The following is a 72,089-nucleotide window of genomic DNA, read 5'->3' as shown; positions in this document are numbered from 1 at the left end:
GATAAGTTTCTCCTCAAACGGCGGGCTTGTCGTGAAGGCGAAACAAAGGCAAAATTAGCAAACTAGCAAAAAACGTAAAAGTGTGGATGCCGAAGAAATTTTAACTACGTTAAGTTAAAAATGAAAGTTTGCTTTTAGGTTTGTCTTTTAAGACTTTAATACAATCCAAATTTATCAAAGTCAACTGTTGTAATGAAGGATAACTTATCTCTCCCTCCCTGGCAAATGCTAGCGTTAGCTGCTATTGTATGTATTTAATTTTACACTTTAATTAATCACATTTCCTTGCATTATTTTTTATATGTTGCTTTTTGAAAGCATGTGGTGAGTTAGGACAATAACCAACATGTTCTTTATGTTACAATATCTTGTTTTGAGTGCTTTATTTGTATTTTTAGAGTATGGAAACTAATCAATATATATTTAATTGTTCTGTATATAAATAAACTGCACCAACATGCGAGTAAATTGACATACGAGCTCAGTCTTGGTACGCATTAAGCTCGTAAGTCGAAATATGACTGTAGATGATAAACAATTTCTGCACATACTAAAAACACAAACTACTTTGAAAAAATGCTGGGTAACCATGCCCTTGCCATTCAAATCAAAATCATATGCAGTAAATACAAAATCAGCTGCTATACATAGGTTTAGGCTGCTAGAAAAGAAATTCCAGGACTCGTGTTATAAGGAACAGTACCATTAGTTTATGAGTGATATAATAAGCAAGGGAGAGGCTATTCCAACCACTGAGGAAACTAGTGACCACTCATGGTACATTCCACACTTTGGGGCGTACCACCCTCGAAAACCGGATCGAATTAGTGTAGTTTTTGACTGTGCTGTGAAGGTGGAAGGAGTAAGCCTGAATGACTTTTTTCCTCAAGGACTAGAACATATGAACGATCTACAAGGAATCCTGCTAAGGTTCAGACTGAAACCAATAGCAATCATGGGAGACATCGAGAGGATGTTTCACCAGTTCAAAGTATCGGAAAATCACCAAGATTATTTACGATTCATTTGGTACAACACACAGAAGGTCAGCTTCAGTCATATAAAATGACAGTACATTTATTTAGAGCCAAGTCCTCTCCTGCATGTGAACGAACAATGTGGAAGAAATGGAACAGTGCAATCAAGGCAATAGCCTCAATACGAAAAGTGATCTATAAGGAAGCAGAGCCCAACTACGAAACAGCAAAACATGCCATCCTTAGCATAGTACAACATGATTACTTCTCTGAGGAAATCGCTGATCTAAACGAATACAAAACAGTTAGAAAATCGAGCAGCCATATGAAACTCGCACCATTCGTAGACGAAAATGGACTCCTTAGAATTTGTGGGAGACTCTAAGAGAGTTCAACACTTAGATTTCATGAAAAGCATCCTATCATTATTCCAAAGGCTAGTCACAAAGCCAAATTTATCATTTGCCACTATCATCAGTTAGCTGCTCACCAAGGGTGTGGACCTACTCTAGCAAGCATCCAAACTCATGGGTTTTTGATAGTAAATGCTAGATCCCAGGTGTACAAACATGTGAAAAGTTGTGTCATTTGCAAAAAGATATGAAGTACGCCAAAAATCCTTCAGATGGCCACTCTTTCTTCAGAAAGGTTAGCCGAAACTGCTCCATTTACTCATTGTGGCCTTGATTTCTTTGGCCCATTTAAAGTCAAGGAAAGACGCAAGAAAAGGAAAACATATGGGCTAATCATCACACGCTTGTCTTCTAGAGCTATTCTAATAGAACTGTTAGAGGACATGACCTCAGACAGCTTTATAAATGCTCTGAGAAATCTCATAGCCATTCATGGAGCTATATCCACTATTCGGTGTGACCAAGGGACAGATTTTGTGGGAGCTTTCAATGACCTAGCTAAAAATATGCGTATTACGCATCACTATCCGGATATCAAGTTTACGTTTAATCCTCCCCATTCCAGTAATATGGGTGGTGTTTGGGAGAGACTCATCAGAACAGCAAGAAACATTCTAAAAGGAATGGGTGAAAAACATGGTGGGAGACTGAGCACCCCTCAACTGCGGACCCTTCTATATGAAGTGATGTCAGTAATGAATAGTCGACCTCTTGGTGTCGTCACAGAAGAACAGACACCACTCACACCAAACATGCTTCTTACGATGAAATCGCAACTTACCTTGCCATCTCCCTGTGTGTTTGAGAAAGCAGACATTTATTCTAAAAAGCGTTGAAGAGTTGTCCAGCAGCTAGCTAATGAGTTCTGGCGAAGGTGGCGCAATGAATATCTTCATACCTTGCAAACCAGGCAGAAATGGACCCACAAGCAAGACGAAGTGTCGGTTGGTGCCGTGGTGCACGTACTCAAAGATGAGGGACTCCGAGGTGACTGGTCACTCGCGCGGGTCATTGATATAGAACGATTTCATGATGGTGAGGTAAGAGCTGTAAAACTATTGATTGGGTCGAAAAGCTATCCTAATAATATACCACAGCATCTGGTAAGACCTGTTAGCAACAAAACTGTTAGCAAAATTGTTGTATTAGTTAAAGCCACCAATAAAATTTAATCCTAAAATTATAGCTGGGAGTGTTAGATTCAGCAATTTATTTGGCTATACACTTATTAATTTGTACATCTTTACTCACTGTCCTAGTCTATCAGCTGTCCGCAAGAGACAGCAAACAAGGCAATTTTAACCACAGGGTTGTGATTTCACCAAGCCTTGTCCTCATTTTATGTGTTTTTCGATACTATTTCAACATTTGTGTATTTGGTTCAAAATCGGAAGTATGATTCATTAGCAATTGGCAGCAAAACTTTTCTATATTTTGGACAACCTGAGGCATTTATCTTGTGCACCTCAAGCTGGTAACTTGTGTTTTACACTTACCATATTTGCCAGTATTCCTAAAGCAAACTAAAGAAAGCATGATCAAGAATAATTATCACGTTATATCACAGCCAGAACAATTCTTATTGCATTTCCTGAGAGGATGTAACAAGGTAATACTTTTTACTTTAATATCATTATTATACAGAATGCCTTTTTCATTTGTTATTCATATAGTTAATGCTTTGTTTTCAGCTGTTTTTTCAAGTATATGCGCATTTCTGCTTTATATCTTTTATATACTCATTCATATCATAATTTGTTAGTAATGTTTTATCTGCTACATATTATTGCGAGTTTTTATACATCTTCTATGCTACTTTCACTTGCTATCAAATTTTCTGTTGCCTCTTCTATTATTATTTACTCTTCACTTAATTTCATTTTCTATTCACGATATATCAGTATATGCATATACATCAAATAAACATACTATTCACATACAACTAACAACCGATAATCTGTTGGATCTCAGATCTATTGGGAAGTGCAATACATATGTGCAAATTTATTGATAACATGTACAGACTATAGGCACAATATGAGCACACTATCAGGCTTCATAGATATACGAAGTCAAAATTGAAAGTTTACCTCCACAATCTGGTTACAACCACCACACACAACAAGCGATAATATTAACAGCGGAAAAGAAAGGCAGGGTTAGGGATGTTGATTTGTGATTTATTTTCATCATCAAAACTAGTTAAGCAAAAGAGAAAAGCTGGAAGAGTGATGAAGCCCATAATACGCAATAGCATAGCTAGTCGTGGCGTTGAGCTTGTCATTATCGGTTTTATTCAAATGTTAAAAGATACAACTTAAGTTCTCTCCTGAAACTGGCCAACTTTTCTATGTTTTTAATAGACTTAGGAGTTGGTTCCAAAAAATGGCTTGTTGGAAATCCACCCTGCGATGGCCTGCACGGGAAGAAAATTGTGGGAGATTTAGACAGGCATTTGAGAATCGGGTTTGATATATTGTGCGAGGGATGTAATTACAATGAAATTCTTTATGGGCTAAAATTATAATGCGAAATGAATATAGTGAACTGATAGGTAGTATGGATGATGATTTGAAAAAAGGTTTGGTGAGTGTGAGGCAGGGTTTATTGTGAATGGTCCTTATCATGCGTTTTTGAAGTGTTATTAAATTTGTTAACGCCAGTACTTCATAATAAAATAGTCCTTATAATAAATAGGCCTAGTAAAAGGAACACCCAGAAGAAACTAGCCCATCACAGAAGGATGTAATGGATTTACTAAGCTAAGCTGCTTTAATGATCCATAAGTGTTTAGCTATTCTCAGATTAGCCTATAATTCAAAAGCCAGCTTGCGTAGAAAGCCCATGGATTAACACTTCTGCTCAACACTGGATGGATACACTGCTGGATACTTCTGCTTAACACAATAGCTCACTTCTGTGCAGATTTGTATATACTTATATATCTTGACATTCTTACATTTACAAGTGTAACTGTTTGTGTATTTATTATTTGTCATCTTATTTCAGCCTTACGCTTGATTGTATTGAATCTAATTGTTTTATCTTTTCATGCTTATAAAGCTTGCGCAATAAAGAGCTGTACTCACCGGTCACCTCGCTTGCAACAAATACAGTTGTGCATGAGTGCTATTACTCATTCGGTGTAAGGCAACGTGTACGCAGAACCCACTTGCAAGTGGATAGTCAGCGCCGACTTCCACAACAAGGAGAACACAAAGTTCAATAACAATTGTTGCTGAACTTGGTATTCTCTTTTTGCAATGAACTAGTTTTCATGCAAATCATGCAAAAGCTTACATGCATATACAGGCTAATGATGCACTGGTTGTCGTTGAATCAATTTACAACAATGCTCCACTCAACAATTACTCATCTCAGGCTGGTGGCGAAATTATTATATGCTATACCATTCAACGATCTACCACTTTAAGCCAACAATACATCACTCGAAGTTAACAATATACCACTCTTAGTCGGCAATAAAAACCATGCGTTATGTATTCGTTATGATTGTTATGTATTATTGTTATTTATTATTTTCTCAATCTAGCATTTGTAAATAAGAAAGGAATGCGAATGTTGTAGTGAGTCCCAGTGTCGTATAGTTTTACAGTCCCGTGACCAAAAGCCGGAAACAAAAACGCTTGATTCCAAACAAACCCGATCGACATACTGATCTCCAATGGAATATTCATTGAACTAAAAACCCTTTAAGGGGTTAAGGGGTTTTAAGTTCGAAGAGTTTTAAAAACTCTTTAAGGGGTTTTAAGTTCAGTGGGAATATTCTTACCTCGTTCTCGACATCTCACTCTTTTGCATTTACTTTACTTTATTACAAAAATCATTTGTAGTTTCTTGTAGGGAATTTTGTCGTTCTTTTCAAATGGTGTATAATACAACAATCAACTTCAGAACGACTGCCAATGGGAGTAATTTTTGTTGGTTAGTGTTGTGGCCTCTCCATTATAACTTATATAAAACTATATTGGGCGCGGCTTGTTTGTTTGGAGCCGTGCGAGCTCTGATATGCGCATCAACAACAGCAAAACTCTGAAGTCTTACAGCTCTGTACCGGCCGAGTCATATAGCTTTAAAGTCTCGCGATCAAAACCGGAAACAAAAACGTCCGATTCGAAACAAACCGGATCGACGTACTGATATCTAATGGAATATTCATACCTTGCTCTCAATATCGCTCTTTTTTGCATTTACCTAACGTTTTTACAAAAACGTTATTAGCAGCTTTTTGTAAGAAATTTTGTTTCCTTTCAAATGGTTTATCATACAACAATCAATTTTAAAGCGACTGTTAATTGGAGTAGTCTTTGTTGATTAATGTTGCGGCCTCTCCATTATAACTTACATGCATTGAACTTAAAACCCCTTAACCCTTTGACCGGGTATAAGCCCCCCCCCCAAAAAAAAACAACCGAGACTCGTGTAATTTATTTTCGAAAATTCAAAAAAATCGATATTTTATGAACATGCATAGCTCAAATCTTAAATTTAGTTCAATGAACAAAATTTGTTGTACATATACATTCATTCACATATCTACTACTCAAAAAAATTACAACCATGTGCAAATGTCCCTGTATGAAATGCTTGGAAGCATCTTTTTCGGTAGAGTCAATCGCTATAACGTAGCCATGCGTGTAAGGTAATACCGCACAGGAATTACGATCTGCATTTACGACATCACGGGCGGAGGAGATCAAGGAAGGAAGGGGATGTTTCCGGTGAAAGGAGATCGGCTGGAGAAAAGGGAGGACCGAAGGCTACGACGAGAGCGGGACTATTCTGGGCGCGGTTCACGGAGGAGGAGCAACTGACGTACGCATAATCAAGTAAGATCATATAGCTTCATATGGTGTCAGAATATATCGAACCTACAAGCGTAATCGTGTAAAACGTTGCTGTTTGTGTGACGGTATTTTACAACGGCGAGCTCGACAAGGCACAGATTCTCTGGAAGCTGTTGCGTTGAGGCAAAGTATCGGAGATTTGCTGAGATATCGCAGGAGAAGGCATACTTTGTGTGGAGCAAAATTTTGCTACCCTAACTCTTAAAGACAATATAGTGAATTATACTGTCACTCTCATATATTTTGGTGTTATCTAACTTGTTTCCTGTTAATCACGATCCATAGTATCTTCTTGATTGTGGTGAGCGGCCAATAAAACAGTATAGAGTATGTCTGCTAGTGGAGAAACCAAGCCTGAAAAGTTCGTAAAGCCCTTGGATTTTTCCTCAGGCAACCTGGCTACCGCCTGGAAAGTTTTTAAAGAGCAGTTTAATATATATGTGATTGTGAAGAAACTACGAGAACTCACTGTAGACGAACAGATCGGCCACATGCTTATGGCCATGGGTAGTGACTCGGTACCAGTTTACAATCAGTTCACCTTCGTGCCATCTGACGAAAACAAAAAGAAAACACTGGCCAACTGCATCAAATTTTTTGATGCGTATTTTGAGCCTGTTAAAAATGTTATTTTTGAGCGCTCAGTGTTTAATAAGATGACTCAGCAACCTGGCCAATCTCTTCACCAGTTTATAGTTAAACTCCAAGTTCAGAGTGAGAATTGTGACTACGGGGATATGCGAGATGACTTGGTAAGGGATAGAATAGTGGTGGGGGTGCGTGACATCGAGCTTCGCAAGTACCTGATTGATGTGCCTGATCTCACACTCAGGTTATGCATTCAAAAGGCGAAGCAATATGTATCAAATCAGGAGCATGTAGCTGCGATGGCGTCTACGTCTGGGGCTCAGTGTCCCGGTAAAGAAGAGTATGCTGGGAATGTAGACTCGGTACAGCGATATAAACCTAAATCATCTAAACAAATGACTGACACTGAAGAAAACAGGAGCAGTAACGCAAAGGACCAGCCATGCTCAAAATGTGGAAAGTGGAAGCATTTTGGTGGTCGTTGCCCGGCAGAAAGGTCAAGCTGCAACAAATGCAAGAGAAAAGGTCACTGGGCAAAAATGTGCAAAGGAGCCCAGCACGTATCTGCACTGGAGGAAAATGACGATGGAGTAGATAGCTTGTTTTTAGGAAATTACCAATGACTAAGCCGCTTAAACTACATTGATACCATTGACACCATTTCGGAAACAGAAAATGCCTGGTACGTAGAGTTACAGATGAACTCAAAAAATGTGAGATTTAAAGTAGACTCGGGTGCTGCAGTTTCGGCTATTCCAGTTGGTGTCTGCGATGCTCTTGGGTTGAAACTGACACCTGCTACTTGAGAATTGTTTGGCGCGGGAAACACTAAGCTTACAGTACCTGGAGCGGCTATCGTTGAACTATCTCATGAAGGAAGACGCCACAAAGAGAGGGTTTACGTTGTTGAAGGGCTTGCTAGTCCTCTGTTAGGCAAACCGGCGATCAAACAGCTGGGCATTCTCAAAGTATCTGAAATTGCAGAAGGTTCGTCAGCAGGTTGGAAAGAGATGTTTCCGTCATTGTTCTCAGGCTTGGGTACCATGAAATCCAGAGTTCATATTCAGCTGAAAGATGAAAGAACTCCTTTTGCTCAGTCTACTCCTAGAAGAATAGCTGCAGCTCGGCGCCGGCCGTTACAAGAAGAGCTCCACCGAATGGAGAGGATCGGAGTTATCCAGAGGATAGAGGAGCCCACAGACTGGTGCGCTCCTTGTATAGTTGTGCCCAAGAAAGATGGGAAGATCAGAGTATGCATAGATTTTACCCGCCTGAATAAAGCAGTAAAAAGGGCTTACCACCCGCTTCCAGCCACTGATGAGACAATAGCCAGTCTGGGTAAGTCACGAGTGTTCTCGAAATTAGATGCAAACAGCGGGTATTGGCAGCTTCGGTTGGATGAAAGTTCGCAGAAACTGACTACTTTTATCACACCGTTTGGTAGGTTTTTCTGCAAGCGTTTGCCTTTTGGCATTTCATCGGCTCCCGAAATATTCCAGAGGGAGATGCAGAAGGCTCTGGAGGGCATTGAAGGTGTGTTATGTCAAATGGATGACATCTTAATCCATACGGAAACTGAAGATGAACACGTCGGTAAAGTGAAAGAAGTGTTATCACGTCTGGCTTCTGCAGGCATTACTTTAAATGAAGAAAAGTGTGAGTTCTCTCGGACTCGTATCACCTTTTTGGGTCATGTAATAGACGAGTCAGGTATTCATGCAGATCCAGGAAAAGTATCAGCCATACAAGATTTCCCTATTCCTAAAAACAGGAAAGGCTTAAAGAGATTCCTTGGTATGGTCAATTATCTTGGTAAGTTTATGTCTACCCTAGCAGATGACACCATAAAGATGAGATCTCTCCTCAAGCTGAAGGATAACGATTGGTATTGGACAGCTGAAATGACCGAAGAGTTTGAGGTGCTGAAGCAAAAGATCTCCTCTTTCCCGGTGCTAGTCCCATTTGATATGGAAGCCGAGACTTGGCTTTCCACCGACGCTTCCTCCTATGGTTTAGGAGCGGCGATTTTCCAGAAAACTGTTGATGGCTTCAAGCCTATAGCATTGGCGTCGCGGGCCCTTACGGACACAGAAAAGCGGTATGCCCAAATAGAAAAGGAGGCTCTGGCCATGTGTTGGGCAGCAGAAAAGTTCTACTACTATCTAGCTGGCCGCGACTTCAAAATCGAAACAGACCACAAACCTCTGGTATCAATTATGGCGGAGAAAGAACTGTTCAAACTCCCCATTCGTGTTCAGAGATTTCGTTTGCGCATGATGCGGTTTTCGTATGATGTCACATACATCCCTGGAGAAAAGTTGATAGTTGCTGATGCTTTGAGCAGAGCTCCAGCAGGAACAGAAAAAGTGTCAGAACCGGAGCCGTTACTCATTCAGGAAATGATGGAAGAGCTTCCGATATCTCGAACCAGAAGAGAGCTACTCGAAGTTGCCCTTTCAACAGACCCCACAGCCAATCAATTAATGAGGTATATTCAAGAGGGTTGGCCAAACTACCGTGATCTGCCTCAATATCTGAAAAAGTACAATTCGTTCAAAGAGGAGTTGACTGTTGTGGGAGGATTGCTGTTTTATTACAATAGATTGTATATTCCCTTGAGTGAACGAGAGAGGGTCCTGCAGGACATTCACAGGGGGCATCTGGGGGAGAACCGCTGCCTCAGAAAAGCCCAGAGTACGATTTGGTGGCCAGGGATGTCTCAGGACATCAGAGAAATGGTTAAGCGCTGCAACACATGCATTCGGTTTAGGAAAGTACCCACTGAGCCGTTGATCCCTACTCCTCTCCCAGAGAGACCCTGGTGGCAGCTTGCAATGGACTTCTGCGTCGTTGATGAAAGAGGTGATGAGTATTTGGTTATTAGTGACTACTATAGCCGGTTCATGATTGCTGAAAAGTTTCCCCGAGCCACTGCTGCAGAGATGTGCAGAACTGTCAACAAGGTCATATGTACATTAGGGGTACCTCACATTATTGTAACAGACAACGGTCCACAGTTCATTTCTGAAAACTTCGCTCAGCTAATGAAGAAATGGGACATTATTCATCGAACCAGTTCCCCTAAAAACCCCCAAGCAAATGGTCATGCAGAGAGAGTGGTGCAAACATTCAAGAAGCTTGTGGCCAAAAATGTTGAGATTGAATCTGCTGTTATGTGCTATAATGACAGTCCTTTGCAGAATGGCTATACCCCTGCCCAGCTGCTCATGGGAAGAGGGTTGAATTCAATGGGATATCTTGTCAACAGTCCAGTAGATGTAAAGAAGTTTCGCGCTTATGAAGCTAACTACAGAGGTAGGCAGGCTCATACTTTCAATCAACGGCACAGGGCGGTTGAACGGGACCAAATGCCTGTCGGAACTCGGGTGGTTCTCAACGACCCCTCAGCCAAACCATTGAGAGCTGTTGTGATGGCGTCCTCTGGCAGAGAAGTTGCGCTGAAGACTGACAATGGAGCCATGCTGCGCAGGAACAGAAAACTGGTGCAAGCTGATAAACCTATTGAGTCGTCCCCATCTGATGAGAAATGTATATCAAGAGAAGATAGCGCTCATCCTACACTGAACACTAGAAGTGAAGCGAGCACCAGTCAGGTAACCATGTTACCTAGGGGAGAGAACTCGACAGATACCGGACCTCGGCAGGCGCATGTGCCAAATGCACCTGCTTCCGAACCTCTGCGGTTGCAGACTAATCAAGTGAATAGGACCATTGAGCGGTCACCTCCCTCGAAAAGCGGTTGTTCTCCGCAGGCACCGACTGCGGCTCCCACTAGGAAGCACAAAGAGAGTAAGGGATCAACCAATCTCAGTCTTCAGTCTCAGCCAGCACTCATCCCCTCTAATACTCATCGTCAGGGTGTACAGACCCATCAGACACGGGCCGGGAGAGTTGTAAAACCTCCAGATAAACTCAACCTGTAATGGGTTATTCTTTGTTTTGTAAATATTGTCTGTCTTTATACTCACTGACGTTCATGTGGCTAACATTGTTATTCTACTAATTTCGAGTTTTGTTCCCCCATGATGCGGCGACGTCTTTAAAGATTTGCATAAATCTTGAGGGGAAGGTGTAAGGTAATACCGCACAGGAATTACGATCTGCATTTACGACATCACGGGCGGAGGAGATCAAGGAAGGAAGGGGATGTTTCCGGTGAAAGGAGATCGGCTGGAGAAAAGGGAGGACCGAAGGCTACGACGAGAGCGGGACTATTCTGGGCGCGGTTCACGGAGGAGGAGCAACTGACGTACGCATAATCGTCTGATGAGCATTATTTGTCAAGAAATGTGTGGCACTCCCTGTTCTTCATATTAAAAGAACACAGATCAAGCAGTATCAAGTTTATGAGCTGACGTATATCTGGACTGACTGTCTTGAGGCTGTGAGCCCTTAAAACCAAGCGAGTTATCTCTTTAAACGTGAACAGCTCAGGAGGTAGATCGGGACAACCGTAATGAGAAAGGTCGACCAACATAACTTAACGGTGTGTTGTCTTCACCTCTTGATTATGCGTACGTCAGTTGCTCCTCCTCCGTGAACCGCGCCCAGAATAGTCCCGCTCTCGTCGTAGCCTTCGGTCCTCCCTTTTCTCCAGCCGATCTCCTTTCACCGGAAACATCCCCTTCCTTCCTTGATCTCCTCCGCCCGTGATGTCGTAAATGCAGATCGTAATTCCTGTGCGGTATTACCTTACAATGCGAGCCACCATAACGATCGTTTTCTCTGAATATTCTAAGTATAATAAAAGTCCAAAAAAGTTTACATCACTTCTATCATTTGAATTAATTATATTCTGATCAGACAAAAAATCACTAACGATCGCAGGATAAAATAATCTTTTATTTTACCGTTTTGAAAGTCGAGCCGATGTTGACTGGTTTTTCCAACTTTTAATCTTTTCCAAGGGATCGCGATTTGTTTAGCTTTTAGCACAAAGCAACGCCTCTCAGATAATCGTTTCATATTGTAAATCATCGACCGATATCTTGTTGATGATATTTAAAACCTACTAGTGTTCATATCCTTTGTTTAACGTTACTAGACGACAGCTTTATAAACGTCTACCGAAATAGACATGAATATCGTTTCCCTACGCAACCGGTAAACGACATTCTGGTCGTTTCCCCTGTCAAAGGGTTAAAGAGGGTTTTTAGTTCAATGCTTACATGTACGGTATATAAAAATAGTAGGCGTGGCCTGGTAGTTTGGAGTCGAGCGAGCTCCCGTATACGCTTCCGTTGGTCGCGGACCACGTGAAACTATACGGCTCTGGTGAGTCCTAGCGTAAAGAAAAGTTTTCTGTTACATATACAGATATGTTTCCGCACCGAAATTGGCTTACAGACTTTTTAACAGACTTTTGTATGATCTCTATTTATATTAGTATATTTTGTTATTTTTAAATATTTAATGGCTAAATAAGTCAATTGCGAACAGCTGAGATAAGTATTTATTGAAAAATAATGACGTTTTTGGTTGTTTTCTGATCACTATCTCACTCATGCGAAACTGCGGATCTCATTCAGAGACCATATAGCATTCACGAAAAGGATTTCCCAGAGTTTTCCATGGTGTTACGGTGGTTTTGACTGAGTGAGATAGTGATCATAAAACAACCAAAAACGTCATTATTTTTCAATAAATACTTATCTCAGCTATGCACAATTGACTTATCTAATCATTAAATATTTAAAAAGAGCAAAATATACTAATATAAATAGAGATCATACAAAAGTCTGTTAAAAAGTCTGTTAGCCATATTTGGTGCGTAAAAATACCTCACATATACCGTGGCGACCCAAATTTTTTCGGAGAGTAATTATATTTTACCTTCTTTTGGCTTTTTTATAAAAATAACTTGTTTGATACAAGGCTTAAAATCAACATCGTCTTCAACAATTAATGTCAAAAGTAACTACCGGTAAGTGAAAAGTGAACGCATGGTCTATGACCTATCGGTCTTCCATAGTTTCGGAAGCTATCAATTTTTTCCTCTTGAACAAACAGCCATCTATCGCTACTATAATAACAACACATACTTCTGATTGGTCAAAAATGTAGGCGGAACTATAGAGGTACGGATAATAGTTTTATCTCTGTGGTTATAACCAATCAATAGCGTCGTTTGGAGCAGTCATTTTGTCAAGCAGACGGCCATCAGGACTTTTTCAAGAGCCAAAACATATTTTGTAGATTCTACTAGCAACTTTAGATTTTAGAGTGTTGCATGTTTACTAGGATTTGAGTTACTTCACCGACAGCGTTGTTTAAACGTGTAAAGAGTTATTATACGACAATCTAATGTGAGATTGTGATCAGACCTGCCAACCCAAGAGCCCAGGGCTGATACTCCCCCTAAAAGGCCCATTAGGTTCGGCCCAAAATCACGTTTTAGGGGGGGGTTTTCAGACCATGGGGCACTGTCAGTGAATTTGCTACTTTAGGGGGTGTTTCCACAAGCAAGCCAGTAAAAGGGCCCATGCTCATTAAGGTTTTATTCGGCCAAAGTAATACCAAGAAATTGCACTGAAATTCCAGTCTTCATTGATTCCAGTCTTCAGCAGATTGCTGCTGCTTGTTTGCTAACAGGAAGGGAAAAGAGACAGTCGACACTGCATCATCTTAGCAACCCTTTAGCAATATATTCAGAATGAATGATATGATATTTATTTCATTGATATTCATTGTTTTTCTTTGTAAATGAAAATGATGATCTGATGGTTGTTTAGAATCAGTTTTATCAACCCTTTTGCAGGCATAGCGACATTTTGTCGTATTGCGATACTGACGTTTGTGGGCAGAGCAACTATTATGTCGCCACACGAATGGTTTATATAAATTGATTTATGGTTAGCTAATTGCCTTTTTTTGTTTAATTTTTTTACCAATAGTAAACTACAATATATTTGTTTCTGTTAGCAACAAAAAAATAAGCCGTTTGCAGAAGAAAAAAAACCATCGTTTTTGCAATACTAAACAAACGAAAAATCCGAAATACAAACGTATTTAAAATTGAAAATTTTGTTTGTAGCTTTTTTTTCTTTATTAATGCATGAATCATATTGGATGTTTAGCGGGGCGTGGAACCTGGGCGTCCTCTAGGGAACTCCCAGTGTTTAGGGGGTGTATTGCAAATTGATCAACCAGGTGATTGGGGGTACAATATCCAAATTCAAATTGACTAACCAGGTGATTGGGGGTACAATATCCAAGTCTGGGCCTATCCAGGTGGGTGTTTTTTTTCAGAGTGTCAGCCCTGGGCCCAAGAGTGAGGTAATGCGTGAGATTTGGTTTTGGGGCAATTGATGTATCAATGATAGTATATATAAAATTGTGGAAATTGGGGCAAAAATCTCACGCATTTCTCACGCATTCTCATTTTTTCTTTGGGGTGATCGTGTGAGTCTCACGCCCAATGCGTTAGAGTTGGCAGGTATGATTGTGACGTTGGCATTTGAGATAGGTGAAACAGTCATAATCAGTGTCTGAAGTGGAGCGAGATTTTTGGAGGTACTCTCTATCATGCCAGGAGGGTAGTTTCCAGGGCCAACAGCCCTGCTCTCCGCTCACAGGGTGAGTCTGAGAGGGGCACTGCGCCCTCTTAGTAGAGGGGGGTACGGGAGGGGGGGTACTTCCCCGGAAAAATTTTGTAGTTTCCAGCATGAATGCCCCTAAATTATGCTGTTTTCCATAACTTAAAACCCTGTGTTGTGTTCAGTAAAAAATTAAAAGTGGGCTTAGCTGCACAACCTGTGTGCTCTATGACTATGGAGACTCCAGGTTGTGATGTGAGTGGGTCAAAAAACTATGGACAGTCCACACAGACCCCAGACACAAGACAGTCTCATCTCCAAGCCACCGTGAATATTATTATATGATAAGCTCAGTCACTTACTATTTTTTTAAATACAGACTCAAAATTCATGACAGTCACTAATTTTTACTCACCTTTAAAGAAGTTATATATTGGCCCATGCTGTTTCATTATGAATTGAAAGAAACAAAAAAACTAGTGTAATAAGCAAGAATTTATTCAAAACTACCATCCAGAACACAAGAAAAGAATCCAAGCAATGATTAATCTTAAGCTATTTGAGGATTCCACAAGGCAGCGGACTTAGTGTCCCGTCTATTGTGTCGGTTGATAGAAAACTGATCAGTTCTCAGGTTTTTAACAAAACAATCTAGTTGATCCGCTACAATAGCAAAAAACTGACTGAAGAAATTAAAGATCAGTAGCGTAATTCTTTCGTCCCTAAAAAAAACGCATACTGTTTTCGGTGTGATGAACTCGAGCTAATATAAGTTCAGGAAGAAAAGGAAAAAACGTTGTGTGAATATTTCATTCCGGTTTTACCGCATTTAATAAGATATGAGCAACCTTATATGAGGGGGTACGCGTCCTAAGGAGTACCCCCACTAATTCTTCTTAGGGGTGCGCCATACCCCTGCGTACCCCCCATTTCGAACACTGGTCATAATGTCATAAGCCAAAACGCAAACAACATAACCAACTTCGATTGTGTGCTAATTTGTGTTCGCCATTTTAGCTTGGCGAACACAAATTAGCCTCGTGTTGAGACAAGTTAGCTCTAACCATTGTACGGATAGTAAACTTTTTCATTCCCAGTTTGTTCGCAACTGAGTCAACGATTATGAGAGTTTAAACAATGACATCATAACTAGTTAGCCGTGGCGGCGGAAATACCACGCCTCCAATTGATAACATTATTGAGACACTAACTTTAATACTGGGGGTCCTACCACACAAAGTTGTCGTCAGAATAGTCACTTTTAAAATCACTGTCGTCACTTTTAAATTCACTGTCGTCACTTTTAAAATCACTGTCACCTTTTTCAAGTTGGTAACCAAAACAACCCCTTTCTTCACATTCATTATTTTAATACAAATATCCATTCTGGTGGCACTGGGTTGCGTTAAAAACCTGAAACTTGCTCAGTTTGAACCTCTGCTAACCAAAAGCATGGCTCAACCAGCGACCTTCACAAGCTTATTAGTGATGTTTGGGAGCGTTGCTGATTACTCCGCGAAAAGTGACAGCCGTCTTAGGTTTTTAGGCTAGATTTCTTGCACTGCAAATAGACCGAGATTGTCTTTAATAATCACTGTCAGTCACAGACTTGGAAACGGATTTGCTGTCATTGTCATGGCATTTCATTTCTGTTTACTTTAATTATTTGGCGGTCTATAAATGGTGGGCCAGATTCTTCAAACCAAAACTAGTGAAGTTTCGGTTGAACGTGTTGATTTATGGACAAATAATAAGTTAGTAAAAGTACGGCTACACGTAACAAAGTTTTCGTTGATTTTAACCAAAATCACGAAATGATTGAAACACACAGAATTATTCTGCGCTGCTAGAATCGTGCTAGCGAGCACGATTCCAGCAGCTTTTGCAATTAGTATATTCCAAGAGACGTATAATAACACACAATAAAAGTATAAGTTCAATTTGACATAGTACACACGATGCAACTGCTTAGATTACATTATTGTATGTATTTATTGTTTGGGCGCAAATTGTTTATTTTTTAATTATATTTTCTTTTTAGCAGCAAGTTTTGTGGTAGAAAATGTTGCCATCTTTAGCGCAATCAAGTCGGTTGCATCGTATTTACTATGGTGAATTTTCGTAATATTTTTCTTGCGTGTCGCATTATGTTCTCGGAATACATATATCTTAAAATTTGCTAGAGTCGTGCTCGCTCACCAACATTAGCGCAACTTAAACAGTTACACCGTGTGTTCTATGTTGAATTGCTTTCGTAATTTTATTGTGTGTCGCGATACATGTCTTAGACTATACTAATTACTAAAGCTGCTAGAATCGAGCTCGCTAATAATTTGTTTGATCTGTTAAAAGCATTTGTCGACGAACTCGGTGAGCATGCACAGCTCAAATAATTCTGTGAACTTCAACCAATTAATCCTGCGTTTTCGTGATTCTGGCCAGAACTCAGAACCAACGAAAAATTCGTTACGTGTAGCCGTACCTTTAGTAATCCTACTTACACAATCATCGTCACCTCGTCACCTACATTGATAAATGGTCGTCTGGTCTTTCACTTTTTAAATATCCCTGTCGTCGGGTCGTCAGAATCATCACAAAACATGGGCGGACCCCCAATACTCTAAAAACCCACTTCAAAAAGTAGCCACTTCAAAGTAGTTCTTAACCACAACAATTCCATTTCTCATTTCTTTACTTTGTTAGTGACTCCCATATATTGGGAGTTTTCCTTCCCAAGATTATTAAAAAGATAACTCCAAAATTGTATATCAAATAATCGAGTAAAATGAGTTCTTGAGTAAACAAATTGCAAACATTTTGGCTATTACTTTGACCTTGTAAAAAGTAGATGTCTACAGTTTCTTGCTTTGGCTACACTGACAGATTTGCAGCAGAAATAGCAAGCAAGACATTATTTTAATAATTGATAAATTAAAATGTTAATTTCACAATTTTAATAGTATGATAGAAAAAACTGAGACATCTACTACTTATTTGAATATGAGACTTTTAGTGCTGTCTGTACATATATCAAATTTATGATATAGTATACAAATATTACACGTTACAAAAATATGCATTGTACAATATCCAATTTACTAATATTTTGCATATTTAGTAGTAAAACCAAAAACTCAGTTTTCAGATACAGACGCACCAGATAAAATACAAACAAAATATGCATTAAGTTACAAAACATAAAAATTGTAACATTCTAATTACTAAGACAAATATAGCGAATCTACAATATTTAAACATAAACAAGGCCAAAGGGCACTTTTCTCTTTGGCTGTGATTTTGCAGGTGCAAAATTAAACACTGTAGGAAATGCATCTTTCTTCAAAATCTTTACGCCTCTCACTTCTGAATAGCAGTTATCAGTAAAGTGCGCCTGGAATAAAAATCAAATAAGAAATATATATATTAAGTAACATTAACAGAAGTTAATGTTTATTAACTTACATCTTTTCATTATAATCGACCTACATGTAGAAAAGTTTGCCCTATGGGCTGCTTTTTTGCTTTTCGCATTCTCTGGCTAGGCTTTTTTTGCCTAGCTTCAACCTTCGCTTTTATTTCCCCTTTTTTATCCACTATACCATACCAAGATACGGCGAGATGCTGTTCTCGTAAGCAGCCTTTCGCATACACGCCCACCTAGCGACCGCAATGAAAACCTTTTCGTATGATCGCATTTCAAATATGTCTCATATTTCAATGCAAAAATTTACTTGGAATTTTCCTTGTATCTCAAAGTTCTCATATGTTAGAACACTTGTACGTCAACGTATAACTGTATATAAAACTGGTACTACAAAACTGATATGATATTGCCCATAATAGACTCAAAATTCTTAGCAATGTTTGCACGAAAAATTTGGTGCGATAACAAAGCACCCCTAATTATTTTTTTAAAGTTCGTTTTCATGCTAGGTATAAGTTTTAAGTTACATGTATAAGGTTTTATAAAGCTCTAACAATTGGTTGGGCAAACGAAAATGATGCAGTACTAATGCATTACCCAGAGCAATATGTTTTTTAATTCATCTCGTACTGCTTGTTTGCACATTTTCGAAACGATTATTAATTGTTTTGTAATAAAATTATTTTCTTAACAAAATGAAATTTGCCCCTTAATCTTTTTGTACTAGTGTCTCACCAAATATAATAGTCATCATCAATAATAGTACATGCCTCTGACATCTTGCTTTTTAACAATATGTACATACTTTGCAACCTTTTTATTGTGATGCAAACTTATTTCATTCTCCGCTAACTGGTTAATTTACAGCATTTAAAAATTTTTATGGACCATAACAATATAATCAGGCTCTATATATACTTTTTCAGCATTGGATTTGACATTTATAAATCGATAGACCATTCTTGGCTACAAAAGACACTTTTAGTAAATGATGGATGTATTATTTACGGAAGAGCTTTCATATAAATTTTGACCAACTGATGCGCAGATGACATTTAGCTTATAGTGGCTACTGTTTAAGGTCTTCTGTCCTTATGTGCTGTGCTAGCTGCTTCTTTTTATTATTCAACATGTCAGGAAATTACAAGAAAAGATGTTTAGAGAGACGTTTACTTTGAAGTTTCTGGGAAGCGAATGCAATGTTTTAACCAAGTAAATTTTATTGTCACTCATTTAAGCAGCATAGTTGTAATTAGCTTAGTGCCAGTAAACAAAGTATTTTGAGCTGAATAACAGTTTATTTATACGAGAAGACACATCAATGGTATTAGTTGGAAACTAACACCATTGATGTGTCTGTAAGAAATATAAAAGAAATGAGTATTAATTGATAGTAGTGGCAAAGAATTCACAAAAACCGATAGTAGCAAATTTGTAAAAACAAAACCTGTTAACACAAACATAAAAATATTTTAGGTTCAGCCTATTTTTCATGGGAAAACAAAAAAGCGGTGAATCGAAGAAATGTTAACTTCGTACAAATTTTTTTTAGGGTTGACACCAGAGAACAAACAACTAAGGCTCCCAAATATCTCAGCATATTTGAAAATCAAGCGGATAGCTCTAAATAACAAAATTTTTCGTGAAATTAGTGAAGATTCAAACTGGCTGAAATGATGTTTTATCTAATTAAGATTAAATTTTAAAAAACTTAAGGAATTTAAAACCAAAACTTATCACAACCTAAATTGCATTACATTTTTTTGAATGCGCATTAGTGTTGTGACAGCTTTGGTTCCTTTTTTATCTAGTCAGCAGTGTGTAAATCTTTCGTATTTGATTCTATTTGTGCAGTCGCAAATTTTGAATCATTTCGTGTGAATGATGAAGATGGTACATTGTGCTCACCAATCCTTTTTTGCGGATATCTGTAATGAATTAATCATAATCTGCATTAAGGCAGATGTATGAAATGTATCGATTATCACTTTTGAGCGTGTGAATACTTTCAAAACATTTTTGACTTCTTAATGCTCACTCCCTTTTTAGGTTACAACACGATTGGCCATGCCAAGAATAGCGAGTTTTAGTTATGTTAAAAAATATTCACTTTGTTTTTTAGGTTTGTACATGTCAGCTTGTCGGTTTCATTTTCCGTGATAACTAAAATGCGGGCAAGGACTTTGGTTTTCAGTATATATTGGACAATTTGTGATACAAAAACAAGCCAAAGCATATTGGTGGTAAAATGTCCAGCATATAATGAACTGGAAACTTTTTGTATTTTAATTAAAAGATAGTTTGGGCAAATTTCAGTGCTTGACCATAATTCATTCGGATTTGGTGGTCGAGTACCCATTTGTTTGAAAACTTAAACCCATTCTTCTATAATAAATAATGAAAAGTTTTTTAATCTGTTTTCAGCGCTGGAAAAAACTAAAATAATAAACATTCATCTTTTTTGAACCTATTATTAAGGGCTAAAGCAACACGAAAAGATAGAAAACTGACCAAAAATATTCAAACGAACTTTATATGTCTAACTCCGCTAACAGTTGGAGTTGAGTAGGCGCTTACCAGATGGTCGAGATGGGCTGATGAGTGCGTTTCGCTTAACTCTGCTCTTTTCATTCTTACTCAATGTTCTCTGCCTTGACTTCGCTAATTCGAGCACTAAAAATCTGTTTGAATTCAGACGTAGTTTTTACTCAGATCGTTTTGTTGAGCAACTTATTGTTCGAGTAAGTAGAAAATCGAGCACTGAGAATTCACTGTATTTTAATTTAAGTTAAAACTTGAGATTAAAACTTAAAAATTTGAGATTTGCCTTCCCTGATCTTCCGGCAGCATTTAAAAGTAACATTGCCCTTCAGGCAATGTTTCTTTTAAATGCTGCCGGAAGATACGCAGCACATAAAAGTAGTAAGTGTGTATGAAGGTTTGTAAAGTGAAGGTTAGCATGTAAGCTTGCCTTGTGTAGCAACAATAGTGCAATCGAAACAGTTGCATCGTGTGTACTATGTCGAATTGCACTTGTACTTTTTTTGTGTGTCGTCATACGTGTCTTGGACTATACTTATTGCAAAAGCTGCTAAAATTGTGCTTGCTAAAAAAATTCTTTAGCCAATTAGAATCGTTTCGTTGACGAATTCGGTGTGCATGCACAGCTCTGACAATTCTGTTCATTTCGTGAATTCGGTCAGATTGAACGAATAACACGTTACGTGTGGCCACACCTAGTTTCACCACACCGTTTCCCAGTAAATATAGTATGTCTTTGCAGAACACGGGTAGGCTATTAATAACTATCCATGCATCTTGAGACAGTTTGATCTACACTATATATCTCAATGTGTGTTCGTCTGTACTTCCGTCTGTTCAGCTACACCGATAAAGTTTTAAGAATAAGAAATCCTCTACGTATTGGATTTGAACTCAACCTCCAGTTCTGTGGACATCCATTTATCCAACGCACTGCAGTGCAACTTGCCATACCATGGAATAAATTTGGCACTTGCTTGGAATACATGCCAATCTTTCATGGCTTCAAGTTAAACACTGCAGCTAGCTCTATGTGTAAAGCCATACCAGAAGAAAAATCTGCGAACCCTTACCAGAAGAAAAATGAGTGAAGCCTTACCAGAAGAGAAATGTTTAAACTCATATAACCAACAAGGCTATTGCAATCGAAATAGATCTGTAGTAAGCACTGCAGCTGATACGGTATGGATTACACAGAAATAAACACAGTAAACAAATAGCGCAGTAAACAGAAATAAACGAACTCCTTGCTTTAAAAGTTAGAATGGTTGATGTTAAATACGTTGACTAAAAGTAAATTTGCTGTACAAAAACTTTTTGTTATTACTTGTGCAACACTGGGCATCCAGCTAATATAAGATATAAAGTGTTTTAGTTCATAGGTTCTGAAAATGCGAGCTTTGTTATTTTGTCATCATCCCCTGCAAAGTCATTATCAAACAGCCAAACATAAAATTAAATGTAGTCTGTCTACCTAAACCAGAAATTTTTTAAAAGTAAACTTTTTGAGTAACTGAGATGAACAGAGCCTATAGGATGAACGAGTCTACTAATCAAATGCTGGCCATAGTATAAACAGAGGTTTACTTTATGTTAGCGTTGTGCTCCTGTTCCACTAATGAAAAAGACAATTTTCAAAGAAACGTATCGCTTAGTGGCTGTATTGATAAGTCGCATCCTATAAAGACAGCACTCAATTGTTGCACAAACTACCTATAGTGTAGTTTTCGATTTTTGTTATGTTTAGATGTCATTTTTACAAATTTATTTGCATGCGCCTGGTACAAATCCAAACTCCATACCAAGTGAGAATATAACTTCATAGAATTATTGTTATTTTTTCAGCTATTGCTGACAGCCTTGTTTATTAATTTAAATCCTTATTTAAAATAATATCAAAAGCTTGTTATGTAAACTATGTTATTTCTGCAAATATATAAAAGCGCTGCTATGGTTTATGTTTTTTATTTGTAATAATATAGAATTGTTTTTAATCAGGTAATTGGGGAGAAACATAATCTTTAACAATCTTTTCTGACTTTAAATTTGCGAATTGCCAACTGATCAAAATGTCATCGCAAGTTTATAATTGCATTATTACTCAGAATAAGCATTCGGAGACTAGATGTTGTTAACATGTCAATTTCCTAAAGATCAAATAAACTAGTTCAAATTCAACTTCATCATATTCTATTTGGTGGACTTCACAAATCTAAAAGTGCAGTGATATGATGAATGATTATTACTATGGCACAACGATAGCTTTCCATATCTACCGGGAATTTGTTTTTCTTAGATTCAGAGCCAAATTAGATATTTCTAGTATAACTAGTATGTTAAAACAAGACTTATGCCATTTAGTTTTTAAATATTTGTAATTGCAAAAATCTCATCTCCAAAACCAGCCCGCAGTTCAAGCAAACTGTGTAAAAGTTACAGTTCTTGACATAATATAGGCTTATGATCTTCATAATATTTCTTGGCACACATGTGTCAACACATGAGTGTTTATTATACATGTATATGCTGTTCAAGTCATCCAAATGAAATAAGTCTCATAAAAACAATCATTTTTATCAAGCATCTTAAAACAAAGTTGTTTTCAAATAGTGATCTGTGCCAGGAAATTGTCATCACAATTCCATCATTCATGTTATTCTCACATTATTAAGAAAATAGTAGATACCGTACTTTTCGGACTATAAACCGCACCCCTATATAAGCCGCATCTGTTTTATTTTCCAAAAACCGATAATAAAACAATACATAAGCCACACCTTTGTATAGGCCGCAGAACTCAGGGCAGTGCTTTTTAACGTGGCTGCAACTTTGCTGTTTAGAATGGAACCGTGTTGTTTCGTATTAACCGATGCTTTTTAACCTAGTGTCTAACGGAACAGTACCGTTAGACATTGTTTCGTATTTTCTTTCACCGCTAGAGGCGCACTAACTGGAGATTTTGATTAATGCGCCCTAGTGGTGAAAGCAAACGCCACAGAATAGCCGCACCCTTATATAAGCCGCATGGCTCAAATCATCAGAAAAAAGTAGTGGCTAATAGTTCAAAAAGTAGGTAAGTCATTTAGCTGTGAATATCGAGGCTGGAAAAATCACTCGGTAGCCGCCCAACAATAAACATTGCAGAAGCTTTCTTTTCGATACTTCCGTGGTAAATAGTGCATGTGCTCTTGAATAGTGGCCACAGAGGTTACATGCTGAATAGCTCCACTCTCAATAGCTTTTTCTAATCTGTTAGTCAAACAAACATCATTGCATTGACAAGCCCATTGCTTCTGTTATTATTAAACTGCCAAAACATGAAACAAACCATGAACACGTTTGACCAAATGCCAGCATAATAGAAGGTCATTGCCAAATGTTTAGGAGCTTGCAGCAGTGGCCTTTGCCAAAAAGAAACATCACCCGTGTGTAGCCGGGCTTTCATGCTGTCACTTGCTGCAACATGCCATCAAAATAATCTCCGTAGTAGACATAGAATTTTATCCTATTGTACCCTCTTAACTTTTTAGTCACATTTGCCTATCCTTCTGTGTTAGGCGTTGTAAGTTTTGGTAAAGCCATCCCTTCATATTAATCAATCCATCTTTACATGTCCTTGAGGCAAGCTCATTGTTTTCTTTCTCATCAGCCTTCAACTTAGATGCCTGCGCAGCTTTACTTGTTTTTTTATATTCAGCCTAAAATATTTGTTTTTAGGTTTAGTTTGTTTTATTAGTATCTTCTGCTTACAATCACATTTATTCTTCAATGATATAAATAAAAGGCTTCAAAAAGAATTTTGAGATTAACACCGTATATATGCCAAAAAGTTGTTATTTATATATATATTTCTCAATGTTGGTTGTATGTCGTCTGTAGGTGCGCCCAGCCATAGCACACGCTGATTATTTTACCGATGCGGTCATACATTACGATGCCCCTGTTAGAAAATATTTTTCGTTAGATTCGATTACTATATCTGGAGTCAAAGCCAATTCTTCTCGCGCGGACAGTTATGTTGTCTCTGTATCATCGTATTCAAAGTTTTGATGAATAGCTTCTGGTGGAACAGTAAAACAATATACACACACACAACGTTTTATACACACACTCTATGCAAGAATTGTTATTATTAATTCTACATACTCAGGATTTTGATTTTTTTCTCAATTAGTATTAATTGTATCATTACCAAATCATCTTTTATTGTAATCGTAGTGAAACCGACTTAATTTAGCTATTACTTGCTAATTATTTCACATTTATATCTAAACCTTTTTATACTAGTTTTATTTTTTTTAATGTATTTGACTTGTACGAAACATTTCCCACATGATCTGAAGTTTAAAAGTTAGAATGGTAAATGTTGTATGTTAAAAACAAATCAATTTTCTGACCAAAGACCTTTTTATTACCGGGGCAACGCTGGGTAGCGTAGCTTGTCTCCTAATATATTCCCTTCAAATATATATCGGGATGGTTTTAGAAGTCTCTGTTAGAGTTGAAAAGTTCGCTGTTATGTTTACACTCTTACATCCTAGACTAGCTGGTTCTATCACGGAACATATATTTTTACAGCTTTACCTTAACACCATTTCTTAATGACTTGCTTGTGCTGCTGTCCAATATAACTTATTCAATAATGTCAAATGCAGTCAGTGTAGCAAGCTGAAAAATAAGCCGATCATCAATAGACTTCCTGCTAACACCTAATGTCACGAGTTGCGAAGCGCAGTTACGCGTAATTGTTCTCATAGAATAGCTGAACATTTAGTCTGCCTACTTGCAAATAATCATGCCGTACATGTTTTCAAGCGGCTTTAAAAGAATTTACTTTAATATTGCACCATTGAAGTCATTCAAATGAAATTAAGACCAATTTAGGGCTAAAACATCAGCTGCAATTTGATGTGGTTTTTGTCTTTGTAGACCAATCTTGTCCAGAGATATAAGCATTTGAATGACATCATTTTTTAAAGCACTCAGATTCAAACGGGTGCTTTTATCGTGACATATATAGTGAACACATATGAAAAGAGTCTGTGAGCGATAAATAAATGATCTCTTCTTTAGCCAATCATCAGCACGAAGTTTTTATATACGTCATAATAAATGTTATCGTAAAATAGTAAAATGCGTTATCTGTGATCTCGAAGATTCTCGTCGTTAGGAATTTACTGATTTACTAGATCGCCCACACTGAATCGACCCGTTTTATTGAAGAACAACAGAGTTTTAACAGTGCTTCAAGTTCTAGCGAAGGTGACTCTGAGTTTTCTGAGCATCAGGTGAATAATGATTGGGGCAGACAGCCTATGGTTATAGCTGACAGGCGTCAGCAGCATTATGCCGCAAAGGAAGATGGAAGTAAATTTATCTTTAACTTTGAATCTCCTATAGATATACTAAACTAAAGGTAATAATTTTACTACTCATGAATACATATACTAAGTATAAGTTATAACTTTTTGTTATCACCAATCATCATTTCATAGCTTGTTTATCGTTTCACCTAGCTATAATAGGCCTACTTGCTTCAAATTTTCTTTGGCAGTTTTAGCTAGTAAATTAGATTTATGATTAGAATTTATGTTCACTGCTCACTTAGTGAAAGTGGGGAAAATGAATTGATCAATGTTCATCTTTAGCTCCCAGAAACAAAGCTTCGAATTGTTGGCTTGGCATACTTATGCTTTTGGTGAGCATTTATTAATTTTGTAATTTTACATTCTCAATCTATCTAGTTCCTTTATCGAAAGCTTTCAGTAGATACACATTATAACCACATATCTATGAATGACATATATTTTTTACATTTATTTTATTGATTACAGGATGTTTATGTGGTGCCAGCAGTGATGTCAGTGTGGAAACTGCCATACAGTTTCCACACTGACACGCTGGAAAGAGAAACATGAATGTGTGCTGCATAAACCATAATATGTGGCATTCTGTTCCTCAAACTGGTCTCAAGTGTGTTGCAGAAGTGCAGGAGATTACAGAGATTACAGACCTTATAAAATCTGTTCCGTTGAGATTGGCCTTTCATAATTACCGACACTACCATTGTAAGTTTTGTAGCTAATTTTATTTTTATTGCTGATAATTTAACTAGATGTCATATCACTTCTAAGCGAGACATTCATTAAATTATTTAAGGATAGTAAAAGTTAAATATTTTGTTATTACCCAAGCATCTTGATGCGTAGTGTCTGAAACTATCTGAAAGAATGCAGGAACAAGTGATGTACAACATGGTTTGTAAAGACAGAGAAAGTCATGCAACTACGGACCTTTGGTATTTTGGATACACCCAGAAGGACTCGCAAGAGCAGAGTGGTGATCACTACCAACCTGCGTATGCAACATAATGAGAGCTATGTATTCTATGACCAAAGATGAGGAGAAATATTCAGATACGATACATAGAGTTTGAGTTTACTGCATTAGACTAATTTTTCTTATTATAGAGCTGAAACTATGTAAGTGGCCACGACTTAGATGGATGTTTTTAATGAAACTTTTTGCTGAAATGAAAATTTTTTGATTTTTAGAGATTATAATAAAATAATAATGTTAAAAATAATTCAAAACATTATTTGCCGAATATATTGTACACATCATAGCCCCATTGCCACCTGTGCCAAAATCTTGTCTGATAGATGGGTTTATGAAGTGAAATTAGAGCTGTACAGACAGGTACAGGTATCGACAGGTACTTTTGCATAGCTCGACTCAACTCCAACAGACCAAATATTAAGAGGTACTTAAAAAATGTTATGCTCCGCACTACCAAGTGAGAATAGGTGAGTCCATGCCACAAACCACCAACCAGGTGCAAGACCAGCTTTATTAACCCTTTTCCAGAATCAGTGGGTTAATTAATTTAAAAAAAATTGACTTGTCTTGTGTTCACTATTTTGGTCAACTCAAAAACCATTTTTTTGTACTTGAATCAACTAATCAAATGTGACCAGTACTAATTAACACAAATAATGACTTGATAACATTGACTATACATGAATTTTCTAGGGATGCAGTTGGTTTCACCATATATTTGAACATAGTATTTTCGAAGATGCGGTTCGCTTATTTTTCTCTGGTAGCTAGTTTCCGATATGAGTAGCGACTGAGAACTTGGCTGATACAAAGGTCGCGATGAAATAAGCTAACTAACCGACCTAACTATCGTGGACTAGCAGAATCATAGTCGGTACTCATGTTTACACAGCATTTAGAAGAAACTAATATCACAAATTGTTAACAACCCTTGTTTGAGACACCTATAGCAATATATATGTAGCTAGATTTAAAATTTTGTTCAGGCAATTATGAGCAAATGCAAATTAAAATATATGCCAATAGAGTCGCGTAGCACTTGGCTTTGATAGCAATATCCAATGTAATAATGTAATGCAAGTGAGAGACAGGCAGTCTCATGGCTATATACATTGCATCATTTTGGGCAAATCTGGGCACATCTTTTTCTTCTAAGCGTTTTAACAGCGATAAAGTTTTGTCAATTTTATGTCTATGAAATGGCCTATGTTATGTCTATGATATGGCCTATTTTATGTCTATGATATGGCTTGGTGATTTCCACTGGTGATCTAAGAGTAAGTGAATATTATCACTCCTATAGCAAAGCAGCATTGAGAAGTATCCTCTGGGGTGTAGTTTACAAACACGTCTGTATGATTAAATAGATAATTTTTCTTGCTTATTGCTATTCAGATTGTATAAACATTACCTGTATAAGATAGCACTTTGTACATGTAGCTAAACTTTGAGATTCATCCTAAACATGTTGTCCCTCTTTCGCTAAACTTGCAATGGTAATATCAGGTGATACAACTTGATATCAGGTGCTTTTGTTAGAAGTGTGACTGGTTTCCTTGAAAGCTGCAAATCCGTAGCAGTTATAAGAATCTGTAGCATACATGGTCAACCGCATTGATTGCCACTCAACTTTCTATAGATTTATTAAGAATGAGATACCTAAAATTCAATACATCGTATAAATGGCTGAGCTTCAATATGTAGTAACCCTGTACTCTGAGTCTAATATTTAGATAAGCGCATATGTTGTACATTCCGTTTAACGCTGTTGGTAATTGGAGTGGCTTAGCATAATAATGGGCTTACGCTTGCTATTCTAGCCAAGTAAACAGGATGCTCTATGTAATTCTCTCTTTCTTAGCTCATTGGCTGAGTAGCTGTAAAAGAAAGCTCTTTGCCAGTGTGTTTCAAAATGGCCGGTTCAGAGAGGGATGCCGGCATTGACAGATGAAGAGGAGTTATTGCAGACTCTTGTTTCTGGGATCAATAGATGCAGAGGTAATATTGCAGGCGAGCAGCATTCATCAATCACCGCACTCATTGATTAGACAGGGAGTCTTGAGCGAACGCTTCCATTATAATCTTGAACTGTTATACTACGTAAATAGACTCTATATCCGAGCTTGGATTTATTTGGCTTCACTAAAACGCATGATACATTCTTATAAAATAGCCAGAGGTTAGTTGATGTGTATTTATTACAGTTATCAATAACTTTGATTTGTGCCTCACTCGTTCATGTCTTTAGTTTCCATTTGTTATTATTACAACCGTCATTCACCGAGATGATTTAGTGATCAGATTATTGAGTTGTTGCAGGACGTACTGCTGCATGCAATATTGATATAAGAATTTTGATTTTCAGTCGCTTCTTTGTTGCATTTAGTGAAAGCATTCCGTTACAGACGGTTATGTTCAATCAGGATTGTTGAGTATGGTAGACTTAGGCTCTCCCAGGCCGTTTTTTATTCACAATATAACATTAAGACAATACTGACTATGATAGCAGAGATAGGCCCCATGAAATCTGTAAGATGTGATCAGCAATCATATGCTGACAACATTGTTTGTTTGTATGTTAACTAATACAATGCTAGTTTAATTTTACGATTTTCACAAGGCGTAGGCCAGACTGCGCCACCTAGCAGATTTCTGGGTGAGGCACTATTTAAGAAAATGATATCAGGCGCAAGCTATGATTACATTTTTAGTGAGCAGTGTGATGGGCATAAAGTTGCTGTAGTTGTAAATGTTTGGCATCATTGGTCGATACCTAGTAGCTGGTTTTTATTGACATAACATTTGACTATTTCTTTTAGCTATAGCATATTCAATCTTTCGATCATGATGATGAACTCAATCATAAAAGAATTCCTTTTAAACCTTACATCAGCGACACCCACTACTTTTCTTATACGGCGTGGCCATTAGTATTGCAACTGCAACAGGGGAGACATAGCTGTTCATTCCAGAAAAGTGTCTTCAGAAAATGCTTTTTCTCGCATGACACATGCACGGGCTCATAATAACCTATCACACCATAGAGTCAGCTATGTAATAGCGGTATGAATGTTAAATTATACCAGTTTTAATTTTAACAACATCTTTTTAAGGTTATTCATAACTAAAATTGATATAGTAATATAACTGTATAATATGTTTAGTTTTAAATTTAAAATATATTAAATTAATGTTTATTATAGCAATCTAATGTGAATGATCACTGGAGAAATTACAACACCTGATATTTAAACAATCTGAAATGACCATGATTGTGGTGATCTTCAAGTCTGATTTGTGTTCTTTGAGGCACTTTGTAGGACCTGCACCTTGTGGCATAACATCATAATACATGAAAAGTACTTATTTGAAGGTACTTTGTAGGACCTGCACCTCAAGGCATAACATCATAACACATGAAAGGTACTTGTTTAAAAGTACTTTGTAGGACCTGCGCCTTGAGGCATAACATCAACACATGAAAAGTACTTATTTGAAGGTACTTTGTAGGACCTGCACCTTGAGGCATAACATCATAACATATAAAAGGCTAAGCTCTTTGAAGTATATAAATTTTCATATTTAGAGATGTTGCCATGCATTAAAGATTTCTAGCAAGAGCTAACACTTGAAATGTAGCTATATGAGACTTAGTAGGTACTTATCTTGAACCAATTGGATTAAATGCTTGAGATACTTGTATGCTCATCTGAGAATTTCTTACAAGAACTGTGCACCTAAGGCCACGAGCATCTCTGGCTGCGTTGTCAATGACAATTTGATTGCAGAGGCCTTTTATAGAACTAATTTCTTGAAGAACGATATTAATCAACCATCAATATGCCCGCCGGGCCTGATTTTTGCACCGCATCTTTTGCATTTATGCTGGCATTAGAAAATATGACTGTTGGCATTTTTTAAATGTAAGTTGAAATGTTTGATGATCAATTACAGAAAAGATTGTGAATAATTCAAAAGTTTATCGAGTTACAAACAGTTGTGGTAGTATAGGTATAAAGTTTGTTCCAAAAATGGCTGCAACAGTGTCTCATAGCTTCATGTCTGTTAGTCTAAGTACGCCTTTCAAGACAAAATTGTTGGTCAGTAAAGATGGTAGGGGATAAGCTTTGCATTATCAGTTTGTGGTCAAAGCTTGGATCCCTAAGGGAGTTAAAACTTATCTATTCCAGAGCGTTAGTGTTAGTGCAAGCCATAGATATAGGGTTTATATCTAGGGTGCACACATTAACTACTCATCAAGTTGGGCTGAAATTGTTTGAGGCACACAATCAACTTCAACTGTATGCCTCAAACAAAGTAGTGTAATGGTTTCCTGGTTTGATTCAGTACACTAAATTTTTGTGTCAGTAATATGTAGCAGCATTTTAAAGGATGATTAGTGGTTTGAAATCAATCGACAACTCTCATAATTCTTAAAGAAAAGTGGTTTTCAAGTTGCTTAATGTTACTTTTAAACAGCAAAATAGTTAAAACTTAGCTACAGTTTTTCCAATATCTAGTGTTTTTCTGTGTAAATCTTTGGATATATGTATAGTGCATCCCTGGGTAACGATTACCCTGGTATACGGTTTTTGCCTTACGATGTGAAACACGATGTTTTTTCGTCCCCGCCATACAACATTTTTTGGTCATACATTATTAACAAAAACTATTCTCAAAATTACAATTTGGCCGTAGGTATGCTGAATACGTCAAATTAGCAAAGATGCTACGTCCTATACACCGAGTTCTCTCTCACAACGCTTGAAAGAAATACGATGCTTGCTCTCTATCACGGTGTTATAAGTTATAGTGAAAATGAAGCCGGAAACAGATAATTAAAATTTTAGATAATAAAAAAGTTGAAGTTTAGTAAAATACTAAAACTTAGCTTTATGTATGTGTAAGCTAAACTCATGTAAGTTGAATTCAACATTTATGTTATAGATCTGTCTTGAAGGTAAGAACTCTCTAAGGTACGTACTGTACATAGTACATTGTTATGTTACATTTTATTGCAGATCATAACCACTAAAGACACCAAAATTACTGTAGGTAACTATAGTTACTAAGGTTAACATAATATTTTGTTACCAATTTTTAATATGTACTGTAGGATATGTATATGAAATCTTGATTTTTTTTCACCAGTGGGTGTTTGCATTAAATACTATGGATTTCTGTACCCCTTTACACGACATTTTCGCCTTTTTGATGCCAACACTGGACCAAATTAAAATCGTATGTCCGAGGGACAACTGTAAATATAATCCATTATACAACCTACAATTAAAATAATTTGAAAATAATTGTTTATGCGAAAAGGTAGCAGTCTATTTACAGAAGCCATTAGGTTTTTGGCAGCATTACATAATTAGCTAAGAAGGTACCAATTTTTTCTTGGAAATATTTGAACACTGTAGGACCTACTGTATTTGTATACCTTTTGTTACTATATTACCATCAAGGTGTTGGACAAGGTGTTGGACAAGGTGTTGGACAAGGTGTTGGACAAGGTGTTGAACAAGGTGTTGAACAAGGTGTTGAACAAGGTGTTGGACAAGGTGTTGGACAAGGTGTTGGACAAGGTGTTGAACAAGGTGTTGGACAAGGTGTTGGACAAGGTGTTGGACAAGGTGTTGGACAGGGTGTTGGACAGGGTGTTGGACAAGGTGTTGGACAGGGTGTTGGACAGGGTGTTGGACAGGGTGTTGGACAAGGTGTTAGACATCTAACCGCTTAGTTTTGACCTCGAGCTTTTATTGCTTTTAGTGTAACTTTGACATCCTTTGTGATCATTCAATAGGCAACTGAACACTCCTCATTATTGCCTTTGTAAGGGATTTCTTAGTTTACCAAGCGACTTATTCAGAATATTATTAACTGCATAATCTCCGTATAGGCTTTGTGGCCACTTGGTTTCCGGGTAAACTGACACCAAAAGGTTGAGCGGGAGAATTAGAAGCCGTAATGCATGATTCATGAACTATTTGACACAGGATTGTCTGACTGACCAGATACAGTTCATAGAGAAAAACAGTCTATTAGTCTGATGATCATTTGATGTACTTTTGACAGAAAACTTTCTAAGCTTGCTTTTCAGCTTCTAACCAATAGGGAGTTTGTATTTTGATAGCGAAGACCTTAATAGGCTGATTAAAAACATATAAAAACATCAAAAAGCATCGACTTACATCTTCCTAATGTTAGTCGATCGCATAATTTTTACTATAGATTTGTTTGTCCTTGAAGGTTGACTTGCAATAAAATTCGCATTACAGTTATTTGGCATCAAAAGATTCACCATGTCTTACTCTGTTGTGTTGTAGGTGCCAAATATGTGGAAATCTGATAACAAGCTCTTAAAAGCTCAAAAACAAACAGAAAATCGTAGCCACACGAGACAGCCGTTTGGATTCTCTTTCCAAAACGGCTCAAATGTGACGTAGTTGTGAGAGATGGCTTCTGTTTACACTTTCATGCAACCTTACTCGTCGAAATATTTTCGCAAATATACTTCACGCATTCAATAAAACCATGTCTATTGTTCTTACGCGTCTGTTGTTTAATGCTGTCACGTTTAGCACTGTTATCTTATAACTTACCGTAAAAAATCGTTAAACTTTTTAACCTTAGCTCGAAGGAGTACATATCGTTGTCTGATAATCATGATGAGCCTGTTGGTCACCTGTGATAATCGAAAAGTGCTGCAAAAATTATTTGCGAAGTATTGGGTCACATGATCAGATTACGACTTGACGATTGAATAATGCCGAAACAAAACTGTAAAGTAGCGTGCATCTATATTTGATACGGGTTCTTCGGTAAAACCCGAAGTGTTTGTCATAAACTAGTGCCATGAGAAGTTTCATATTGAGCTTTTTATTGGCTTTTCAATTCACCTGAGAACATCACGTGACAAGACTCCATGTCACGTGTCAAGACACGTGTCCAATCTACTGCGGCTTTTCGTATTTGAGCTTTTAAGAGCTTGTACTCACATTTCCACACATTTGGCACTTACAACACAACAGAGTGAGACATGGTGAATCTTTTGATACCAAATAACTGTAATGTGAATTTTATTGCAAGTCAACCTTTAATGATCGCATAACTAAATTTTAGTTCTAGTTTATAAATGAAACTATGCTGTGTCAGTAAGATTTAACGTAATCACTGTTACACTCATACAGCGTTCAGAGACTTTTGAGCGTTCTGCGCCCATTATTACTTACATCGACCATCGGTCATTGTTTATATCGTACTCATCATACTTGCGATAGTTTTGTTTATACTCTGGCGACAGGGGGCAATATTTGCTTACGTAGATAGATTATTCGCAAACAGTCGTTGTTTGCCCTGGATAACTTGTACCATCACACTCTTGTGATTTGAAAGCTATTATAGCTGAAGAAGTCTAAGTAAAATCGCTTTCGCTTACAAGCACGAACTGTTATATTTGCTTACATTATACAATTTATGCATGCAAGTTACTGTAACTTTAGTTTTCCAGGGCAAATTCAATTGCAAAATCTCTCAAAGTGGAATTTTATAAACATATCCTATCAATGATCAGTGTATAATTTGTTATCACGCCTACGTACAGCGTGTATACCTGGGCTGTGGCAGTCTGAATTAGACAATTTAGTTAATGGTGACTCGGCAGGTTTCAGTGATTTTAGTGAACTGCGTGATTGACCTGGTCAATCCTTGGCTGACTTACCACTTCAGTAAGTCTGCCTTTGAAGTACTAATCATTAAATAGTCAGCCCGGCCATTTATTAGCCATGCAATCTATGCATGTATTTGCAAAATATTGAATGTGACATCTTACATAAGCTTGTGTATTTAGAAGGAAATGCAGCTATACTTGAATTGATGTCTAGTTGTAACCCTTAAATAACACACAACTTTGTTGTATGTTATGTGTCTAATTGGATTTTTGTTAATGCTATAAAAGAAAGTGTTTCACTAAAACTGCTCATAGCTGCCCGTCATTTCCAACATGATAGTTTACCGTATAGTACAAGTTTGCTTCTGTGTGCAACAATATGCCCATTTACGTAATTTATTTATTTGGTCGCGTTATGGTAAATTTATACCATGATGATTTGTGATAGTTTCACTGGAGAAAGCACTTGCTTGAAATGCTGGAATGACTTTCTACCGCAAAGGCAGACATTTAAAAACCTCCAAAAGAAGGGAATGCAACACTTACTCTGGGAATAATGAGCCCTCGTAATAGTTAACCAACTTAAAGTAGTATCATGTTTTTGTGTTAATCTACTCTCGTCACTCACGTGTTCACTAGTGAGTAGCTGCATGTGATAGTAAATAAATCAGGAGGTTTCCTAAACCCTGAGCTGATAGTCGGTTTCAGAGTTAAAAGTAAAAGGCTAGTTAGACATGAACTTGGAAAATTGTGTAGATTTCATCAAAAAATAACAGTATTTTTCTACCATTCGTGATTGTTTTTGATGTTTGAGATCATCTGACTGCCAGGAAGTTTCAAGGTTAAAATCGACATAATTTGATCGCTGTTAAAACGCTCATATTCAAGCGGATGTGCCGTAATGACGTCTTTAGTTGTAAAGAGATTGACAGAATAAAGACGCCTAATGCTGTAACTTGAACGCAATAGCCAATATGAATAATGAGTGAGACAGGCAGCCGTGCAACTCTGACATCATTTTGGCAAGCAAATCCTTATGAGCTTTATAGCTTTTCTATAATATGTGATTAAATCCAATGCAATTTTGTGTAAGTTAATCTTTAATTGACTGTGCCTGAACTCGTCACAATAAGCAGGCTGACCAAAATGCTAACCTAAGTCAAAATGGGTCTTTAGCTTGGACAGTGACATTGTGATAAGCTTGTGAAAATAACATGGTTTAGTATTGAAATAACATTGAGTCCAATTGCTTTGGGATCTAGTTTTATCTAGGATGCATATAACTGGCACAAAAACCAAACGGTAGCCCCACTCACAAATCTTGTTTTGTGTTTTCACCGCCTTTAATGCATTACTGTAATCCTTTGTCATACATATTTCGTAAATGCATGAGCAAGTTGATATGGATGGCTTCATTATATACTGCGAAGGTTCAAATTCGGAGCCTTGCCTGCCTCACCGCTTTAAAGGAGATTCCAATCGCTGATATCATTGATGAAATCAATGATAGTATATACTCCACCATAGTATATCAAGTATTGGATCGTTAGCACGGCATTGTATTGACATAATTGCATGTATTTATCTGTTTTCTGTTTAAATAATGTATGGACAATAAGGAGTATATATCTGGCGATACCTTTTCATTGTGGTGCCTGGCTCAATTAGGTCTCTTTTATAACTGACATAGGAAAGTTTTATTTATTGAAAATCTATTGTTAGTCTGTTTACTCAAGCCCTCTGGCAAATATCTCGGAATCGATGCTTGAAGAAATCCGTTCGCTGGGGTATTAGGGGTGATATTGCTTTGTCGTATAATGATGCATAACTATTCCTGGACCCAATGCTAATCAATGATCATAAGAGGGCGTTGCTGCAATGATGGTAGCTTATTGCTTCTATATGGCTGTGTTTCAGAAACATTCAGTATTTCTGCTTTCTCTTTATCAATATGGAGTTGTGTTTCACGATAGTTTGTTCACTTAAAAAATCTTTTTGGGCAATTGATGAATTTATAACTGTCATGACCGTTCACAGGAATTTCATTTTAGTTGTCCCATCAATGGCAATTTCTCTTGAGGATAAACAGTTTTACGAACATGTCGGTAATTTTAGCTTTTGTGGCTTATTTAAAGGCTTTCACTATTTCAATATTCTCACATAAATTAATCTAGCCGAAAAAGTTGTAGAAGCGTTAAACCTACTAGTGATAACTAACTGCAAATGCATAGTATTGTGTATTGTGTAATCTACCTGACCTTTAGACTATGCTACAACGCTCATGCCTTATAGTCAAAAAGGTTGTACCATATAGCCTCCCATGTATAAATTAATGATCTACATTTGATTTGCGAATAAGAAAATTTAGACCATGGTTGTTGCCTAGTTTATTAAAAATTGTAGACTTCACTTAAATTACCCATTCAACATCCGCTTAAGAATTATCTTGTTTAGCTCTTGAAATTAATAAAAAACTCATTAATCCATAGAAAGAAATGCAGTGTCACTCCATTAGCAGTTAATCAAAGTGCTCTTGCTGGTCTTGTTTAGTTAAAATACAATATCTATAGCAAATACCAATCAACATTGTCTTTATTTTGGACCCGAGGAACATTTGGGTCAGTATCTTGGCAACATGTATTAAAGTTAAGTTAGGCTTCAGTCTAAGTTGGATTGTTATCTCCAGATATACTGTCATGTTGAATAGTTTTAGCTCCTTCGGTAGAGCATTCCATTTTTACGAATGATTATATCTAGCTCTTTGTGTACATTGTTGAAGAAATAAGTTAGCTCTTTATAGCAAGCTAGATTATGGTAATCATTGGCAAATTAAAAAATCGTTCTTGTGATGTTCTTATTACCACAATTAATGGCATAACTTTCAAAGTGAAGCATTGATGGATATTGTTTTGATAAGCATTTGTAAAAACCTTAAGGAAGTTTTGCAAATGATAAATGGTTATATATAAATAATATTGATATTGTTCTGAGCATTATCTTATGCCGATTGCTGAGATTGAGCGTACAATAAAATCCATTAGCCATGATGTGGCATGTTTATTTTTTATTGATGCTCTGCTAACACACAAGGAATATCTTGCATTGACTATGGCCACAAAAGCGATTAGTTCTATGAGCTTGGTGTTGGATATCCCATCCCTCGCTTAGGTCGTTCAGAAATGTTGATTTGAAATGGCCGTTCAAGATGGCGACTCATCTTTTAGCAATATTTCTAAAGCAGAATATCATATGTTGATGTAAACCTATTTAGTTGAGGTTGACTGGCTCTAAAAGGTGTACAGTGCCCTCGTGTTACGATGACCATTATACAATTTTTCTGCCTTACGATAGTTTTTCATCCTTGATATACCACATTTTTTCACCATAAGATATCAAGTAAAACTTCCCTTGAAATTAAAATTTGGCAGTTAGTGTGCTGAATACGTCGAAATAATGAAGATGCCGATATGCTATCAACTGAAATCTCTCTCACAACGCCTGAAAGAGGTACAATGATCGCTCTCTCTCAGTTCAGCATTATAAGTTATAATTAAAACGAAACCAGAAGCAGGCAGGTGATCAAATTTTAGCCGATGACTAAGTTTAGTAAAATATATACTAAAGCTTAACTTTAACTATGTGTTTAGTAAGCTAAATTCATTTGAGGTAAATTCAACGTTTATACGTCTGTCTCAAAGGTAAGAAAGAACTCCTACAGTACGTACTGCATGTAGTACATTGTGATGTTACACTTTATTGCAGGTCATAACCACTAAATACACTAAAGTAACTGTAGAGGTAATCATAGTTACTAAAGTTAACATAATTATTTTGTTTTTCCATTTTAAATTTGATGATTTTTAGCAGGGGATGTTTGCATTAGATAATTACTATTGGTTCCTATAATACTCCTCTATACGACGTTTTCGTCTTTCTGCCACTAAATTGCCAACACTGAAACGAATTAAAATCGTATGGGGAGGGCTCACTGAAGTTGAGAAAGTCAGACAGCTGTGTTGAATTATTTGAGCATTAGTGCACTTTGAAGCCAAAACAGGAAGCAAAGTAATTGTGTATATGTTGTGTGTCTAACAAAAAGGCCACTAATTAGGACTTGTTTTCTAAATTGTTTTACATAAATGTGTAAACGTTAAAACACGCATTCTATAAAAGAATTGATTTTGAAAAAAGTAACATTTGTGTAATGATTAGATTCATCGGCCTTGAAATAGTCAAGTTTCAAGTCATTGGCTGTGTCAGGGTAAGCATATTGTCTTAAACGCGCATGTGCTCCACGTTTCACACACTTTGCCAATAATATAAAAAAACCATCGTAGTTTAATATGACATACAGAAGTTAACAAATGATGAGTTTTATTTTGAAATACATGTCAGTTAGAATATATTCTACCTTAATCCTGTCTTGTATAATAGTTATAAGAGTATATCTGCTTATGTCTCATATAAAAATCAACAATAATAACCCATTGGTTGTGTAACGCAATGGCTGTCTGCGCAACTGTAACAAGCCGCACTAGCTCCTGCCATACAACCCTTTTAATTGGGAAGAGTTTCAATGTGCTTTAATGGAGCGGCAATTGGCAATTATACTGTTTCCATATCTAGATAAGAAATGATATTTACAGCAGTATCTGCTTCATCTAGCGGCGACCTTAATTACTCGCTGAAGGCGTTGTTAATACCAGTCAGCTCCCCAGGTTCCTCCAAGGTTTCCAACTGAGCTCTGACGTTAGCTCCATTGGTCTATTATACGTACAAAAAGTACACTCATTTCTTCTCATCAACACATCCTTTACATAGTGATCTAGACTGGGTATGACTGACATGTCTGATGGTATAACAAGGAATGTTCTTATATATTGCTCAATGATTTCAAAACCATTCGTTTCGGTGTAAAGTTTATGAAGATTGCAGCCACAAAAAGTAAATAGCTCTGGAAGGGTTTAGAGGATTAACAAGAAAGTAGTGGCAAGTGGTAGACAGTACTCCATAAGTTGGTTGGAGACGTTGATAAGTCTAATAATTCTGTATTAGCTGATAACCTGCCTTTGATCATTTAAAGGTACTTGAAAATGTGGCGGCAATCCAAATCTTCTGTCTAGGTGATGATTGGCTAATGTGTTGCTCCACATGTTCTGACAACAAATGTTTGTTTTAGATACTGGAAGAGTTGACAGATGGTTGGAGGCAATAATTATGACTTAGCTGTATTCAGATATCTCCAATAGCTCTATTCAGACTTTCTAGAAGAAATCATGGATTACTTGTTTCTACAGTCATTCATCATACAGTTTTTGCTGGCAATGGGCTTGGCGAATGACCATGGTAGGTTAACTACGTTTTTTCCTTTGATATTTAAGGGTACATTCAGGTTCCCCTACGCGTACACATATCGGTACGTAGCCTATGTCTATCATGGTATGGGGTATGTATGGTATGTACTGGTACGTATGTCTATCATTGAATGGGGTATATACGGTATGTACTGGTACGTATGTCTATCAAGGAATGGGGTATATACGGTATGTACTGGCACGTATGTCTATCATAGTATGCGGTATGTATGGTATGTACCGGTACGTATGTCTATCATGGTATGGGGTAGATACGGTATGCGCTGGTACGTATGTCTATTGTTGAATGAGGTGCGTATGCTACGTATGTCTATGTCTAGTATGGAATGGGTTACATGATACGCCATCATTTAGGCCTATGCGTATCCATATACTGTGAGTCATTTTTATATGACATTTTCAGTGATGTGACCGACATGGTAATCATTCCATGGATTAGAAAATGACCCAAAAAACAATTCAATAACACCATTTTTAAGACTCGCCAAATGCTTTTGTTATACAAGTGTTCAGTTATCGTAGTCTAATAACTTTAACTATTTATGAAGATCTCAGGCCACAGTTTTTAATAATGCATTGACAATCATGCACTATTCATTGTCAACAAAGTCTTGCTGACTCTCTCATCATATAATGTCTATTCCTATCAAGGTAGAAACTACTGTAATGCTGCTACAATTATGAACAGTGTCCGATCGGAATGTGAAACTACTGTAATGCTTCTACAATTATGAACAATGTCCGATCGGAATCTGAAACTACTGCAATGCTTCTACAATTATGAACAGTGTCCGATTAAAATGTGAACATCATGCATCTACCACATCCCCTCCTTCTTGCGCAGATGTTACAAACATGGATTCGGTGTTTAAACAACCAGCACTTGTTCGTATCACAGTTTACACATAAATTCGTTGTATGTTGTAGTAAAAGCCGGTGAGTAGAAGCTCACCGACCAGCAGCTGTTGTAATTCCTTGGGTGTCTTCCTGATCGAGCGTATGCATATACAGTAGGCCTATATATACACATGCATATACAGTATATATACACATGCATATACAGTATATATACACATGCATATACAGTATATATATACACATGCATATATAGCTATGCACATCTATGTGATACTTATTGTAGACCGAGTATTGGATGAAGCAAGATTTCTCACACTAAAGTACTCGATAAATATGCTAACTCCAGAAAATATGACTGGTGCTACCTTTTATACCAACAATCGTCTCCTCATCTATTCTGAAACCATTCTTACCATCATCGACCTTTTGAATTACAGCCAGCCTCTGTATAAACATCTCTTTGATTTCAAACCTCGCAAATTAGGTAGGTCTTCATAAGCTTTCAAATCATTGCAATTAATATAGGCAAATATACAACATTGCTTTTTATTTCTATTAAATTATGTATGCTATGCTGTGTATTATTTATTTTCTTGTGGTTTATATCGTTATTAGTATACACTGTTAAAGAAATAGAATTACCGGCAGAAAAAGAATCACTCGCACTTGATTTTGTTCAAGTTTTGCTCATTGTAAACACAAGGTAAAATCTCACACACAAAAGCAAAGTAAAGTTCACTACTCAGGCCGATGATAATGTCATTAAAAGACCGGTTAGTATTATACAGAAAGATGCTGCTCTGCATGTCCATCTTAACATACTCCATATCTACTGTAGTGGGCCTTACAAACTGATATTGGAATTATAAAACGGTAGAGATCTTCATGATTTCGACTCAATATATAGCTTTAATGTTATATGTTGTTCCGAGTGAGATATTATGATTATTGGAAAGATACAAATGTCATCTCCTTAAGATGTCAATGGCATATCCACTAGATATCATTGGCCTTGTGTAATGGTTTACAGTATTCGTTAGAAAGTCAAATAGCGGGAGACCATGCTTAACATTAAATGGGGCTTGCTAAAAAATTTGCCTACATATAACTGACCTTTGGCTGCTGAAACTGGTTTTTTATACTTTTGGCTTGAAGGAAGTTCAATTGCACGATGCAAATGTCTATTTCGGTTTGCTAGTCGTTCTTCAAATAAATGCCGTTCCTATTTCTGCCTATAGTACGCCCTCGGGCTATGATGACTGACCCGTTGTATGATTTTTTCGCCTTATGATGTCACACACGATATTTTTTTGTCCTCACCATACAACACTTTTTTCTCCATATAGTATCAACAAAAATCTCTGTCCAAATTAAAATTGGGCAGTTGGTGTGCTGAATACATCGTAATAACAAAGATGCCGATATGCTATTCGCTAAAGTCTCTCCCACAATGCCTGAAAGAGATACGATTCTCGCTCTCAGTTCAGCGTTATTCATTATAAGTTATAGTGAAAATGAAACCGGAAATGGACAAGTGATAAAATTTTATCCGATGTCAATTTTAAAGTTTAGTTGAGTAAAATACATACTAAAACTAGCTTTAACTAGAGCTCAGTAAGTTAAATTAATTTAAGTTAAATTCAACGTTTACGTTCTTCGTCTGACTCGAAAGTAAGAACTCTTTACAGTACATGCTGCGCATAGTACATTGTAATGTTACATTTTATTGCAGACCATAATGTCTGCACTAAATACACTAAAGTTGCTATAGGTAACTATTGTTATTAAGGTTAACATATTATTTTGTTACTAATTTCTAATATGTACAGTACGTATATAAAATTTTGGTGATTTTTAGCAGGGGGCATTTGCATTAGATAATTACTATGGGATTCTATACTCCTCTATACGACGTTTTCGCCTTACGATGCCAACAATGGAACGAATTAAAATCTTCCACTGTATTTGTTCTTTCTTTTTGGTTCATCAGCATGAATTGTTTTGCCATCACCCCTTCACTCATCATTACATTATTGTACCCATGTCTGCTGAGTTCTCAAGTTTGATAAACTTATAAAGCATTCCTGCCTACGTTTGAGATACTTCTGTAACAAGTGTTTGTGAGACGTCACTATTAGCATACTTGTCATCCATACCTTTGACCAGCTCTCGAGACCAGGCAGCATCAGCTTCATTTTATGACTGGTTGGGCAACAAATTACCACACTTATTAAACAGTGTCGCACAACACCCTCCCCTTCTTTCAGGTGTCGTCTAATACTTTTGCTTTTTCCATGATGACCCTTCAGCAGCTAGCAATTATCTTTTTGGGGAAAAGAAACAATTCGATAAATAAGTCACTTTGACCACCATTCTCTCTCTAGCCTTTTTTATCTATATTATAACTCTCAAGCTTTCCAATGCTCTCAATTTTGTTACCTCTCTTTGGTGTTGTTCAGGGCCGGCCAACCCTCATCAAGGTTTGGTGTTGTTCAGGGCCGGCCAACCCTCATCGAGGTTAATACTCGCTGAATTTTGGTAATCCGCTTCATCATCTTAAAAAATTTCAGCCAGCCTTTTGAAAAAGAATTTTTATCTAGTCATCTGTAAACTGTTAAACCTCCTCTACTGTATTACTTTTCCTTGCTTACATTCATAGTAAACTAAATTATTTACCAGTTCATCAACTACTGTAGCGATATGTAGATACCGTAAAACCTTTATTTGAAAGCCATGACGCTTTATTTTTCAGCCCTTCTCTTTGTAGTGGCGCTTTATTAGAAGTGACATTCAAATAAAGGGTGGTGTGGTATTTTACAAACACCTCGTCAGAATGTTGAGAAGGTAAATTTAACCCTTTCACGAGTGAATCGAATGTCACCTATATTTTACACTCTTCTTCGGGCAGTGCGCGACATTAACCATTTTGGATACAAGAAATTTGCTAACTTACCTCCAACTTGTCATAGATCTTTTAATAACTATGCACAAGGAAGTTGATACATATTTCTACTAGTTGATATCTATTGCTTGCAATTAACCTACGATGATCTTATAGCCTGCGTTGCAATTTGTTAAAATTTAAAGTTTTCTATACCACTTTAAATTTAAAGGCATAATTACATTTTATAATTACATTTAACAAGGTTGCATAAAAGCTCAATGCACTCTTCGATATGTTTGCTACAGTTTTCAGCCAAAACTGGCTTTTTATTTGCAATAGAACAAGAGTTAAGCTTGGTTCCCATATACGCCGCGAGCACTGGCGACAGCACCGCAGGCTATCAGTGGTGAAATGTGAACTTACATGCCGAGTATCGCCGGTAGCTGCCAGCGGTCAACGCAAGAGTTCAGCGCTGTTCAGCTTTCGCGAAGAGCCGCAGACAAAACCTTCCCGAAATGCACTGTACAGGTGAATGTCAACATTTTTGAAACGGCATGGCGAGTGAACATTTTTTATGCGATCGCTAGTGATGCAGCTTTATGTGAACAGAAGCCACCTAGCGTCGCAAGTATTTTGCTGCGCAAAATTATCGCCGGGGTCTCGCAGCCGATATAGGAACCAGGCTTAACAAGCGTCGATATATTGTAAGCTGAGTTCAGATTACCGAAATCATGCTATCAAATAATATGCTATGAATCTGAAATTTTTAAGTTTTATAATGGTAATAATCTATTAAATGCTACAAATATATATTCAAGAACAAGTTACATAAACAAACCATAATTATAATACATGCAACAATAAAAATTAGCATTTTAAAACAAAACTATTAGCATCGTTTGCCCGGCCAGTTGTGTTCTGATTGTTGTTTCTGTTTGGAACCATTTCATATTCTTCTGGCTGTTCAATACCCTCGACAATGTCTTCTTACTTCAACTCGTCTTTTGCACAGTTGAGCTAGTCAATATTAGCGTCCTAACAATTTTTTAGCACAACAAAACTTTTACTCAATGCCATTTTAAATAGAAACTTCTAGCGCAAATAAAGAAAAACTGCGTGAAATCAAAATAACCTCAACATGTTAGCCTCAAAATATGTAGTAGCACATTTTTCATTGTAAATACGAACACTTTTTCCCTCATAAATCGAAGTATCAAGACTGTGTTACAAAAGGAACTACCATTAGCCTGATACAGTTACTAATTATTTCTATGGTATTGCTAGCAAAGTTTTTAACGAAAAACCTAAAGACTCGGAGTTGGAAAACGGACATTAATGCGAACCGAAACAACGAACGAATTAATTGTTATTGATGTAATCAAGCCATTATTGGTACAGTTTTGTAGACACTTTTTTACTGATCACTTGCTATTATGGGTTCGTAAAGATTAAGAATGTAAAATAGTGGCGGTCAAATAGAAATGGCGTTCAAATAGAAGGGGCGCTCAGCCGCTCAATTAAAGGGTGGTGCTCTACTTTTCAACCCTTCTCCCATAGTGGCGCTCAAATAGAGGTGCCGTCAAAATAAAGCTGGCGTTCAAATGCAGGTTTTACGGTAAGTAACTGCATTTCAAGTTCATCAAAGTCTTGTGTTTCAGTTGATGGGTTCAGAACTGAGCTGCTCATATTATCTTATGGAAAGCATTGTGTGAGAAGCCTCAATCTCAACTCTAGCCAGATCAGTGATTTCTCGGGTGACTGCCAGGAGGCAGGTTTTGTTGATGGGGACAACAGTGATGCAAGGTTGGTCCTCGATATCGAATGGCTTCACAATCTCCGTTCTCTTCAGCTTACTTGGTGTAACATGGACTTGTTTTCTTCCTGTTGCTTTTTATTATTAGTTTCTACAATTATAAACGGGAATGAAAATGCGCATTTAGTGCGTGGTCACTTTGTTTGTACTTGTGAAACTTCTTTGAATTTATACAACTTATCTCGGTGTTTTTATATAGAGTAGAGCGCTTTTACTGGACACCACTATTCACATTTAGTCCTAAGATGATGACTTAAGGCTGGTTCACACTAAATAGTCGTATTTTGTCGTTAATATCACAATATTTTGGCGATCGTCTGTAATATCGATGTTCAGACTATCACAAACCCATCCACGTTTACATCAGCGAATAGTCCGCAGCATAGAGCTCTCATTATGTAGTGCGCAGGTCACAGAAACGGTGAAATACTAGTCCCGCGTGAGCTGCAGGAAGGAAACTAGATCAAGCAATCGCCTTGACAGCAAATCACTATCATCGTCGTGGTCCACATCGCACTAGTTGCCATGGATGCTCGACGAACTATCGGGAAAGGTTGACCGCTGCAATCTTTGCCGACATATCTGCATCGCTTCGACGATGCCATGAATTTACGGTACACGTAGTTGACCAATAAATGCTGATAAGACAAGCCCGCCATGCGGCGACACTTGAACCAGCCATCTAGTATTATTGTTATGGTGGAGTACGCACGATGATGTTCCCTTGAACGTCTCCAGGAGAATTAGTAAAATATTGAGGCTTTTGCTGAGACATCATATTTCAACGTCGACAATGTTTTCAAGTTTTGTTGCATGACTACAGTGAGTTTATTTTCAGGTACGACGAGCCAAGTGATATGCAAAAATCTGGAGACCATTTTTATATAGCCGACTACAACAATGACTGTATTCGACGCCTATGGAGTAACGGCTCAGTCAACACTGTTATTTCCATTCATTCTCATCCCTTTGAAATCGCCGGTGACCTTTACGTGGCTGCTCAACCTCTAATGGTATACAAGGTTGGTTAATAGCTGCCTTTAATCACTGTTTCCATTGCCGTGCATGATGCATTTTTTGAGTTGTGTGCGAGTTGAGTTATGGTGCAGTTAAGTGTTTCCAAAGCACTGGCATTTAATGCCAGTGCTTTGGTAAAAAGATTGGACTGCGTCACTAATTAATAGGTCATAGGTTAAGTATTAAGCTAATTAATGACCTGATAAGTAGCAGGCAGTCTTGTCACACTTGGTTTAGCAGCATTCATTTGTAACATTAGAAACATTAGCCCATGGGAACTGCTCAAATCGAAATAAACACTACCGAAGCAGCGTGAAAATGTTTAGAATGGAATAGCCTGAGTTGTTTTAATGTGCATCATTCGCAATTGCCGTTTCCATCATTCGCAATTGCCGTTTCCATCATTCGCAATTGCCGTTTCCATCATTCGCAATTGCCGTTTCCATCATTCGCAATTGCCGTTTCCATCATTCGCAATTGCCGTTTCCATCATTCGCAATTGCCGTTTCCATCATTCGCAATTGCCGTTTCCATCATTCGCAATTGCCGTTTCCATCATTCGCAATTGCCGTTTCCATCATTCGCAATTGCCGTTTCCATCATTCGCAATTGCCGTTTCCATCATTCGCAATTGCCGTTTCCATCATTCGCAATTGCCGTTTCCATCATTCGCAATTGCCGTTTCCATCATTCGCAATTGCCGTTTCCATCATTCGCAATTGCCGTTTCCATCATTCGATAAACTTGCGAGTAACAACAATCGCTTAGCTTGCGGATTTATGCCATTTCAATGATGCAGATAACTTTTAGAGAGGTGGGAATAAAGGTTACGGATTGTTGTTTATATGCCTTAGCTTGTGTTCTAATGTATAATAATAGTAATATAGTAGTATAGTAATAACATATACCATATATGTGGATTTATGTTAACATTCAGCTAGTGTATGTTATATTTTAGGTTGTCAACATGTTTCTATATATATTTTTGTAGCCATAGGATTTATCTGGCTACTTAGATTTATGCCACTCCAGATTTATTTATTTATGAAGGTCTGAAGGGCCGACTCCTGGCCAAGTTTTAACTGTTGATGAATTTTAGGTTTTCGCATAATAGGTATTATTATAAGTATTATTATTATAAGTATTATAAATATTATAATTATAAGTATTATAATTATAAGTATAATAAGTATAATTATAAATATGATAATTATAATTATAAGTATAATAATTGTAATTATAAGTATTATAATTATAAGTGTAATAATTATAATTATAAGTATAATAATTATAATTATAAGTGTTTGAATTTTAGGTTTTCGCATAATAGGTATTATTATAAGTATTATTATTATAAGTATTATAATTATAATTATTATAAGTATTATAAGTATAATTATAAGTGTAATAATTATAATTATAAGTGTAATAAGTATAATTATAAATATTATAATTATAAGTATAATAATTGTAATTATAAGTATTATAATTATAAGTGTAATAATTATAATTATAAGTATAATAATTATAATTATCTTGTCATCAACAATCGGCTAATAATTTGCTAGTTAGATGAATACCTTGCAAAGGTGCAGAGGCTGTTATCCTTCAGGAAAATAAGCATCCATGTTTATGCCATGTAATGCTTGTTTCAAAGGCATTGCCATAGCATAGAATGACTTTAGTTTCATTAGATTGTCTATTTCCCTCGTCACTCACCAGTAAGATTCTTTTCAACAGCCATAGTTTTAACTGTACAGTAGTTGTGTGCTCACGCAGGACTATGAACTGGGCTCAGCATTACTCAAGGTATCCTCTTGTTTTTACTTCACCGTCTACATGCTTTCTCACCCTTGCTTATTGCACATGGCAAAGTACTTGCTTCTTCTGTATGACACAGGCTTATATTTACTCTGACACTTGCATCAATGTAAAGGAACTTGTAGGCCTATATTGTTCAGTTATAGCGCAGTGCATAGTCATCGATTTCTTTGATCATGTCATCTTAAAGGTTAACTTACAGCATTTTAAAACGATTAAATTGCTATAAATACATGTAGATGTAATTTTAGTGCTGTCAGTTAACTTTTAAGATTGAAATGGCACAATATTAGTGTTGCCGCTGTTTTTTGTAGATATTTTGCAAAGATCACGATTATTTTGGTCAATTTTTATGACTTGAAAATGTTGATAAAACCTGGATTTTGGTCAAAGTTACACAAAAACATTATTCAAACCCCAATCTGTAATGTAATCTGCTACTGTTAGTGCAATAATATATTGTGCTGTCAGTTAACTTGTAAAGCAGTTAATATGCATATAAAATGGACAATAAGGACTGATAATAATAATAATCAACAGTTTATATCATTATATATTTATATCATATTTATATCATTATGTCCTATTCTGCAGATAAGCTGTTTCCACAGCAATGAGGTCAAAGATTTCATTATATCTATTCTTGAATGGAGGTTACATGTAGAGGTGGAACGAGACAGGTTTTTAAAGTTCGAGACGAGACTCAAGACACTGTCTTGTAAAAATTCGAGACACGAGACAGTAAAAAAATAATGAGCATTTGGTGTTGATTTTACTACACAAGTACTAGCTACTTGGTATATATAAAATTAATAAAACTATTTTTAAATTGAATTTTTGCCTGGTGTAAACGATTTAAATACAACATTTTAATAGTGATATGCATGTAGTTTTTGTAAACAAAAGTGACACAAACAGCTCTAAAATACCGAAGTTATATATTCTAAGAATTTTGAGCTTGATTGATCATAATTATTATAAACATATTGCTTTGTACATGTATATTTTTACCATCTATTGAATAGTTCTTACTTTTTAATGTAATGAAGCCGATAGCCGTCGCTCTACAAAGAAATACCGCAACTAAAAGAACACACGATAATACTTTCATTCTTATCGTTTCATTAATGTTAAGTGTTGTTTGTGTATTAACTGTAGTATGTGAATTATATTTAAATTGTACTCATGAAATTATATTAATTACTGTATACATGCACATGTATATTCTTATATTGAGCTAACAAATGTCATTGTTAACCGAACACGGACTATGGTCGACACGGCCTTTCGTTCGTTTCTCCGTGTCCGGGCAAGTTTTACCCGCGATTGGTAGTATATACGTAAAAGAGGCCCGAATTTTATGAAGGGCAGTTGGTGTTTGGACACAATACGATAAAATACAGACATTTTACCCGCAAAAGTCTTATTTATTAAATTGGATTATCCGAAGAGTAATTAGATACGACCCGGTATCTGTTTTAAGGACACAGAACCGAACTAAAATATAACAGGGCCGTTGTCCGGACTACATGATTAGACTCAGTGGCCAACATAATCAATAGCAACAGGTAGTAACGGACCAGGTATAACTTTAAAGGCAGTTGCCCGCAATCCATTACAATATATGGAGTTGTCGCTACCGTAAGAAGCCATGTTTTAACAACCGTGCGCAGGCGCTTTAGTTCTATTTCCTGTCTCGAGTTTGGCAATAGTTAAGTCGAGACGAGACCGATACGAGACAGGTCGATACTCGAGACGTCTCGTGTCTCGTTCCACCTCTAGTTACATGATACTATCCACGCGTGTCCATAAACTTGGAGATATATTTTTGTGACTCCTTAGTGATATGCGAACAAGACATTTATCACCCCATGGATTATATTTTAACCTGAAACCAAGTCCAATTAAAACATTTTCAACATTCATCGTACATAAGGATCTTACAGCATTTGTCAAATGGTCAGTTTTAACTATTTACAAAGTTCCTGGTAAATAGTTAAAATTAACAATTCCTTGCAAGACAGGCATGTTCGATGAATGTGGAAAATGTTTGAATAGGAATTTTAGGCTTTAATGATGCATTGAGAGGTATAACTTTGCCGGTATGCCTATAATTATTATTCGTTATTGTGTACCCCATTTTCTGTAAAAACTACCATAATTCGTCCGCAATTGTGAAAGGCTCCTGATACACCCCTTAAACACAGGCAACCCAAAAGAACCCTGAAACTAGTTAAATTTTGACATGCAACAAAATTCACATTACAGTTATTTGGTATCAAAAGATTCACCATGTCTCACTCTGTTGTGTTGTAGGTGCCAAATGTGTGGAAATGTGATTGCAAGCTCTTAAAAGCTAAAAAACGAACAGTTAATCGCAGCCATCACGAAAACGCCGTAGATTAGAATCTTTCCAAAACAGCTCAAATGGGATGTAGTTGAACATGACTTCTGTTTACACTTTCATGCAACCTCATTCGTCAAAATATTTTCACAAATGTACTTCACTCATTCAATAAAACCATGTCTATTGTCCTTACGCGTCTATTTCATCATCATTGTAATGCTGTCACGTTGAGCGCTGATATATCAAAACCTGCCGTAAAAATTCATTTAAGTTTTTAATCTTAGCTCAAAGGAGTGCATATCATCCTTCGATAAACATGACGAGCCTGTTGGTCACCTGTGATAGGCGAAAAATGCTGCAGAAAGTGTTCGCGCTATTCGACAGGAAGTATGGGTCACATGATCAGATTACGACTAGATAATTAGAGCAGGCTGAAACGAAACTATAAAGTACCGAGCATCTATATTTGATATGGGTTTTCCGGTAGAACCAGAAGTGTTTGTCATAAACTAGTGCTACGAGACGTTTTACATTGAGCCTTTTATTGGCCTTTAATTTCTCGCGATAACATCATGTGTCAAAACAATAACCACAATTTTTGAGTACGTCATCGAAATAAAGATATTCCAAATTACGGCGTTTTCATGGTGACTGCGATTAACTGTTCGTTTTTGAGCTTTTAAGAGCTTTTAATCACATTTCCACATATTTTGCACCTAAAACACAGCAGAGTAAGACATGGTGAACCTGTTGATTCCAAATAACTGTAATGTAAATTTTTTTGCACGCCAACCTTTAATTTTTTTCGTTTATGTCATTGTGTCATGGAGCTGCAAAGTTGACACATAATTCATCCTGAAAGTAAATTACGAGAAACTTTAAAATGTAAACAAATGACATGCTATTTGTTTATGTCTGTGTTTATGTGCCTTCAAAGTACCTTCAAGATTAATGACATGTGAACTTTGAAGGTACTAATTTAGAATGTCCTCAGCTGAAGTAACAGTATGGACTAGTGTTGGGCCGGTAAGGATTTATTCGCTCTTACCGACACCGAGAGATTATCGGTATCCGGAAAACCAATCATTTTCAGTGACAGCTAGTTATACGCGGCTGGTTTGATATGATCGGTATTTATCCATGAAAGCCTATCGGTAATTGGTTATTCGGATAGATTTTTGTATTTGACAGGCTACAGCATTACCAACGACATGTGCGCGGGAGAATTTCCCTCACAATGAGCTGCTTATTGAAGAGCTCATTTGATGTCTCGCGCACAATCGCTATGTAACGGAATGAGAAAGAAATGAGAAAAATCGCGCGTCAATTAATGTTATGGTTAATAGCAAAACGCATCCTTGACGAACACGCTAATCAAAAAGAGTCTCTCGGCGTACATTGGCAATAACAACTTTTTTCTCAGACAATCTGAAAACACAACACATGCTAATTATATTATAACTCTTTCTTCAACGAACATTACCACACTTACCTATAGGTATCTAGTATTATATTACGTCTTACATTGATAAAATGTAAAACGTATATTACGTTTTATATTTGATAAAACCCTGTTTGATATTTGATATATACATTTTATATTTGATAAAATATTGCGTTATATAAAAATGGGCAGTAGGTGAGCTGAAGTTAAACACACACTGAAAACCATATACCGAACTACAATACTGACAATACCGAACTTTCTTAGATGGCAAAGAATACCGAAGATGATAAATACGGAGGATACCGACACCGGGAAAACCAATAAAAAAGTGCAAGGATATCCTATCCGGCACTAAATTATATACTAGCCCAACACTACTATGGACTTTCAGTGTTCACAGCTAGTTTTCGTAGTATTGTGTATGTTCTACATGACTTCTAAAACTATCACAGCAAGGCACTGTATAGTATTTCTCTATAATTGTAGCCATTGTGTTACTTCTCACATATGCACAGCTTTTCTCCATCGATTGTTTTTTTCAGTTTATGGTTTTTTATATTTATGGTTTTAGTTTTTTTTCAGTTTTTCAGTACTTGTAAAAATGGTTAAAGAAAGCATGACTAATTTTAGTTGTGTTTTTTATTTAGGGATTCGGTCTAGTATTTTCAATATTTTTCACTCTTCCTTATATTCTATCTAATATTGGCTTATTTGATGATGTGCTTATTTAGAATGTATGTTTCAGCTCAAAGCAAGTTTGCCATTCTTTATTGTTATAATATATAAAACTGTTTTAGTAAAAATCATAAAATTAATTGATGGTTAGTCTCACTGAATTTTGAAACGGTTCAAAACTTTGCAACTGTTGCGTAACGGTTTATGACACTTCTGGCAAGTACAATTGTCCTAGTTTCTTTAGCTATATACAAATGCAAAACAATTGATCTGAATGCTAGCTCCAGCATTCAGATCAATTGTGACTTTTCGTAACCTTTGCTAATATTCATGAAAAACTTTATGAGCAATTATCTGCCGATGTTCACTCGGCCTCATCCGTTCCTAGAGCTATTTTACAGGTAAATTAGAGTGAAAAATAATAAGTTCATTTACCGGTAATTGTCTTCACAATTGCCAAAGCATTTGCCACTGTTCTAATTTTTTAACACCCACTTTGTTTCAGGCTTGTAAATTTATGTTTTAGTTATCTAGTTTTTGGACTGGAAAATAACTGTTTACGCTGGCTGCTCTTGTATTGTCTCTAAAATCATGTTGAAGCTAGTCACACTTTGCTACTTGATGTAATTTGATTTCTGGAACCGCTCTTTTCTATTATAAAGTTAACCATTTACCTCTAGAAGTGATGAAACTACGGCAGTTGGTCGAGAGAGATCAACCTGTTTGTAATGCTTCCCTAGCTACAGGGTAGAGATAACTTAGATATTAAAATGATCGCTTTATGGTTGCAGGTAAATATGAGGAAAACATATAAAACATATGTAAATTTCATAGACGACGTAAATGTTGCATCTATGGAATCATGCTCTTCGCTCGCTTTGTCATTATTGTCAAATGATACAGACAAGCACTTGAAGTTGCTTCCCCTTTCTCTAGATGCAGAACTACACCCACATACGATTGGTAAGATCCATGACTATCCTATCAAGTAGTTGAACAACTTCATTATTGCATATATATATATATATATATATATATATATATATATATATATATATATATATATATATATATATATATATAGCTAGGTTTGTATATAATGTTAAAAGATCAGTTTCAACATGAGACTAGATGATATGTTCCTAAGTTTCCTTGTTTTGTTCTATCGTAGGATGTGCAACATGCTGTACATGAGCACATGCTGTACATGAGCACATGCTGTACATACATGCGGTACATTATAGACCTTATTTAGTAAAGATAAATATTTGGCAAACAGAATACTTCTAGTAGGTCTGCTCATACAAATGCAGGTCCATTACCAACTTCAAATTATTTTGATTGAATAATACTAAAATACTCGGGTGAGTCGTGTTTGCTTTTAACCTGTCATAACTTCTTGTCATTTTGGTAGCTTTCTGAGGTCAGCAAACCTTATACAGTATAATATACATATCTTTTCACCTAAATTCTACTGAGCGGCATGAATTTATGTAAAACCTTTGCTTATTGTGTAAGAAATTCAATACAGTAGACGTTCCTATAACAAAAATAATCCGTTCCAGGAACATTCATGTTATACATGAGTGTATATATAATTTACGTTATAAGAACAGTAAAATATATGTAAATTGCCTAATCCTCTTTAAATTTGTGGTCTGTACCGTAACTGCAGAATTATTGGTTTGCATCAACAACTTTTCTCTTTTTATGATCAATTTCACTGGTTTTATAGACCATGATTGCGGTAAGTATACAAAAAGTTTATAGGGATTTCACATTTTCGACGTTCATTTACAACGATTTGCTTATTTTTCTAAACAGCAAGTTCTGCAAAGTAAAGCTAATAACAAATAGTTTGTATGTCTACAATAAGGCAGAACAACAAAATATTTTTACTGTAAAAAGCAGTTCTACCTGTTCGTTGTCTATCCCTATCTAGCGGTCAAGGTTAGGATAAAGATGATTTTTCAATGCTACTCCAACTCGTGACATTAAAACTGGTAGAGCGACATAGTAACACTAGTGCTGTGCGCTATGACACCACATGCCAAAACTATTAGTGCCCCTGTGAGCTATCGATATCGTTCAGTATAGAAACTTTTAGAGTTATGCTCTCTTCATATAGAATATTCTTTACGTTTCACCAAAAAACAGAAATACAAGGGTGATAATCGTGTCCAAATACAAAAAAATTAGCAGTTGTCTTTTCTCTTTAACTTTATTTAAGAAACTTTTATGAAACTTTTTTCTACCTCGCCGGTCCGTTTCTAGAGGATTCTCAAAGATAAAGGAAATCCGCGGGCTCGCAATTAAGTTTTCAGGAACTAGTGCTGTGCCGATATTGAGTCACAAAAACCGGCGATAATCGCTGTTGGTTCTGCCAATTAAACACAGATATTTATCGTCTTGACATGATATCGAAAACGTCGATATACCCGATTACAGAATCGGCCTACAAATTGCCCCAAAATGATATCGTCCCACACAAAATCGACACCTATCGTGCAATATCGTTTTATCGTGCAGCACTACGTAATGTCTGAACCAATCGATCGCCTTTGTATTTATGAGCAATTGCGCAGCTATTTCATTTGCTTTTTTATCGACGCATTTAACGATCTACTACGACGAACTAGAATGTCACGAAAGTTATATCTAATAGATGTAACACTAAACGCACGGCGTTTTACTTCCACAATTACGGCAAAATAAACTATTATTCAAATCGAATTTGAAAACTCGCGACTTGACACTTTACGTTATATGGGATTTTTTTGTAGTTGGAAACAAAAACTTCACCTAAATTTTTTACGTTATCTGGAATTTACGTTATAGGAGCGTCTACTGTATAACATAAAACGTCAAATTAGTGTAAGTTCATTTAATTACATGGGTAGTTAATTGCGAAGGTTTAAAAATAGCTTTCAGTATTCCGAAGTGTTAAAATTATGACTCGTATTTCAAAAAAATTTAGTTTTCATTTCGTGGAAATCCTCAATTGCGAGTAGGAGGGATCACTAACTTCAACCTCTGCGAGTAGGAGGGATTACTGACATTAATCTCTGCGAGTAGGAGGGATCACTGACTTCAATCTCCGCGAGTAGGAGGGATCACTGACTTCATCCTCTGCGAGAAGGAGGGATCACTGACTTCAATCTCTGCGAGTAGGAGGGATCACTGACTTCAATCTCTGCGAGTAGGAGGGATCACCGACTTCAATCTCTGCAAGTAGGAGGGATCACTGATTTCAATCTCTGCAAGTAGGAGGGATCACTGACTTCAATCTTTGCGAGTAGGAGGAATCACTGACTTCAATCTCTGCGAGTAGGAGGGATCACTGACATCAATCTCTGCGAGTAGGAGGGTTAACTGTAGAGCCTTTTAGAAATTGATCAGATGTCTAGTGAAATCAAATAGAAATTCGCTTTCAATGACAAGTTTTTATTAAAACATTTTTGCTTCATATCGCTGTGCTGTGACATGAAGCAAAAAAATACCAGCACTGTGATTTTCACATTATCACCACCTCTACCTGCCCACTGTCCATCCATTGTGTCATATACCGATTTAGTAGTCCTGCTACCGCAAAACCTCTAACTGAACCCCACCATTATTTGAATACCACTTCTATTTGACTGCCACTAAAGCGAAAGAGTTGAAAAATGGAGCGCCGCCGTTTAATTGACCGCCACTTCGACATTCTATGATCTTTTCAAACCCATAATAGCTATACCCCATAATAAGTATGGTTCGTTTACGTCACTTGTTTTTGAATATATATTTGTAGCATTTGATAGATAATTATATAACTAATAAATTTGCAGATTTCTAGCATATTATTTAATGGCATCATTGCATTTATCTTAACTCGGCTTACAATGGATGGATGCTTGTAACTCCTTCTATTGCACAAAAAAGCCAGTTTTGGCTGCAAACTGTAGCAAACAAATCAATGAGTGCAATAAGCTTTTATACAACCTTGTTAAATATAGTTATAAAATAAAAATTCGCTTTGAAATTTAGAATAAAATGAAAAATTTAAAGCTCCGACAAGCTGCAAAGCAGGACGCAGGCTATAATATCATCGCAGGTTAATTGAAAGCAATAGATATGAACTGGTAGGAATATTTCTCAGCTTCCCAATGCATATTTACATAGAGATCTTTGACAATTTCAAGGCATGTTAACAGGTTTATTGCATGCAAAAGGGTTAATGTTGTTCCGACTGAAGGAGATTGCAAAATATAGGTGACATTCGCTTCGCCATTAAAAGGGTTAAATTTAGCTTCCTATCTGAAAAATATAACACCAGTCTCTATTTGAATGTCGCCTCCATTTGACCGGCTATATAGGAAAATAGTTGAAAAATAGAGCGCTATGGCATGCAATTAAAAGTTTTACAGTATATTGATGCACAATATAAGGTTCTACCAATCAATTTATTTTGAGTCGACGTACCGGTCTCACGCGCACAAGTTTTAGGCCGTGTGTCATAAAAGGTTCAATCGCAGTCAGGCGTTGGCTGAAACATAGGATTATTTCTCTGTCAGTTGTTCAGTCTAAGTTTTAATGAAGGACTTCAAAACCATGTAAACTTTCTTTTTCAACATAAAAACCTTTATAAACACTGATATTGATGATAAAGTGTTCATTTTCCTACAAGGGCCAAAGTTATCCATTTAATCATGAAAATTTTCATGAAAACTTATGGTATGTATAACGGTACCACATCCTGAATAGTTCGTGTGCGTGTGTGTGTGTGTTCAAGCTAAAGGTGTGTTATTATTGTTCCTGGAATTTAAGATGTGTACTCAATGACATGCATGAAGCAGCGGTATTGCATCAGTCTGCAGTCAGCCTATTGGATTCTTATCGCCGCTATTGCAATATGTTACAGTAAATTTAATTTTAATTTAATTAGAAATTCAATATTTTTTGTTCAATTTATTCAATGGTTGCTTGTTTTAGCTGGTCCATTTGATGGACTCGTTTGCCACGAGAATGTGACAATGGTGATTCGCCTGATCTCCTTCAAGCCCAAACATTCAACTATGCAAATCTACTCAGTAGACACATTAAACGCTACTCGAGGCACGTCTTCAGTTCACTTTTCCGCCACAACGGCAGCGACTCCAAGTAGTGTAGCTAACAGCGTTTATTCTACCATCTATTCTTTCATCACGTACAACAGGTAGGTAAGAGTGCTTAGCGTTTCACTATATGTTAGGGACATCCCTTTTCACCATGGCTCGTAGCTTTTGTGCTGACATACGATGAGATTCAGTAGAAGTTTTGTCTATTGCAACCTCTAGTTTTCATAAGGAAGAAGACAACTCTTGCCAACTGGTGCTCAGTCCATAGAGTCAATAAATTTTTATATCTGAGAATCTTGATTAAAGCCAGTTGTCTCACCTACACTATGTTTTCATGACCTAGTTAACCTTTAATTGTGTCATCCGCAAGATGGAAACCACAAAAATCCGCGAGTCTAGCGAGTTTTGTTGCTCGCAAATTTTTACCGAATGTTTTGTGTTTGCGAAAGATAAAATGGCATTTGCGAAAGATGCACAAGAAAGTTCCACGTAAGCTGTTCCATTTTATGCCTTTTCATACTTCAATCGTTCTCATTTCAATTTGAGCATTTCCGAACGCGCCGCTATGCCCTCTTGCATAGAAATCTTCATCTTTTTTTAATAAAGCACCCGTGTTAATCCGCATCATGCGAATGTCTGTTAAAACACTTATCGCAAGGTGACCCAACGTGAGCACAACTCTGAATTGGCGTCATCCCCTCATGAAATATAGTGATGACCTTTTATCAAACCTTCTGCCATCCTTTTCCGAGAAGCAGGTATTATGCATAAATGATCAAAATTGTTTGTGTTGCTAAACCAACTTGTAGTTTACTTTGTTGTGTATTTAGTACAAGTGAAAAAACTATAGTTCCTCTCTACAACCATGCCCACAAGCCTTTCGACCACCTGCCTACCAGCTATAAGGAGAATAACAAGGAATGGTCAGTGATACTGCCGGTCACACTGGCCATAGTCACTCTGGTAGTAGTGCTGGCGGCATTCTTTTGCATTGTCTACAAAAGGTCAGTTGACTTTTCTCCTTAGCCACTCTTTCCCATATTCTCACCATTTCTGTATTGAACTATTGAACTATTGACTCTTGCACTATTGAACTATTGCACTTATCTAGATGCAAACCAAACACTGAACAGTAGCAGACTAGCAGCTAGATAGAAACGCTTGCAAATGAACTCGGGAATTGATACTGTTTATGTAGCGTGTATCAACTCATTGTCTGTCAAATTTTACTAAGCTCTTTAGATTTCAAGGTACAGTAGACACTCCTATAACGTATACCTACTACAACTTAAATTCCACATAACGTAAAGAATTTATATGGAGTTTTTGCTTTATATTGTGTTAGAAATTTCATATAACGTTATGCGTCAAGTCGGTGCAAGTTTTTAAATTTGGTTTGAATAACTAGTCTAATATTTATTTTTGAAAATATCGTTTTCTGTCTTGCTGCACTCGCGAGAGAAAATGGGTTATCTCTATTATATATATCAGAACCCTGGCAGCCATAGAGCTGATAAACCACAGAGAATAAGTAGGTGCACAATTATTCAGAAATACTTAAAAGTGGTCGATTGGTGGCAGTGTTGGAGTCTTGGTCTACCAACCTGAACGTCATGAGTCGGTCTCGTTAAAAGCTATATTTTATTCTGACCTCTAACCTCGGTGACAGATATATGGACTTACAGACATACAAACAGACAACGATCTTATTATAGCAAAGTTATGGTTTTGTTTTACTTTATTACTATATCTTTTTCTTTGCAATGTAGACCTTGAAGGCTCCCCGTAACTTAATATTAAATTACTGTAATCATGGACCCTAAACTATGTGAAAGTGGGGCTCCCCTTAACTTAATATAAAATTACCGTAATCATGGACCCTAAACTATGTGAAAGTGGGGCTCCCCTTAACTTAATATAAAATTACCGTAATCACGGACCCTAAACTATGTGAAAGTGGGGCTCCCCTTAACTTAATATAAAATTACCGTAATCATGGACCCTAAACTATGTGAAAGCGGGGCTCCCCTTAACTTAATATAAAATTACCATAATCATGGACCCTAAACTATGTGAAAGTGATCAGTAAAAAAAGGAAAGTTTGTTGATACAAACTAATAAGACCCTATTACTATGCGGTAATTAAATTAAAAAGTTAAGTTTAGTTTCTCCTTTTTAAAAGGCCAAAAGAGTGAGTTAGGGAAGATCTTAGAATGGATTAGCCGATTTAAATATAGGCCTATTTTCCTGTTCGGTAACGTAGTAAAATACCTTTTATGTAAACGTTCCCGGGAACAGATTATTTACGTTGTACGATTATCTGCTGTAGCTCCAAGTTGCAGTGGGCATTAGTTTGACTGCTTCAAGTAAGTGTGACAGTCGTAAAGCCTGCGTATTTTACTAAATTCATGGGCATACATCTTTATTTTATTCAGAAAGTAATTTTAGGATTAACAATCTATACTCATTGACCATGCTTAGACAATCACTACATTTAGGCCTATGACAAGCGTGTAATGACAAGCGTGTAATGACAAGCGTGTAATGACAAGCGTGTAATGACAAGCGCGTAATGACAAGCGCGTAATGACAAGCGCGTAATGACAAGCGCGTAATGACAAGCGCGTAATGACAAGCGCGTAATGACAAGCGCGTAATGACAAGCGCGTAATGACAAGCGCGTAATGACAAGCGCGTAATGACAAGCGCGTAATGACAAGCGCGTAATGACAAGCGCGTAATGACAAGCGCGTAATGACAAGCGCGTAATGACAAGCGCGTAATGACAAGCGCGTAATGACAAGCGCGTAATGACAAGCGCGTAATGACAAGCGCGTAATGACAAGCGCGTAATGACAAGCGCGTAATGACAAGCGCGTAATGACAAGCGCGTAATGACAAGCGCGTAATGACAAGCGCGTAATGACAAGCGCGTAATGACAAGCGCGTAATGACAAGCGCGTAATGACAAGCGCGTAATGACAAGCGCGTAATGACAAGCGCGTAATGACAAGCGCGTAATGACAAGCGCGTAATGACAAGCGCGTAATGACAAGCGCGTAATGACAAGCGCGTAATGACAAGCGCGTAATGACAAGCGCGTAATGACAAGCGCGTAATGACAAGCGCGTAATGACAAGCGCGTAATGACAAGCGCGTAATGACAAGCGCGTAATGACAAGCATTGTTGTCTTTATAGTCTCACATTATTACCACATCGTGTCTTTTGTACGGTGAACTTTGTTTAGGACAGCCTAATATTAAACGCGGAAAGGATTCTAACTACAAAACTAGTTCTTGTTATTGCACCTAGTTTTGGGAATCATTCATTAAAGTCTATCCCATGTCATGGTTGATCAATAGAAGTAATATTGCATCGCCACTTTTATATCTCAAAATTTAGCAAAGTTTAATATTAGGATACTTAGACTGGTTTTCAAAAAAACTATATTACAGAAATATTTTACTTTGGACTGGGTTAGATCTGTAAAAACCGCGGACTCGTTCAATTTTTACTATATGTCCTTGTGTGGAGTATTGCATAAGCAGCAGTAAAATTGTGTAATACATTTAGGTTGCATCATGAATGCACAATGAATAAGTTTGAATACATGTACTTTTATGAGGAGATTACTCCTGGTTAAAGTAGTCTATCCCATGGGTGTCACAAAACGCGTGACCCTCTCTCGTTGTCACCCCTCCTTTAAACTAGTTTAGCCTCTAGTCTACTATACGCCAGTCAGAGAATTCTCATCATTTCATCTTGTACACTCATGTATGCTTATTCTTTTCTCACAGCTGACGATAGAAGCAGTAAGACCATTGTTATGTCCGTAGAGCTTAGCTGTAGATCTGTATATATGCGCGGTTCTCAGGTAGCAATTCCTTTCTCTATATATCATCTCTGGGGAGTCGGTCTGCTAATAGCAGTTAGTTCGGTTGCCAATAACTGCGTCATCACAGGCCATGTCTGAGGACTTGCCGATCTTTTCTTTGCTTTCTATGACGCTCACCGGTCTCAAATAGATTTGCGTAACGTTACTTTGGCATTATCAGAGGGATATTCATCTGTGGTATGTTGCGGACTAGTGATGATATTACTAAGCCAGCCCTATGAGTTACAATATGGGGAGTGTTGAGTAGCTCTATGCATTACGATATGAGGGAGTGTTGAGTAGCTCTATGCATTATGATATGGGGGAGTGTTGAGTAGCTCGATGCATTACGATATGGGGGAGTGTTCGAGTAGCTCTATGCATTACGATACGGGGGAGTGTTCGAGTAGCCCTATGCCCTACGATATGGGGGAATGTTGAGTAGCTCTATGCATTACGATATGGGGGAGTGTTGAGTAGCTCTATGCATTACGATATGGGGGAGTGTTGAGTAGCTCTATGCACTACGATATGGGGGAGTGTTGAGTAGCTCTATGCACTACGATACGGGGGAGTGTTCGAGTAGCTCTATGCATTATGATATGGGGGAGTGTTTGAGTAGCTCTATGCACTACGATATGGGGGAGTGTTGAGTAGCTCTATGCACTACGATATGGGGGAGTGTTGAGTAGCTCTATGCACTACGATATGGGGGAGTGTTGAGTAGCTCTATGCATTACGATATGGGGGAGTGTTGAGTAGCTCTATGCATTACGATATGGGGGAGTGTTGAGTAGCTCTATGCACTACGATATGGGGGAGTGTTGAGTAGCTCTATGCGTTATGATATGGGGAAGTGTTCGAGTAGCCCTATGCATTATGATATGGGGGAGTGCTTGAGTAGCTCTATGCATTACGATATGGGAGAGTGTTCGAGTAGCTCTATGCATCACGATATGGGGGAGTGTTCGAGTAGCTCTATGCGTTATGATATGGGGGAGTGTTTGAGTAGCTCTATGCATTACGATATGGGAGAGTGTTCGAGTAGCTCTATGCATCACGATATGGGGGAGTGTTGAGTAGCTCTATGCACTACGATATGGGGGAGTGTTGAGTAGCTCTATGCATTACGATATGGGGGAGTGTTCAAGTAGCTCTATGCGTTATGATATGGGGGAGTGTTCGAGTAGCTCTATGCGTTATGATATGGGGAAGTGTTCGAGTAGCCCTATGCATTATGATATGGGGGAGTGTTGAGTAGCTCTATGCACTACGATATGGGGGAGTGTTGAGTAGCTCTATGCATTACGATATGGGGGAGTGTTGGATAGTTCAAGTCTTTAATATTTTGAAGCCTGGTCTTGTAGGCCTACATGTATATACAGGGTCCTCTGATTCCCATATTAACAAATTTCTATTGACTGCTATTGACACTTAGAATAGCACAATAGAGCACAACTCCTAGCACAATACCTTTTAAACTGAGTATCATATTGAAACACTTAGAATAGCACAACTCCCTTTTAAACTGAGTATCATATTGAAACACTTAGAATAGCACAACTCTACAAGATGTACGTGTCAGTAGATGTACGTGTCAGTAGATGTACGTGTCAGTAGATGTACGTGTCAGTAGATGTACGTGTCAGTAGATGTACATGTCAGTAGATGTACACGTCAGTAGATGTACACGTCAGTAGATGTACACGTCAGTAGATGTACACGTCAGTAGATATACAGGTCAGTAGATATACATGTCAACAGATGTACATGTCGGCAGATAATAAATGTCAGCAGATATACATGTCAGCAGATGTACATGTCAGCAGATGTACATGTCAGCAGATGTACATGTCAGCAGATGTACATGTCAGCAGATGTACATGTCAGCAGATGTACATGTCAGCAGATGTACATGTCAGCAGATGTACACGTCAGCAGATGTACTCGTCAGTGTTTACATCTAGTCAGCGTTTGTCTGTATATTAATAGAGTTTTCATCATGGCAGTTCAGCCGGCAGATCACGCTCATAAAGAGCGTGTATCGTTGTAGCTATGTGTTAATCTCATTGACTATCTGTGATTTAGCTTCAACGAGACATATGGGTTCGTTATTTATCAGCGCTATTTAATTTTTATTTCTAGACCTTTTTGAGTGTCTTTTCTTTGACCAAAAGACAATTAAATGAATAGCGTATCCATAAAAATATTACAGAAGTTTTAGGAAAATTTTACGAAAAATAAACACATCAATGCTTATTTGTTTTAACTTGGCTCAACTCAATTACCCTGATACTTCACCTTTTTCATGTTGCTATACAGGATTTGCTATTCTATTTCATTGTTTACTCAGCAACACGAGTTTTGCAAAGCTGGGAAGGCAACTCCCGTCTCTCAACACGCACTGATTGTGTGGTCAATGCTGATATTCTTGGCCTTTTATTTTCTGTTTTCTTTCATTTGTTTATAGTTAGTGAACATTTGATATGGACATGAGTGTGAGGTATTTCTTTATCAGTTTCATCTAGAAACCCTTTACAAGCTTTTCGTGTCATCAGTTATCGCTTTGTGTTTTGTGGCACTCCACTCACCAATCAGGTGTTAGAATTTGTTTTGAGGGTGGTTCTAGTCTTCCTTGTTGTACTTAGGCTAGAGATGATGTCACATTAAAAAATAACCTTTCCCGACTTTCATCAACCAGCAAGAAAGACTAGGCCCACACTCCGATGTATAACACGCATGAACACCAATACAGGCTGCATAAAAAGTTTTGCTTCGCTTCATAAATTAGTACAACTGATAAAACCAGTATCTCGAGTTGGAAGAGAATGTGTCATAGAACCTACACTTTTTGTACATGTATATTTCTAGATAACTTATGAAAAATTGCATTGATCATTTCTTAGTCGGGATATGTTAGAGGTTGCTTATTTACTGCTTTCCTGTCACTGCTTGTCCATCTGGTGGTGTTTTTCGAATGTTGTTATTTATTATCCTGCATTAGCGTTTTTTGAGATCTTTTTTCATCAGATGTTCTAAAATTTCCGTTATAGCAAAACCGACTTTATTTAACTATTACTTGCTAATTATTTCCAATTTACATCTAAACCTTTTTATAGTCGTTTTACTGTTTTCTTAATTTATTTGACCTGCACGAAACATTTTTCTCATGATATGAAGTTTAAAAGTTGTTTGACAAAGTTTAAAAACCTTTACAGTTGTTTTTATTTTCTCTCTTAATTTATTTCAATCACATTACCATAAAAGATGACGGTACAACATACAGTCTATGTTCTCTAGATATACAGTATCAACGTACAGTGTATGTTCTCTAAACATACAGTCTCAACAAACAGTGTATGTTCTCTAAATATACAGTCTCAATATACAGTGTATGTTCTCTAAATATTCAATCTCAACGTAGAGTGTATGTCCTCTAAATATACAGTCTCAACGTACAGTGTATGTTCTCTAAACATACAGTCTCAACGTACAGTGTATGTTCTCTAAATATACAGTCTCAATTTGGGTATCATGCAAACCTTTTAATTTCAACATGTGATAGGTGGAGTAAAATGTCGACTATTGCTACTGCGCTGGATTATTTTTAAGAAATCTCATCAAGTAAATAGCGTATACGTTACTGCTCTTAAAATCCTATAATTTGTATTAAAGCATCAACTGCACATAGATTTTATTGATCGTCATGGAAGTCAGATAGTGCAGTAACAGAGCGATTGGAAATGTACTCTTTTATTAAAAGGATCTTATCAACTCCAACATACTCTGGTAACCCTGGTAACTCTGGTAACCCTGGTAACTCTGGTAGCCCTAGTAACTCTGGTAACCCTGGTAACTCTGGTAATCCTGGTAACTCTGGTAACCCTGGTAACTCTGGTAACCGCAACAAAATCTTCATTATATGTTTTTATAAACACTTTAAAGACAATGTTACGACAACGTTAGGTTGGTGTAGAAGAAATACAATCCTTGTGACCTTTTTGTCAAGCGTAAATTATAAATCAAGGTTGCTAATGAATCGCATTAGTGGCTCAATATACATGTAGGTAACCTTCCTGATTTCATTCCATACAGCCAAATAATATTCTAACTGTTCCTCTATGAAATATCTGCAAATATCCAGAAATGGATGATGTAAGGAGACATTGGTATAAAGGGTAAACGTTCTAGAACATACTGTTACAATAATTGAGCAATTTGATAACATCGATTTTTACGATTCATGGTTGTGCAATCATAAAAAGAAGTCATTTTCTTTCTACTCAATCTAGCGCCTATTAGTAGTACTCGAATTTTTGTACCTGTTATAAAATGTATATATTAACAGTTTGTAAATTTCATACACTTACTGAAGTTTTGTTCACAAATCATGAGTTTTAACTGTCTTTTAAATAAGTCAATCTTCATATTTTATGGTAAAAAATTATATTTTGCATTTAAATAGCAAAACTGTTTGTACAGCGCAGTGGCTTTATGATTTACCAATATATATATACGTTGTTTGCTTAAACCAAATCATTTGAATATTAAAAGGAAAATTAAGCAATTACTTTTTAGATTCAACAACGTTGTTTGAAATATTAAAATAAATCTCTTTTTTTTACAACATTTATGTTTGCATAAATAAAAAAATATTTTTTAAAATTTGGAGAGCACCACCTCATGGAAGAGTAGTTACTAGATGAAATATTTAGTTTATAGATTTCATTAATGATAGAGTTCAACAAACTGAAAAAAAAATTAGAGAGTTGTTAAGTACTAGTAGCTGTTAGATCTATAAATATAGTGAGCATAAGTCTATGAGTTGACCTTGTGTATTGGTTGCAGGTCAGGTAGACGGGTCTCGGAAAACGGAAATGAAAATGAGATGGATGAGTCAAGAGCCGTATTACTTTCCGAAACTTCTATGTCCCAGCCAGAAATACCTTTTCGATATTCTCATAAAACTTTCAACGGTGTTCGGCCATCTAATGGCAGTCACTATGATAATGAGCATAAGACTAATGGCTATATACCGATATCAAATGGAAATGGAGGTTTAGTGAGAGTGTTGTCAGATTGAATGCTTGATTGGTGGTACAATAAATCTAGTTCATCTCTATTTACTTGACCTTATCGTAACAATTATTACAGTTCTTGTTTTCTTACTATCTATTGTTACATTTCTGTTAATTGATACACTGTTAGTATCAATTTTGTGTTTCAAAATAAAATGATGAATCTTTATGGAAATTCTATCCATTCACTCAAATGAGAAATAAAAAAGATGAAATGTTGAAAGCGTATGTATTTTGGATTTAATATGTTGAAGGTTGTGCATACAAGTTTCAATGGTAAACACGCGGAGATAGAAGATCTACTGCATAAATTGCTGGAAATTATACTTAGCGCTGTAAGACTTTCAGCAGTTTCTTGCCTAGCAATTAGCCTTAGCTACATTAGATCATCTAATGACTGCCAAACATTTATTTTTCAGGAAACATGTCACAAATTTAGATTTGTCTCCCTTGAATTATGACACCTACACAACATGCAAATAAATTTGCATCAAATTGTTTCTCCGATGCAATAACCACCCTTAAATTCATTGTCATCTTTTTTTATTTACAATGGTCATTTAATATAGTTTTACAACGAGATTCAGACAATCTAAAATTGCGCCGGAACTGCTGCAAGCACTTGCCTGCACTAGTAGTTACAACACCGTAGCACATTGCTTGTTGATTGCGATGAATTATGAACTTTGCATGATGTGAGTTAAGTCTCCCAAACAAACACAAACGACGCTTCAATACAGGGGCAGATCTAGGAAAAAAGTGTGTGGTGCAAAATTTGTGTAAATCTATGGTAGGAAGGGGGGACCACCCCTTTGAACCTTTTGAAATTTAGGCATCTTAGAATGAAGGAGAGGTGTGTTTGAGCCAAAAAAAGTGTAATCATTTGTTTGCAGCAAACAACAAGTTTAGAGGTAAAAATTGACATTAGATATGATTAATTAAATTTGTGTTTTATAATGTTTATTATACTATGTATATCAAGATTACATGTAAACGGAAAGTCAACAAACAGTTGGGCCATAAAATAAAATCAAGACAAAATCAATCACAAAATTTCAACAGCCATTTGGTTTGGCTTTGCAGAAATAAGACATCATTTCTGCAAATTACCTTGAAAAGTGTTTTGTAGTATTTGCTACACAACGATACTCTTATAAACCAGACACAGTAGGGCATACTTTTGGAATTGTTGTTTTGTTGTTGAAAGAAATGATCCAAAGTTCGTTTTTGGCCTTTTTTCTGAGCCATTTTGCTTTTAAAACTGTTTGTAGTACTTCCACTGAATTATACTACCCCTGGAATGACAGGCCTATCTAAACCAATGAACTTCCATGCAACGATTTGAGCGCCATCTTGATCAAATCAGATAAAAATTTTCCGCAAAAGACCCTCCAATGGAGGTCAAAAACAAAATAGCGGAACTCAGCTTAAAAGAGCAAGCTAGCTATTCAACCTCGGCACGAACTTCCCTCACCGTCCGAGGCCAAAAAGAATATCTTAACTGATCGGTATTAATGTGGGGCAAGTAATACTTCCCAAATCGAGTAGACAATGCAGGAGGCCTTCCCTCTTTATCAGAACCACTTTCCCTGACTTTAACTCCCACATTTATATCAATATCGCCTCCGATGATTCTACCAAAAATATTTTTACGCAGTCTGGATCGTCTCTCCTCCAGCGATTCAAAAGAAGTATTCTCTCTTAAATTAGTGAAACCAGTAATTCCTTTTTTCTTAAAAATAAATCTCAGTGCTAGGTTTTGTTTCTGCTCTAATGATAAAATATCTTTTTTAAGATGTGGATCCCAAACCACGCACCCATATTCAAGGCCTGGTCTTACCAAAGATGTATATGCAGCCTTTCTAGTTCGAGCATCCGCATCTCGGAGTACCCTTCTAAGCATCCCAATTAATCGCTTCCCTTTAGATTCAATTTTGCAAATGTGTTTATTCCATTTTAAGTCACTCTGGAGCTCTACTCCGAGATGCGGATTAGATAAGACGCTTTCTAGTTTTTGGGCACATAAGAAAAAAGAAGTCTCTTTATTTGACATGAGATGGGATTTTCCCACTGAAAGGTGGTAACATTTCTTTGGATTAAAACTCATCTGCCAGAGATTCGCCCAAGCCTCAAGTGAATGCATATCTTGTTGCAATGTATTGGCTTGATCTCTTGTGGCATATACCAGGGCATCATCTGCAAAAAGTCTACACTGAGAATTTACCTTATCAGGAAGGTCATTAATAAAAAGTAAAAACAACAATGGTCCGAGCACCGAACCCTGCGGCACACCAGAAGTTACAGACACAATATTTGACAGTTCATTTTCTACCTCGACTACTTGAGTTCTATTCTCTAAAAATGATGTTATCCAGTTTAAGACTTGATCGTGTATTCCATAATTTAGAATTTTATAGACCAGTTTTCGATGATTCACACAATCAAATGCTTTAGAAAAGTCTAGTATTATTATATCTTTAATCAAATTTCTATCAAAGTTCTTAGCTAGATCATCTATTGTGCAAATAAGCTGTGTTTCACAGGATCGTTTAGCACGAAATCCGTGCTGCACATCTGTAAGGATATCATATTTATCTAGGTGGGCACTTATGTGGGAATGGATAATATGTTCCAATAACTTACAACATACGCTAGTTAATGATACTGGCCTATAGTTGGCCGGATCATGCCTTGAACCTTTCTTATAAATAGGCACTACTTTTGCATGTTTCCACACTGAAGGTAATTTCGCTGTGTTTATTGAATATTGAAAAATATTTGTGAGTGGCCGAGCAAGAAAATGCGAAAAAGTTTTTAATTCAATTCCTTTTATGTTGTCAGGACCCCCAGCCTTGCCAACTTTTACACCATTCAAAAGTTTAAGTACACCAATTTCAGTTATTTCTATGGGATTAGCGTCTTTATAACGAGGTGAAGCTGTTGCAGGTAAGTAATCATTTTTATCCAAAGTAAAAACAGATTGAAATTGTTGGTTTAGTGCATTAGCTTTTTCAATTGGTGTTTTAGCCACCATATCACCCCCTCTCAGTTCAGGAATGATTCCACCATCATTTGAGCGACTGTCTCGCAAATATCTAAAAAAAGGTTTGGTTTCACGCTCCTTCAAAGGAACAAATAACTTGTCAGAGAGATACTGAGCCTTTCACTTTTTTATAATTTTTTTATTTTGTTTTCTAAGTTTTTCATATTCACTGATGTATGTTTGAACCCGGTCTGCTTCATTTTGTTGTATGTATTACGCTGTTTTTTTAATAGTCTTTCAGTTTGCCTATCCATCCATGGTGGTTGAGAGGATTGTTTTTGTATCTTAGAAGGCACACATTCAGTGATAACATTTTCCATAGCATGTTCAAAAAGTGACCAGAGGACCTCAATGTTATCATTTTGAGCTATTTTCTTATCAATGTCCTCACTTAAAGCAGACAAGATAACTTCTGCCTTTGTCAGGTCGGCTTTTTTATAGAAATATATCTTTCTCTCAGTCCTCTCATCATCTTTTACATTTAAGTGTGTCTCTATGTCAATGATGGAATGGTCACTTAGTAATGGTTTATGAACAATGATAGATTTAATGCAATGTACATTACTGATTACTACATCAAGGATATTTCCTTTTACATGGGTAGCTTCATGTATATGCTGGGTTAAGTTTAGGTCTGCAACACTGTCTAGTAATGCTTGTGGTACATCCCCAGTTGGTACAGTATACTCTGCCCAGTTAATAGATGGCATGTTTAAATCTCCACAAACAATGAGGCAGGTTTTTCTAGAATTAGCTATACCAGTCACCGATTCTAAAAGGTCCGGAATCAGGTGTGGATCATTACTCGAAGAAGGTCTATAGAACACAAGAATTAGCAATTTGCTATTTACTATCTTTAGTTCAACTAAAAGTGGTTCTGTTTCTGGAAGCTGCATTGGAATCTCAGTTGCTTCAATATTTTTGTTTACAGCAATTGCAACTCCCCCTCCGTGACAATTTCGATCTTTCCTAAAGATTTGAAAACCACTTGGTGTAATTTCTCCAGAAGCAATGCTACAATCTAACATAGTTTCTGAGAGGCATAACACTTGTGCCCCAGATGTTTTAACCTCCCATTCAAGCAAATTCACTTTGTTTCTCAAGGATCGTATGTTTGTGTATGATATATTGATATTAGCGCTCAAAAGTATTTTACTTTTGTTTCCTAGTTTTTTTGTGTAGGTCTACTGACAACTGCTCCCCTCTTTATCATCACATCTTCACCATTTTCTCTCCTTTCTTTTAACTCTTGTCTTAAAAAATACTGTTTCTCCCTTTCTCGTTTGGTGAGATCAGGATTTACAAATATGGCGGCAAAAATGCCGTCATTCTGCAGTGCAGCTCTAGCCTTACCAACAGTCTTCCACTTTTCTCTCTCAGACCCAAGTTTAACAAGCAGTGGTCTATCAGACCCGCTTCCTAACCTAATAGTCTCTCCTATGTTTATAGATCTATCAATCTTATGGATCAACCTTTCAACCTTTTGATTATTGCTACATGGGCTTCCGGCTGTGATTAGTGAAAATCATAGTTATCCCGAGAAAAAAACTCATTTATCTGCTGGAAATCAGTGTTTTGCCATTAATTGCTACCACTATGACAACCCTGAAACACCGAGGGTTAATGATATATCATTTCACAGGTGAGTTTAGCGTTTTATTCCTGCGTTAGTAGCACTAGTACAGCAGTAGCTGTTTAGAAGCTTACTAGTAGCTGGTTAGTAGTAGCTTGCTAGTAGCAGCTGGTTAGTACGGTAGATACGAAAAGCCGAACGCGCTGAATGACTGAACAGACCGAACATCTTTTTGGGAGTTGCCCTCCCTCAACTATTATCTAAAAATAAATTATTATCTATTATAAATAATATTGATTGCATGTTTTATATAATTATAATAAATATTACTATATATAGAAAAAAATATATTTATTTCCAATTGAATAAAGAAACAATTTTGGCTAGTTATTTAGCTACTGGTTCACCAATGGTTAACGGTACTACTGAACAAATAAAACCTTTTGCTTCTACTAGGCATTTCCCTTTTATCTGTCAAAGGTAAGGCAAGTACTGATTGGACAATAGTGACAGCAAAAATACTTCAATTGAATATGTCATATTTTTATTCACAGCGTACTTCACTGGCGCGAAAATAAACAACAGCCTCTAAAATGTTTCTACGGAATTCATTGAGCTCTTTATTTATAGAAGTTTGAGTTACGCACCCTTATCCTTAAATAGTCACACGAGAGGGCAACTCCCAAAATATTCGGTCTGTTCGGTCATTCAGTGCGTTCGGCTTTTCGTATCTACCGGGTTAGTATCTGGTTGCTAGTAGTAGCTGGTTAGTAGCTTTTAGTAGTAGCTGGTTATAAGCTTGCTAGTAG

At 36.9% G+C, this 72,089-nt stretch overlaps 3 protein-coding genes across 5 annotated transcripts; all 3 read left to right on the top strand.

Moving 5' to 3' along the window:
- The first annotated feature begins 1,602 nt into the window (after nucleotides 1-1,602).
- LOC137404983 (uncharacterized) lies at nucleotides 1,603-2,226 on the top strand. The gene has a single exon (XM_068091210.1). It carries the CDS (start codon nucleotides 1,603-1,605, stop codon nucleotides 2,224-2,226), a length of 624 nt encoding a protein of 207 aa, XP_067947311.1.
- Nucleotides 2,227-6,587: 4,361 nt separating this feature from the next.
- LOC137404982 (uncharacterized) lies at nucleotides 6,588-7,469 on the top strand. Its single transcript, XM_068091209.1, has one exon. The coding sequence runs from the start codon at nucleotides 6,588-6,590 to the stop codon at nucleotides 7,467-7,469; it is 882 nt and encodes a 293-aa protein (XP_067947310.1).
- A 21,149-nt stretch (nucleotides 7,470-28,618) lies between these two features.
- Nucleotides 28,619-66,892, top strand: LOC137404306 (uncharacterized). 3 transcript variants are annotated; one of them, XM_068090496.1, is made up of 10 exons: nucleotides 28,619-28,704; nucleotides 39,558-39,724; nucleotides 40,895-41,095; nucleotides 45,154-45,298; nucleotides 46,147-46,321; nucleotides 53,407-53,578; nucleotides 57,587-57,809; nucleotides 58,542-58,715; nucleotides 63,675-63,692; nucleotides 66,435-66,892. In XM_068090496.1, the coding sequence occupies exons 2-10, from the start codon at nucleotides 39,655-39,657 to the stop codon at nucleotides 66,667-66,669; spliced, it is 1,413 nt and encodes a 470-aa protein (XP_067946597.1). In that variant the 5' UTR covers nucleotides 28,619-28,704; nucleotides 39,558-39,654; the 3' UTR covers nucleotides 66,670-66,892. The 3 variants fall into 3 exon arrangements, with proteins under 3 accessions (XP_067946597.1, XP_067946596.1, XP_067946598.1); XM_068090495.1 differs by having other exon boundaries at nucleotides 46,147-46,330; XM_068090497.1 differs by lacking the exon at nucleotides 63,675-63,692 and having other exon boundaries at nucleotides 46,147-46,330.
- The last annotated feature ends 5,197 nt before the right edge of the window (nucleotides 66,893-72,089 follow it).

This window comes from Watersipora subatra, chromosome 9, assembly GCF_963576615.1.
Source record: "Watersipora subatra chromosome 9, tzWatSuba1.1, whole genome shotgun sequence".
NCBI lineage: Eukaryota > Metazoa > Bryozoa > Gymnolaemata > Cheilostomatida > Watersiporidae > Watersipora > Watersipora subatra.
The sequence above is the reverse complement of the archived record's forward strand: the minus strand, read 5'-3'. Positions and strand labels throughout refer to the sequence as shown.

Bases quoted from the DNA above. Each gene is read 5' to 3' on its own strand.
- LOC137404983 (XM_068091210.1), top strand. From the start codon at position 1,603: ATGGCCACTCTTTCTTCAGAAAGGTTAGCCGAAACTGCTCCATTTACT.
- LOC137404982 (XM_068091209.1), top strand. From the start codon at position 6,588: ATGTCTGCTAGTGGAGAAACCAAGCCTGAAAAGTTCGTAAAGCCCTTG.
- LOC137404306 (XM_068090495.1), top strand. From the start codon at position 39,655: ATGGATTACTTGTTTCTACAGTCATTCATCATACAGTTTTTGCTGGCA. The intron at 41,096-45,153 runs GTAGGTCTTCAT...CTTGTGTTTCAG, and splicing joins TTTCAAACCTCGCAAATTAG to TTGATGGGTTCAGAACTGAG. The intron at 45,299-46,146 runs GTTGGTCCTCGA...GTTTATTTTCAG, and splicing joins GGGGACAACAGTGATGCAAG to GTACGACGAGCCAAGTGATA.